Source organism: Vigna unguiculata, chromosome 5, assembly GCF_037176805.1.
Source record: "Vigna unguiculata cultivar grain cowpea cultivar isolate G323 ecotype 2 chromosome 5, ASM3717680v1, whole genome shotgun sequence".
In the NCBI taxonomy this organism is placed as follows: Eukaryota; Viridiplantae; Streptophyta; class Magnoliopsida; order Fabales; family Fabaceae; genus Vigna; species Vigna unguiculata.
This window is the reverse complement of record NC_140796.1, coordinates 22,632,932-22,705,020: the sequence shown is the minus strand read 5'-3', so window position 1 is coordinate 22,705,020 and position 72,089 is coordinate 22,632,932. Positions and strand designations below refer to the sequence as shown.

The window sequence follows — 72,089 nt, the reverse complement described above, 5'->3', positions numbered from 1 at the left end:
TTTTGGTTCCCCAAGACACCTAAGTAGGCCATGGATACAATGGAATGTTCGAAGCAAAAGAAATTGATGCACAAGTTTTGGTACAAAGTGATGCAAACTGAGAGCAAATTGGATGCTAGAAAACAAGATTTTAAGGCTTTTTGGAGAACCAATAAAATGCCTTAGAATGCTTCAATTGTACCAAAAAGAGGTGTCCAAATTATACACAATTAAAGAACTAAAAGGTGTTGCTAAAATGAGGTCCAAAATGTGCAGCCAAAGACTCCAAAACAGCACCAAAACAAGCTCTCCAAGATCACAGCTGCTGGAAAATCCCGAGAGCAAAAGAGGCTTTGGGAGCCTTTGTATATGACCAAATTCAAGCACCAAAATGTGGAAAAGTGTCCTTGGCAGCACCACACTACTACAGCATCCAAAAAACAGCAACCAAATCTGCAAAAGAGTGAAAGAAAGAAACAAAACAAACTATGGCAAGCAAACTAGTTAGCACACACTCTCTCAAATGAATAGGCTCAAAACTCTCAAACTCTCAAAGGTGAGGAGAAGGCAAGCATATAGAAAAAACACAAGCTAAAATTCTACTTCAATATCCACCACCTAAGATGCTACCATATCATATAAACCATTCTAAACTCCATAGCATCATTAATCAACCAAAACCGAGAGACAAGTAGATGAACCCAAACAAAGGAGAAAGCAAGAAAAGCTAATTAGAAATGTTAAACCAAAAGAGAATTGAAATGTAACATGACTAGAAGGAGGTTCAAGAAGTGACAAGCAAGAAATTAAAGGCTGGAAAATAAAAGCAAGCACCACAAAAGGAACCTAGAAATGCACTAGAATAGATGAAAACAGCAAAAACAGCAAGACAATAGTGCTCAATCATATGGCTGAAGTACTCATTGCAAAGCAATAGCAAATGAAGTGATGAATTGACTTCCAAAGCAAATCAATAATGAAGCAATATAGAGTACAAACTCAAGCCAAAATTCATGTGAAAACGAGCACTAAAAACACACAAACACGCACAAAACAGCAATGAAACAGTGAGTTTTCGGAAACTGCAGTGCCAGAAAACGGAAATATAAGCCTCAACTTGCGTGATTTTTCATTTTTTTTGTACTCAACATTTTTGAATGATTCTTTTTTTTAATTTTTCGTCTGGATGTTAACTAAATGAGGCAAAAATCAGATTGAATTTTGGTGCACTGAGTTACTCACAAAAAATTAAAAACAGAGACTGTGCGTGCAGTGATTTGGTAGAAAACAGAAGAAAACTGGAGCAGATTTGCTCTCTAAAATTGTAGGAGATGTTCTATGGAAAGCATAGCTAAAGAACTTGATTATGAACTGAAATCAAGCATGAATCATAGAAGAACATCTTAGACACACAAAAGCACAATCCAATCGGTGAAATGGATGAAAAATAGTGAGGATTCAGGCCTTAAACATCCACACACTTCCTTACAGGATCATAGTGTTTTGGCTGTGAGATGTGGCGTGGAAACTCAATCAATTCAGTAAGCAATGCAATCAAACGGTGGAAAAGATGAATTAAAGCACAAACAAAGCATAGAACATGACTTAAACATAACTGGAATGATAAAATGCAAAGAAGGACTGAATTCACCGAATAAAAATGCAGAAAACACAAGAACGAAAGAACAAGTGCTGGAAAAACGAAAATGGAACCTAAAAACAGATTTGCACCAATGAAGCAAGGAGTACTACAAGGTGAATCAATGGAGATTCATGTAGCCTCAATGTCAAACGATGGAGAACATTGAAAACATGAAAAAAACAACAGTAAAAGTGAAGAAAACAGTGGAGAAGAGAGACAAAATGGAAAATGAAAGAGGAGACAATTATGGACCAAGAACCTTACCCAAACCAAGAGGATCGATGCACCAAAGGCTTGGATGGCTCTAGATACCAATTGATGGACGTCCTTGGAGTAGAAGAGGAAGGAAATCCATGGAGAATGATGAGGAGAAGATGAAGTGCAGCGGAATTTAGAGAATTAGAGAAAGGTTGCTCTCGGAAATGGAGAATTTGGTGAAGAAGAAGAGTAGAAGTGGAGTTATGGTATGGAAGGTGGCTAGAGGAGATGAAGGAGAAGGTTAGCCATATGTGCTCTCAAATTAATAGAAGTGTGGAGTGATCTCAAACACTAGCATCTATTAGCAATTCAAGAGTAACCATTACAATATTTGAGTGGCTCTATTTATAGGCACATGGCCGGCCAAATAAAGAGAAAATGCAACAAAGATGAAATGCAAATGTAGCTTGGAGAAGAAGCTTGATTGTAGACCATGTGATGTAGTAGATGAGTCTAGATGGTGCCAAGTGGCGTATCACACTCTCCTTGCCCAAGTCACACACACCATGCTTCCATCACATGCTCCTTGCTTAGTTCATGCTTTGCTTGCATCCAAAAGGAGAGCCACTATAGTAACTCTTGGCCAAAGGTGGCACATTGGGCTCGGCCCAAATGATCCCAACAAGTGTTCTAGCTTTTATTGAAAGCAAAGCCTAAACAATGGCCCAATTTAAATCTAGGCTACTTCCTTCATGCATCATCTCATATTTTAGAGATTTCTTTAGCCCATGTAAATAATGTAAAAATCCCATGATTGAATTGATCATCTTGTGAGAGGCACATGTGAATCTTTCTCATCATGCTTCTAGTGATTAGGCCTTGATGTGGGCTTGGGCTTGTTGATGCACTTGAGCTTGGGCTTGTTTGGGTCACATCACATGATCATCCCTCAACCCTTACCATCCCGCAATTTGATAATCCATTTTGGTCCAGAAAGGTATCCAATAGAACCCACTCACACCAATCACAGAAAACACATACGCACTTACACGAATAGCAACAAACATCAACAAAGACCGCGAATGGAGTCACGCCGCTTGGCAGGAATTCATCGTCGCTAGGCGGTTCAAACCAAAACAAGAACAAAAACTCATCATTGATGTGCCGCCTGGCGGTAGGGATTGAACCGTCAAGCGGTTTCTGGGAAAAACCCAGAAACTTCGATGAAACAGTGCGCAAACTGACAAATAACATGCAATTTCGATCATGAGGCACAGTGTAATTGATATAGATAAAAGAAAACACGCAGAGCAACTCCCCTTACCTGGATTCCTTGCTAAATTCGGGTTAGTATGCTTATCCCTTCACCAAAACCTCCCTAGCCTTTGTTTTCCACTCCAACCTTTGCGATTTCAGCCTCACCAACTTACTCTATCAGCCCCAATCCTCTGGAAAAACCTTTGCTTATGATTAACACGAACCCACAATGCTATTTTCTCCTCTTATGACCTTCTCTCTCACTATCACTCTCACTTAATTGCTCCTTTAATGTCTTACACGAATTTTAAATGAAAAATGATACTAAGGCTAACCAAATGTTTAATTAACCCTCTGTTTTCCAGCCCTTAGGTTACCTCTCCCTTGGCTGCTAGGTTTCTAACCCTTTCACATTCATGCACAAGGAAAAATTTGGCAAAAAGAAATTATTTAGTTCTCAACAAGGTTTGAACCCACACTCATGCACATACCCAACCAAGGCCAAACCATTCAACCAATCCATATTTCATGATAACTCCTACAATTCTAGGAATTTATCATCACACCACGCATTCAATATATAATTACACAAAAACGCATAATTTAAATAACATCCAAGTGACACACATAAGACTCGAACCCAAGTCCTCACACACAATAAAGTACTCTCAACCACATGAGCTAGCACTTTTCCACGTCATAGCTCCTCACATTTATTACTTTAAATGTTCTCATTACTCGTCCTAATTAAATAATTAATTAAAAAACTATTTAATTTTCCCGGGTCTTACATAAAGCATTAACCACCATTATGCCATGTTTAAAGAGACCATTAAGGGAAAGTGAGAGAGTTTTCTTGACTAGTTTTTTTGTGAGGGCTGTTAGGGGTGGATTAATAGAGCATCCATTGTGCTAATTGAGAGAAAGGGAAGGCTACTACGTGTGCTTGAGTGGAGGCAAGGGAGAAGATCATTGTGGAACCAAGGCAAAACGCGAGTAATCAATTTTAAAGCGAGGAATCCAGGTTAGGGGAGCTGAGTCTCGTAAATTATCATATGTTTGGATTAATTGCATGTTGAATAAACTGTTTATGCATGATTACTATGCTGTTCACGTTAAATTGTTGGGTTTCTAGAATTTTTCCAGAAACCGCCTAGCGGGATAACCTTGGCCGCAAGACGATGCAAGCCACAAAAATTAGTTTCTAGGTTTCTTATGAATAACTTGGCGGTGGTAGTTGACCCTCCAAGCGATGCGAGCCATTAGAGTTCAATTTTGGTGTTTCTGGGATCCTAGAGTGTTTCAATAGGCAAAGAAGGGAATTGGCCAGAGCTTGATTGTTATATATTAAGAATGGATTGAATTACACTATGAATTGAAAGTTAATAGGTTAGGGTTTGGGAAGTTAGGGATTTTCAAGTCAATAAGAATTGATGCGCGAATTAAATTGAGTTGTTGTAGGTTCACGATTAAATTGATATTAAATAACATAAGATGAACGTTGGCTTGTTTAATTATGGTAGTGAACAAAGGAACTCATTATGGAAAACTTGGAGACTTCGGAATTTGATTCGCGTAGTGCGGGAAGAAGTTCTGGAAATTCCATAAATTATGCATCGCCTAGCGGCAAGTTGTGTGCCGCCAGGCGCCATGACAGGAGGAATTGAAGTTTGGTGCTGTGAGTTACAGATGGAAGGTTGGGGTTTTGTTGGAACCAATTTTCTTTAATTAATTGGAATTGTGGATTTTTGGATGGGAGTTTAGGGTGACAAAATTGACAAGAGATTAGAGTAGGAATTGATTTTTGTGTGACTTGGTAATTTAAGGATAGTGGACTGAAAATAGTACATACTTGGGTTAGATAACTAGTACCAGTCACAATTATTGAAAACAGGATGACCTTAGGACTTGGCGATGTTGAGGGGTTGTATGAGTTAAAACATAGTATGTGTAATTGTTAAAGATTAGGAAATAAGTGGTATTGGATTTAAAGGAAGATGTTGAGATTTAGAGGAAGAAGATATTTTGGTAATGGAATGAGTGCTGGTAGAATGAATTAGTAAGAAATGTAATGGTAATTAGAATTGACTTAATGGAATATGAGTGAATAAATGTAAAAGGCCAAGTGACTGCTAATGAGTCCATATATGGACTAGGAATTACTGAATAGAGGAGTAATAGATACTCTGGAGGTGCGCAATTATGTGACTTAGGTTAGCAAATGAATGAAGTGCAGTAAAACCAGAACAGAGGTTGTACTGGTGTTGTACCTGGCGGCGAGGTTCAACCCACCAGGCGATAGACAATGTTCCAGAGGGTCTATAGCACGTTAGGCGCCTGACGATGAAGGATGTTCCGCCAGGCGATAGTGTAGAGGCAATGGGCTTTTAGACGCGTGGCGCCTGGCGGTACGCGTCCCCCGCCAGGCGGTCTGGGAGCCTGATGCGCCTGGCGTCTCGTGCGTTGCGCCAAACGATACTATTGATGCTAATGCGCTTTGCTTGCTTTGTGTGTGCGTGGTCTACAATGCTTTGGTGATACTTAGAAGATCGGCTTGCTGATGTTCCTTAAGTTGTGGCTTAGAACGTATCCCTTGAGTTATTGCTCAGGATAGGGGATAAGCACGTGGCATTGCTTGAGTTGTGGCTCGGGACGGCGGACGAACACGAGGAACTCTTGAGTTGTGGCTCGGGTTGGCGAGTGTTGAAGGTGTGATGTGCACGTTGTGGCGTGTACAAATTGTCCAGTTAGATTGCCCTCCTCAGTACTAAGCTGACGAGTTTGGTAGTCTTGGGACATTACAAATGTTATTCATATTGGGAACTCCACTTGGCGTTGCGAAGTATGGTCCGTAGCATGGTTTCCCGCACGTGCTCTACCAGTTGTGGCTGGTAGGTGTGGCGGCAAGACATCTTAAAGTACTCATCAGAAGACGTAGAACACATCAATATAATTGTTGCTCTTGCTCGACGCTTTCTCGGTATCAAGGCAGACTTGCGTCCACAAGAACAATTGGCGCCCACTGTGGGGCCTCGGTAAAACACATTCCCAAGCTCTAACAATAAACAAAAACGACTGCAATGGTACAAAATCCCGAATCGAAACCCATGCATCAAGTTAACCATACATAAGAAGACACCCCATCGGACCCAACCACTAGGGAATTCTTGCAATAGATACTTGAGTTAAGATGAGAGAACGAACTCATCCGTTAAAGGGCCGATGAGGCCTATCGTTATGCCAACGAAGCTAATGCAAAACATGTTGCAGCATGTTGGGAGTCAAAAGTAGCCCAGCGCCATGAGACCCTTCGAGAACATGTCGCACTCCAACGCGCCAATAGGGATCTGCTAAGGCGCATACAAACAAGGGATGAGCGATAACGGAGGTGTCAAATAGAGCTCGTCATGCCAGAGGAGGGATATCCCTTCTCTGCTCCCATTATGGTCGAGACTGTCTCGCAATAGTTCATCATACCGAAGATCACCCCGTTCACAGGTAGTTCAGATCCCGAAGGTGACCTAAAGGCGTTTAACGTCTAAATGCTTATATCAGGGGGTAACGATGCGGTGCGTTGCAAGGTATTTGTGGGAACCTTGGCGGGTACTACCCTGAAGTGGTTCAGCAGTTTACGCGCTCATCCATAACCTCCTTTGTTGCTTTTATGCCCACATTCGTCGAAAGATTCGGTGCTAATAGGGTGAAGACACCAAAGATGGCCGACCTTTTTGACGTAAGACAAGGTGGGGATGAATCGCTGAGACTATCTAAACCGTTTTTGTGATGCATGCACCAACATCTCAAGTCCCAACGAAGAAATTTTGGTAGACGCCTTCGTGAAGGGTTTACGAGAAAACTCGTTTAGCGAATCACTCGTCAGAACTCCCACGATATCATTGGCAGAGATTAGGCTCCGAGCCACGATGCACAGAGAAGTTGAGGACGAAATGAGGAACAAGCGACAGTAGGAGAAGCGCATTAAAGGCGATGTAAGGCCTCGGGATGCCCGACGTTCCTATGACGAAGCTTTGCCCAAGTGCACTAACAAGAGATGCGCCCCACACATAGCACAAACCTCCACAACATGGCAAAATCACAGGACGGAGGCTAGCAAGTAGCATATATCCAACAAATTCAGAACACAGTTAGAAGCCCTAGTTGACAAAGAGATTGCAAAACATCTTAGATGGCCAAACCTAACCAACAGAGTTCTAGGGAGGAATGTGAAGGAGTGGTGTGAATTCCATCTCACCTACGGGCATCACACCAAGCAATGTCTCACTCTAGCTAATCAACTACAGAGGTTGAGGGGGAAGGATTGGGAAGGAGAGTATCTTCCTAAGAAGAATAGCCAAATCGGGGAAGCATGCGACCTCAAAGGAAACACCGATCACGAGTCCCCTGTGCTCGGGGATCTAAACGAAATAGCTGACAATTTTGCTGGAAGCGGGATTACCTCAGCCAGCAAAAAAAGATAAAGCAGAAGCATGACGTTAGCGTCCGCGAGTTGGTAGAAGAAAGCGATGCTGACCATTATATTCATGGAGGAAGATCAGGTGGATGTCGTGCCCCATGATGACGACCCGGTAGTAGTATCAATTATACCCATGGGAAGGCGAGTTCACAAAGTTCTTATCGACCAGGGAAATTCTGCTAATGTCATTTTCTGGGACGCCTTCGTCGGTCTGGGCGTACCCTTAGACCAAATGTGTCCTTTTGACGACGTGTTAGTATGGTTAGCATGCGACCACATGGAAGTCCGTGGGTATACCGACTTGAGAACAACGTTTTTGGATGGAGAAGCAGCCAAAACAATAGTGGTGTGGTACATAGTGGTGAAAGCTTTGTCTTCATACAATATCCTTACAGGTCGCCCATCTCTCAACCGACTTGAAGCCGTCGTCTCAACCGCACATTTAAAAATGAAATTTCCAGCTGACACGGGCCACATTGTTACACTAAGGGTTGATCAAGCCGTAGCTCAGAAATGCTATGAGAATAGCTGAAGATCTGGAGACCCATCTATGCCCTATCTTTGATTGGACTTGCGGAAGACAACACACCTGACTTTGACTCTAGGATTTGTCAGGAGGATAAGAAACCTCAACCTATAGGCGAGGTGGTGGAAGTTAGCTCTAGGAAAAATGAGAAAGTGAAGATCAGTGAGGACTTAGATCTCGTAATTTGAATTGCCCTGACCAACGTTTTACGAAAAAACAAAGCCTCTTTTGCCTGGTGCGCTAGAGATATGGTTGGAATAAATCCTGACCTAATGACCCATCAGTTGAATGTCAACCTTCGCGCCAAAGCCCGGATCCAATGAAGAAGGAAAATGGCACTTGAGAAGTTGATAGCGGTAAGGGAAGAAACCAATAAGATCATAACAGCCGGACATATTTGGGAGATCCAGTACCCCAAATTGCTAGCCAATGTGGTAATGGTAAAGAAGGTGAATGGCAAATGGAGAATGTGTGTTGACTTCTCGGACTTGAACAACACATGCCCAAAGGACTCATATCCCCTACCCAACATCGATATGTTGGTCGACAACGCCTCGGGTTGTGGGCTACTCAGTTTTATGGATGCTTACTCGGGATACAATCAAATTGGCATGCACTCAGATGACGAAGACAAGACAACGTTCATAGGGGAAGTAACCAACTATTGTTACAAAGTTATGCCTTTTGGTTTGAAGAATGCTGGCGCTACCTACCAAAGGCTCATGGATCAAATTTTGAAACCATTATCAGGTCAAAAAGTGCAAACGTACATTGACGATATGGTGGTGACCTCCAATGGGGCTGAAACACATGCCGCCAACCTAGCCGAGCTCTTTTCCACTATCAATATCTACGGTCTAACACTCAACCCGGACAAATGTGTATTTGGAGTAAAAGTAGGGAAGTTCCTAGGATGTTTACTTACACAGAGGGGGATTGAGGCAAATCCCAAAAAATGTGTGGCAATCTTGAATATGCGAAGTACGAGCAACATCAAGGACATACAACAGTTGACAGGGCGCATGACCTCCCTAACAAGGTTTCCACCAAGGCTAGGAGATCAGGGACATTCATACTTCAAATGCTTGTAGAAGGAAAACCACTTTCAATGGACTGACGAGTGCGAGCAAGCCTTCCTACAACTAAAAAAACACCTCTCATGCCTACTGATCTTGTGTCGACCAATACAGGGAATCCCACTAAAATTGTACATTACAGTGACAAATAGAGGCATAAGCTCAGCTTTGGTGCAAGAGCAAGAAGGGGACCAACAACCGATCTATTTCGTCATCGAAACCCTTCGGGGAGCCGAAGGCAGATACCAAAGATAGAGAAGGTGGCCCTAGCAATAGTCGTCGCCACTCGGAGACTCCGCCATTACTTCCGGGCACACTTTGTCACCGTCATGACCTACCAACCAATACGGTAGATCCTCCAAAAGCCAGAAGTGTCAGGGCGACTCTCTACTCGTCACAGGACAAGTCTTGGGAGAGTATCGAGCTAAAGATCCTTTACTCGCACGATACCTGGATTTTGTTCGAACTCTATCCACCTCCTTTAGCTCGTTCAGATTAATACATGTACCCTGGGAACAAAACTCACGAGTAGATCTCTTATCTAAGCTGGCGAGTTACTCATAGCCAAGTCGCTAGAGATCGATAATTTGAGAAACCTGGTAACTCGCAGAGTATCTGATGTGGGTTCAGAGGTTTAAATATGCTCGATCAACATAGAACGGGAAAGAAGCCCCCAATCAAACTCATGGTTGCCCCCTACCTGTCTTTCCTTACGGACGACCGTCTTCCTCTTGATCATGTAGAAGCCTAGACAGTCAAGAAAAATGCGGCCATGTACACCATTATAGACAACCATCTCTTTCATTGAGGATTCAGTCGACCACCCCTCGCGTGCATTAGACAAGATGTGGCCAATCGAACAATGTTCGAGCTTCACGAAGGCATCTGCGTTAGTCACGTCAAGGGGAGAGCTCTGACCCTCAAGATCATCCGAGCGGGATACTATTGGCCGACACTAAGGCGAGATTGCCAAGATTATACGAAGAAATGCCTGCAATGCTAGAAGCATGCCGACCTACACCGGGCACCACCCGAGGATTTACATTCTATCAATACCCCATGGCCCTTCCACACGTGGGGAATCAACATCCTAAGACCTTTCCCAATGGTGGCCAAACAATGGAAATTCTTGGTGCTCGCAATCGAATATTTCACAAAGTGGATCGAAGCATAGCACGTGGCCTCAACCACAGCGACCATAATAAAGGTCTATCTCTTGCAGAATATATTCTGGTAGTTTGGAGTCCCAAGGTGATTAATATCCGACAACGAGACACAATTCACAGATACGATCGTCCGCGACGCCTACAAGAGTTGGGGAATTCGTCAAGAGTTCTCTTCTGTTGAACACCCGCAAACAAATGGACAGGCCGAGGCAGTCAACAGAATCATTCTAAGAGCACTACAACATGTCTCGTCACCAAAATCAGATTGGCCAGAGAAGTTACCTAGGATCCTACATGTTTATCACACTATTCCACAGACGACTACACGAGAGACCCCTTTCAGCCTGGTATATGACACAAATGTTATCCTACTTGTAGAGGTTGAGCAGCCAACCCTCCAAGTCAGGGCATTCTCCATCGCCTCCACAGAAGAAGGCATCCGCACAAACTTAGAAATCGTAGACGAGAGTAGGGAAGTAGCAAGAGTCAATAGTGAAGCTACAAAGAGGCGAGTAGAGTCAAAGTACAAAACCAAGGTCATCCCGTGATCATTCAGATAATCTGATCTCATCTTCAAGAAAGCCCATCCCTTGAAAATTGAGGACAAGTTATCCCCGAAATGGACAGGACCATTCCGCATCAAACAAGTGCTCGACAACGACGCGTATGTCTTGGAGACCCTAGATGGCCTAGAAATCCCGCGTACATGGAATGTAGTTAACCTCTGTTTTTATTTTAGCTAAAATTTGTATATTCACATGCACCCTAACACTCTTTTTCCCTTAACTATGGAACACAAGGGTTTTTTAATGAGGTCAGATACTTTGAATGAAATCTATTTTCCTTTGTCATTCCAATTAAACCTTATGATTATCGACTACCTAAGCTCATCTTAGGGGTGGTGAAGAGTCGTTTAAAGCGACCACCTAAGGTCGGCTTAGGGGCGGTGAAGACCCGTCTAAAGCGACCACCTAAGCTTAGCTTAAGGGCGGTGAAGAGTCATCTAAAGCGACCACTTAAGCTCGGCTTAGGGACCATGAAGAGCCGTTTAAAGAAAGCAAAAAGTCTACCGACCAAAGACTTGAGGGTTAGAAGTAGATCACCCAACAAATGACTTGAGAGTTAACTAAAAAACGAATATTCTCTTATCGCTCTCAGCCCACACGCGTAAAAAGCTGGCTAAAACGAACATGCAAAACACAAAGGACCGAGCAAATTTCGTAAACAGGATGCTAGGATTAACTATATGATGTCATACCGAGCATACACAAAGGCAGTATTCATTCACATGAGTTCAAAAAATCGCAAAATATTCTAAGGTACGTAATACATTGTTAAATTATCAAAAACTTTAGGATTTGTCAAAATAGGAAACTGGGCAATCTGGATAGCAAAAATAAAAAAGACAGACCCTACGCAACCTCGAGGCACCGTCATCATCAACTAAGCTACCATCAATAACAACGCCTGTATCCACGCTCGACAAGTCGGCTAAAGGGCTTAAAAGGCGAACCTGCTCCAAAGTTGCCTCAAATCCGATATTGTACGTCATGGCAACCTCGTTGGCCAATCTCTTCTCTTTTTCCTCCGCATCAGCCTCTATTTTGCGTAAGCTCTCCTCGAGTCCCAACACCTTCTTCGTCGCCTCCTTCAAGGCAGCCTCAAGATCGGTGAATTTTAGCTCTCATTCTTTGAGACCCTTCCTTAAATTCTCCATCTCGGCCAGCTCAACATTTAGGCGAGATATCTCCTATTTGGTAGTCGTGATCTCCTTATCCTTCTTTTCCTCGGCCAGACCAAGACGATTTAGCTTCTCGCATAATGCCACTGTGGACCCCTCAACCTTGTGGAGAAATGCGCAGACATCCTCCTGAACTGAAGACACATCCTGGTTAAGGAAGCACTGGAGGTCGCCCTAAAAAATGTTATGCGTCAAGCTATATGCTGTATGGCGATAGGAAGAGTCCCAAAAACTTTGGCAAGCACTACTCAAACCTTCCAATGGCATGGGCCCTATAGAATAGAGGGTGTGCTCAGGTCGTGAACAGGAGGAAGTCGCCATCTCCCCCTCAACTCGAGTCGCGACTTCTCTCCTACGACACTTGAGCGTTGTCTCCGACACCATCTCGTCATCGTCAGATGGTAATTGCATGGCCTTAAATACCTAAACTAGAGGCTTCATCATAGTCGGTTGGAATTGAGGACCTCAGATATTCTTCAGACGCCTCGCCAAATCCTATTTCGACATGCCCATCCTAGACTCTGCAAAATAAACATGAATTAGGCCACATTCGATCATGAATCTCAAAAGAAAAAGCAAAGCAATCGACCAAAGACCAACCAATGTAAACTTTGAGATTAGTAGGTTTAAACTCAAAACTGAGTACTTGTTTAGTCTCAAAGAGGGTTTTATGCTGCTCCAACAAGAGGTAATGTTCCTGCTCTTGAGGTTCAAGATCTCCTAACTGCCTTGCCCTAGCAAAGCTCGAGTTCTAGGTCCAATATAGTGGAAATCCCTCTAGGAGATCGGGTTTGTGAAGGGGAGCTCGAACCTTCAGGAAGGCACCCTTGAATCCTTTATCAGACGACTGAAATAGCGTGAGAAGCCCTCGACCTCCTACACCGCTCAAAGACAACAACATCTACTTGGTCGACTTTTTCATCTCAAAGAAATAAAGAAACACATTCGTACTCAGAATAAATCCAAAATGGGTACAGAGGATGTGAAAAGCTCAGACAAAGGCCTAGTTGTTCGATTGTAGCTGTTTGGGGCCACATTCAACCCGGTTAATAACCCTTTCTCAAAAGAACTCAGGGGTAATCACAGTCCGACCTAAAAAAAAGGGTCAAATAGAAAAAACAAAAGTGTCCCGAGGAAGAGTCAACGTTAGTGTCGGCACACAATTGAATATTTCTTTACCGAAGAAAAAATCTTAAGAAATTTTCTGACTTAACGTGAAATAAAATAGCACACCAAGGCCATAAAATAGTCCCCCCTGACCTTGAGGGTTAATCTCTTATTTATAGACAAAACAATTACAAATATAATAACTGACTGACCAAAATATCTCTCTTATAAAAAATATCAACTAGTAACAAAGAAACCTAGGCCCAAAGACTTTCATGAATCAGGTCGGGCCCTGGATGACTAGGATGGTACACAGCTCCCTAGCCTTGACGATCAGTATCTAAGGCGTAAATGCTAAAAAAAGAAGTCCTGGTTTTGTGGAAATCGACAATTTAGATGCCTCTTCATTGCCTCAAGCCGAGCTTTGATTGTCGTTTTAACGGTTTTTCACTGCCTCCAAGCCGAGCTTGGGTCATTGCTTTAGACGGCTCTTTACCACCCCCAAACCAAGCTCGGGTCATCCTTTTAGACTGCTCTTCACCGTCCCTAAGCCAAGCTTAGATCGTGGCTTTACATGGGTCTTCACCACCCCCAAGCTGAGCTTGGGTCGTTGCTTTAGACGGCTCTTCACTGCTCCCAAGTCAAGCTTGGGTCGTCGCTTTAGACAACTCTTCACCGCCCCCAAGCCGAACTTGGAGTTAGTTGAATTAATTAGGATTACTCATGACAGATGAACTTTGAATATAACTACAAAATGAGGTTAGTCCTTCATATAATATAACTCAAATTATATATAAGAATTATAATATTTATTAAAATAACTTTATTCATAAATCAAGAAAAAAAATTGTTACGTAACGTTTTATATAATTTTATTATGTAAATCATTTAATTATTATTTTTTTAATATTGTTTGTCGTATTGCTTTTGTGTAGTTATTTTTTCAAAATGGAATTTCAATTCATAACAATTTACTTCTAAGCAAAAGTTAATTAAATAATTAATTAAAAATATAAAAAGTTACCTTTTTTTTTCAAACGTTTAAGATATGAGAAACAAAGAAAATAACCTCCCTTGTCCTTCGTTCCACGTCATATGGTCGAACGGTGTTCGAGAAAAGTTTTCAGGGGTGTCTAAGGCTTTAGGTTTATGTTTTGTGATCGGGGATATGATCAGTTTTACCGAGGCTAGAAAATAGTCCCCCTAACTTTGAGGGTTAATCTCTCATTTATAGACAAAGCAGTTACAAATATAATAACTAACTGACCATAATATCTCTCATGTAAAAAATATCAACTAGTAACAAAGAAAACTAGGCCCAAAGACTTTCATGAATCGGGTCAGGCCCTAGACGACTAGAACGGTACAATTTCCGTTTGAGATTTAGTACAAATGATTAAATTTTTAATCATTTGTATTAAATCTTGAATTGTCCGATCGAACAATTTGAAAAATTATTTTTCATAATCTGCTATAATGTGTACATTGATGTTTATGCATAAATTTGATAAAATTTTGATTGAGGTAATTTTGTGTTGTTCTCTATATGCATACTTGATTGTGATCATTAATGATCACTTTTGTTTCGTGAACTTCAGAGACCAATGCAAAATACTGTCAACTTTTTTCAAAATTTATTATGTTTGACTTCTTCGTATATAACAAATTGTGAAAAATAATTTTTTTTCAAATGGGTAGGGCGTCACTTTGTGAGAGTTAAAAGATTGAGATTGATGAAGTTTTTTACGAACATAGTATGGATCGAAGCTGGATGAATGAACATCGCATTAATCAAGATTATGAAAATGGGGTTTTTGAGTTTTTGAAATATGCTCAAGACATGCAATCTTTGTTAACAGGACAAAATTTTGTTCTTATGTCCGTTGTCTTAATCAAATACGTGAAGACTTGGGCAGAATGTGTGATCATCTATTCATCTTTAGTATAGTCAGGAGTTATACACTTTGGACTTGGCATGTAGAAGTATTAAACAAGCTTACAACATCACAAGGAAAAAATTATGTAAATGAATGGATGGGTGATCATTTATAAGACATGGTATGTGATGTTGGGGAGGAAAATTTTGGAAAAGCTCATTTATATGATTTTCTTAAGTTCGATTCAGAGGAAAAGTTATACCCATGATGCGCTAACTTTACGCGACAGTCAACAATTTTGAAATTGTTCAGTTTAAAAGCAAGGAATGGATGGACTGATACAAGTTTCACAGAATTGTTGGGGTTGTTGAAGGAGATGCTTTCAAAAAATAACATGTTACCTATCTGTAATTACAAGGCAAATTTTTTTTTATGTCCAATGTGTTTGGAATATCAAAAGACACAATGCATCATATTCTTAATAGTTCAATCTTACAATTTATAAAGTTTTTGACGTTATACCTTTCCAAATATTTATTTTAGTTATCCCGTCCTGAAAAGCAACATGTTCGGCATCCACGTGTTATATGTGAAGATGATAACATGACAAAAGTAGAAGATGATCATCTAGGAAAGTTGCTGAAAAAATCACACAACTTAAGGAAAAGACCGGGTAGAACTAGAGTGGGAGTTAAAAGTATTTGGCCTCCATTGCCATGTCCCATTGTATATTAACCTGAATGATGCATTAGACATCATTGCGGGAGACAAAATATTTAATATTTCAATCATACAACTACGATGCATGTAAGATTTTTTATTGTATTCCATATTTAAAACTTGGAATTGGTACCTTTTTAATCTAATACTATATACAATTGTGAACTAACAAATAGCAACTTCTTCAATATTTTAATATTTCTGAACCACTTCCATTCAAAAATTGCTTTCTACAAGAGGAAAATTTGGTTATGTGTCAATCTCTCAGAATTTTGAAGGATTAAAAAATAAATCAAAAAACAAATCACACTCACACTATTTTGTTCTGACCCTCTGTGTCCCACACACAATATCATTCTCTTTCAAACCTCTTCAACTTCTTCTCTCTCTTTCTCACTCACACACAACACCATCCTCTTCAGCTTGTTCTATCTCTTTCTCACTCATACACAACACCATGGCCTCCGACTATTCTTCCGATTATTCTCTCTCTTTCTCAGTCACACACAACACCATGGCCTCTAGATAATCTTCAGCTTCATCTCTCTCTCTCTCTCTTTCTCACTCACTGAGAACATCATGGCGAACACAACCTCTTCAACTTCATCTCTCTCTTTCTCACTCATATAGAACACCATGGCCAACGCTACCTCTTCAGCTTCATCTCTCTTTTTCTCACTCAAACATTCATATCTCTTTCTATTTTTGCTTTTTTTATTCTTCATCTCAATGTTTGTCACTAAAACCTTCAAATCTCTACAAAAACATGTTTTCTTTTTTAATTTCTGTTTTTTTTCATATGAATGAAAAATTTGTTCTGCTTTAAATGGTTGAAATGACGAGGTTGAAGATATACAAGACTTTTAAACAACAACTTTGCACAAGATTTGATTTTTTTTTTTTGTTGCAAAACGAAATTGGTATGTAAAGTTCATATTTTTACTCAACTTTCAGTTATTTTCATCTTTTTGAAGCAAATAGTTCATCTTCTTCTTATATTTTCTTTTATCTAACTGTTTTCTGTATTAATGCTAACTTTGTTTTTATTTAAATGCTTGAAATGAAGAGGTCGAAGACATGCAAGAGTCTTAAGCAGCAAAAATCTTAAACTTTTATCTTTTTCGTTGCAGAATGAAAGTGGTATGTAAAGGTAATATTTTTACCCAGCTCTCGGTTATTTTCAGCTTTCTCAAGCAATGAGTTAATCTTCTTCTTATATTTTCTTTTATTTAAGTGTTTTTTGTGTTGATGCGAACTTTGTTTTTGTTTAAATGCTTGAAATGAAGAGGTCAAAGACATGCAAGAGTCTTAAATAGCAAAAAACTTGAACTTTTATCTTTTTCGTTGCAGAATGAAAATGGTATGTAAAGTTAATATTTTTACCCAATTGTCGGTTATTTTCAACTTTCTCAACCAAAGAAATCATCTTCTTTTCATATTTTCTTTTATCTAAGTGATTCTTGTGTTGATGCTAACTTTGTTTTTGTTTAAATGCTTGAAATGAAGAGGTCGAAGACATGCAAGAGTCTTAAGCAGCAAAAAAATTGAACTTTGATATTTTTCGTTGCAGAATGAAAATGGTATGTAAAGTTCATAATTTTACGCAGCTTTCGGTTATTTTCAGCTTTCTCAAGCAAGGAAATCATCTTCTTTTGATATTTTCTTTTATCTAAGTGATTTTTACGTTGATGCTAACTTTATTTTTGTTTAAATGTTTGAAATGAAGAGGTCCAAGTCATGCAAGAGTTTGAAACAACAGAAACAGCAGAACCACCGGTCTAACATGTTTTCATGATTAAGAAATTCATCTTTTTGTTTTGTTATTATCTTCTTCAAAGTTAATGAAGCATTTATTCCGTAATTGATCAATTTACGAGTTTTGATTTTATAATTAATATTTTGGTATTTGTATATTTTTTTATTTAACGAGTTTGGTTTTTATATTTGGTACTTATTTTGAAAAATGTTTATTCCCAAGGAATTGCAATAAGTTTGAAGCAAGATGACAATTAAGTACTGACTCTTGGAACAGGTCTTGCTTCTCCTATTCTCTTTATATATATTCCCAATGTTTGCAATTTTTCATTTTACGAGTTTTGATTTGATAATTAATATTTTGGTATTTGTTTTAATGTTATTATTTTTATTTAATAAAGCTTATATTGTATAATTTTTTATTTAACGTTTTTTTTTATAATTGGTACTTATTTTTTAAAATGTTTATTCCCAAGGAATTACAATAATTCTGAAGCAGGATGACAATTAATTTCTGACTCTTGGAACATGTATGACTTCTCCTATTCTCTCTCTCTCTCTCTCTCTCTCTCTCTATATATATATATATATATATATATATATATATATATATATATATATATATATATATTCCCAATGTTTGCAATTATTCATTACCAACTAACAAGTGACAAATCTTCTTTTTCTTTTGTTACCAATTTTCTTCTCTTACCAATCTTCTTCATCATCACTCTATTATCCTGCAATGGAATCCATGCCCACTCCACAATCCATACTTTATGCAGAACTTATTGGCAGATTCATTACTATGTTTATGAAAGACCAAGTTTAATTTTTGATTCCTTCACAGTTTTATTTTTATCTTTATTTTTATTTCTTTATTCCCAACTTGCTCATCTTTGAAGGATTTTGGACACGTCGACCGACTTTTCATATTACGATATGGGAAGGACATTGGTTCACAGTGGATCATTGTTGATTACGAATCTAATGTTCACAATGTTACCTACAACATGGATATTCACACTCTAATGATTACCCAAGGCTGGAATGATTTAAGATCTTTCTATGCAGATAAGTTAGACAAATTATGTGTTAAAATACATGGGAAATTGTTCTTTCCAAATCCACTTCTCTAGACGTTCTTCAGACTCAAGAATCCAAGCCAACTTCCTAAAGAATATTGCCATCCGCCATCCTCTAACTATGTCAAAGTTAATTCTTTTTCAAGTTGAACTATCGAGATATTACTATTAAGTCAGCCACTTGGTTAGATATTTTCTTTATTTTTTTATATTTATTTAAATGCCTTATTACTAAGTAAAATCTCTTCACATTATGCTTGCAGTATTTGAAAAAAGACTTTGCGAGTTATTTTGAAAATAGTGAAGTTTCAACTGTTGTTCTCCACGGACCAAGGGGCGAAGTCGAATGTAAATTTATCATAAGACCAACGTTTGTTAAGATTGGAGTTGGCTAGAAAAAATTTTGTGCTCTTTATCAACTATCTGCAGAGGATCACCGTGAAGTTGTTTTTGAAGTTGAAAGTGAAAAAACAAGCATACATATCAAAGTTCTGTATCCATTAAATTGCTTTTAAAGTTTAGCACATTTGATGTAATTTTAAATTAAACTTTTTATAATATTTGCAGTTATTATTATTATTATTATTATTATTATTATTATATATATATATATATATATATATATATATATATGAAGTTATGTGTTTTTTTCTTTTTATGTTATATACTTTTCTCAAAGTCATTAATTTAATTATGGAGTTCTTTAATCAAATAACTAAAAATCAGAAGTTTGAAAGAGCTATAAATAAATGTTAATTATATTTTGAATTAAATATAATTAATTATGTTTCCATCTAAATTCAAAATTTTAGCGTCACTCAAATACATTAATTATTAGCTATTAATTAATTTTTATTAAAATCATTTAACCTAAACATTAAATATTAAGTTTTAGAACTATCACATTCCAAGATCATTTCACGCCAAGTTTAAATATTAAATATTTAATAAATATGAAATAAATATGAAATATTGCAACGCATTAGAAATCACCATTTATCATTGCTCACGAAATACTACAAACCTCTTCGTATTACAAAATCGTTGTGTATTCCAATACATTAAAACACCTCTTCCAATTAAATCTGAATAAACATGTCAATCAATATTTCTCATCATTATTCGCACTGCTGCAGATAATGATGATTAAAGCACTATTCTAGATATTTGAATTGCTCCATCATCTCCCGCACGTTTTCATCATTCAACTGATTCCGATTAAAACATTAAAATAATCCACTAATCAATACAAAATCCGAATCTGGGTCACGGTGCAGGTTTTTATAAATTTTGTTCATTATGGTTTTCACTTCTCAAGAAAATGATCATTGCACTGTCTAGATATTTCAATTGCTCCATTTAATATTTGTATCACCAACACACTTTTATCACCAATGCGCCTCTTCACATTTCAAAATTCATTTACATCTTTCATTTTGAACTTATCCTCTCTGTTTCATCATCTTCAGTTTTTATCATCATCTACAACATTTCACATTGCATTACCAGCGACAGACTAAGTTTTTTAACAAGTTCTTCTCCATTACAGAAAGGTATGCATGTTCAAATCACCATTTTTGCTACTACATTACGATCTACTTCAATCTTTGTCTGTAAATTTAAATCCTGTATTTCGATCTCACAATGAATCACGATTTCTTTTTCAATGGTTGTAAGCTTTTAAATACGATTCATTGAGAGATCATCCCTCTTTTGTTAAAAAAAATCTATCTTACCAATTTAACAAATGACGACTACATAATGCATACTTGGTGAACAATCCATACTTGCTGCAAAGTTTAAGGGTGGATTCTTTACTATTTTCATCGAAGACCAGGTTTGTATAAAACATTTCAAATAGTTTACACATTAAATTATTTACCATTATTTTTAAGTGTGTTTCTTTAACTGATGTTTGTCTTTGTATGAACTTCCTGTTTTGACAAGGATTTTTGGTTCTTCAACTGATTGTTTGTGATAAGATTAGGCAATGAATTGCGTCCATGTTGGACTATTGCTGATAAGGAGGGTAATGTTCACCATGTTACCTTCAACATGGATATTTATAATCCTAGGATTACTGAAGGCTGGTGTGATCTAAGAAATTTTTATTAGTTACAACCACCCAAACTTTGTTTCTTAAGACATTCTGGAAATTCTGCTTTTGAAAAACTTTTACCAACAGTGTTCAAGGTCAAATGTTCATAAGTTTCTAAGTCATGTTCGAACAAATGCTCCTCTAACAAGGTCCAAGTTAATTCATTTTGAGTTCAGGCTTGCTAAATACAATTACAAAGCAAGCTTTTTGGTGAGGTTTGTTACATTCTTTCGTATAATTTTTATAATTTGTAGAAGAAGCTTTCTGTCTTCTCTTACCTATTGCTTAATAAAACTTCAATTTTATTTATTATTATTTCATTTTTTTTGTAGGATTTGAATTCAGACTTATGTAAATATTTATGCAATAGTTAGTTGTCCAACATTGTGCTTTACGGTCCAAAAGCACAAGTTCCATGCAAGTTGTTGATTAGAGCTAAATCTGTTAAGATAGGTAGTGGATGGAAAAGGTTTTGTGACATTCATGTACTAAAGGCAAAAGATTTAATTCTTTTCGAGCTTGACGGTGAAAACGCAAACAAGGATGTCAATATTCTGCTTAATATCAATTAATATTATTGTAAGACTCGTGAAAATTAATTAATTAATAAATGCGGGTAGTGGGAGCCTTTATATGGAAAAGTACTAGCTCAAATGCTTAAGAGTACTTGATTGTGTGAAAGGACTTGAACCCAAGTCCTATGAATGCCATTTGTGTGTTTTCTAATTTATTATTATTTTTGATAATATGCTTGATCATGTTGAGTGATAATATAATCGTAGAATTATATTAATCATCATGAAACATGTATTGGTTAAATGGTTGTGCATTGATTTGACATTGGCAGGGTTAGGGGTTCAAACCTTGGTGAATCCAAATTAAACTTTATTTTTTGCCAAAATTTCTTTTGGGCATGAATGTGAAAGGACAAAGAAACCCTAGCAGCCAATGGGGGCTGGAAAACCACCTCATAATTGTGCTTGAATGGTAATTACCACCATCAATGAGATAATATTCGTTTTGAGTCATTAAGCCACATTTATGGTCTAGTAATTGGTAAGTAAGGAGGAAAAAGAAAGAGAACAGAGAGCTGCCATTGTTCTGCGAATTAGAGAGAGGGAATTCAGTGTGAAATTGGTGTTGTGAGTGAAGTACATAGGCTAGATCAAAGAGAACTAAGGCAAGTCATTGGGAGCAAGGAGGAATCAAAGACTATTTCAAGGTTTAAGCTAAGGATTTCAGGTTAGGGGAGTTTTACACGTTAATTTTTATGTTTAAGCATGAATTGCATGATGTATAGTATGAAATGCATGAATGTTTCCTCTATCTATTGAATTTTCGAGTTTTTGGAAATTTTCCAGTAACCGCCTAGCGAACGATGAACTACCGCCAGGCGACTCATCCATGTGTTGCTTGTTTTGAGTTCCTGAAGAGGAACCGCCTGGCGGCACATCCCTGACCGCCAGGCGATGCGTGCTTGAAAACCTAGTTGTTGGGTTCTGGTTGAATTGCTTGGCGGTGATGAACACCCGCCAGGCGACGTGAGTCAATTTGACTCAATTTTTGGTATTTTGGGTTTTTGGAATGATTCTAATTAGAAAAAAGTAAAATACTGATTATTTGTAAATAATTAGGCGACACACATCATTGAATTTCATGAGATTGGGGGTTAATAGAGATGAAAATTGCATGAACATCATTTTAGGGTTGAGGATTTGGGATTTGTTATAGTGGCACTAAATTAAGTGGAAAATGTTAATAAATTTCGTGTCTGGAAAATTGTACTAGTGAAATGTAATCCTAAAACACTATAGTGTAGCCTATGGAGTCGTAAATTGATTGAAATCAGAGTTGTAGGGGATGGGTTGAGGTTCATAAGTGCAGGGAGAATGTTGGGGTTCTTGGAACAACGGGAACTGCCCAGCGGCACTTTGGTTGTCGCCAGGCGCCATACCAAAGCTGCGGATTTTATGTGTTTTGGTGCACAGTGGTGGTTGAGGAACTAATTTGGACCATATTTAATTTAATTAAGAAGTATTGGAATTTCGATGACTTAAAGAAAGGGAAAACTTCCATTATGTGGGAGTACTAAGACTATATAGCTAAGTCATGGTAATGGACTGGTGGAATGAGGTGTAATAGGTCATAAATATATATAGAGGAGATTAGATGGGTAAACTTGGAACTTTTAAGCCGTGGAATAAGTCCAAGTTATGAGATAAATTAGATTACATTATGAATGGAATAGTACCAATAGTGCTCTGAATTAACTGTGATGCTTGTTTGAAACATTGGTATAAAGTAGGGAATTAACCTAAGAGTATGTGTGGCTAAGCATCTTAAGGATATGAATTTGATAGAAATGTTCTACATATGGAAATTATGATAGTAGTAATGTATTGGGCACTATTATTGATCAAAGACATAATAGTTAGACCTGTCGAGTGAATATGTGAGTAAGGGAGTTAAATACAGTACCTGAAATCAAACCAGAACCAGTACTGTGCGAGTACTGGTGTGGCGCCTGGCGGCAGTATGTGACCCGCCAGGCGGAAGTTACCAAACAGAAGAGAACTAAAATTTGAGGCGCCTAGTGGCAAGGAGTGTTCCGCCAGGCGACACCTGCAGGTAAAAGGGTATTAGAGGTGCTTGGCGGTACGTGTCCCCCGCTAGGTGGCCTGGAAGTCTGATGCGCCTGACGCCTCTTGGTCTGTGCCAGGCGATGTTGATGCAGCAGATTTGTGTTGTGCTTGCTTTGGTGTGCGTGGTCTACAGTGCTTTTATGATACCTTAAAGGTTGGCTTGTTGGTGTTCATTGAGTTGTGGCTCGGAACGTATCCCTTGAGTTGTGGCTCAGGATAGGGGTTAAGCACGTGACATTCCTTGAGTTGTGGCTCGGAATGGTATCTCTTGAGTTGTGGCTCGGGATGGTAGATGAACACGAGGAACTCTTGAGTTCTGGCTCGGGTTGGCAAGTGTTGTCGGTGTAAATGTGCACGTAGTATAATGTACGGATGGGTTCAGTTAGATTGTCGTCCTCAGTATTTAACTAACGAGTTTGGTAGTCTTGGGACGTTACAACTATTATTCGTATTGGTAACTCCACTTGGCGTTATGGTGTGTGATCCGTAGCATGATTTCTCGCACGTGCTCTATCAATTGTGGCTGATAGCTGATAGGTGTGGCAACAAGACATCTTGAGGTAATCCCTAGAAGACGTAGAACACGGTTGACATGGTAGTGGCCATGTGTCATGAAATCAAAAGATGATATATGTATGTGTTGTATATATATGTTTATTCTGTTAGCTCATCCTATCTGCTTGTGTTTGGCATGATCATGTACTCGGTATACGTTAGCAGATGATGTTGCAGGTGGATCTGGTGAGGCATAAAGCCGGAGAGGGGTTAGATTGGGCAAAAGTTTTACCATTGTTTTTATGTTTCATGATTTATAATAAATTGTAATATTTTATATTACTAAAATTTGATAATTATAATGGAGTTTTATAATTTTGTATTGAGGTATTTCAGAATGACGTAATAATAAGTTTTAAATTTTCCACATTTTTGGGAAATGATATTTATTAAATGAACTGTATTTATCAATTACTTATTTTATTTATTTAAATCCGTAATATAAAGGTCGGGATGTTACAATTATCATCGCGATTGAAAGCATCCATGAACTATAGTATTTTAACTTTTTGATTATCTGTAATTTGTGTATGGATTATTGTGGTTTTTTATGTTTAAGTCTTCCTATTTTCAACTTTTGCAATGTTATTAATGATAACTGTTCCATATCTTTTTCCATATACGAATATCTTTGCTAGTTAATTAATGTCAGAAACCAAAATGTCATATCATTAATTTTTCCATTTTTAAAGAATTGATATCATTTAAATTATTAAATATTATTTGTTGAATAAAATGACTTTTCAAAAGTTGTTTCATACAAAACCGTCATAATTCTCATTTTAATTTTTTTAAACTTTAATAAGTTTTAAAATCTGATTTTTAAATTGTGGAATGATAAGATTGTTTGTACTGCTCGAGTACTTTTTTACATCTTCCACGAGATTTTTTACTGTTGGAAATGAATATGCACCAAATCGTCATATCCTTAATTTATACGTTATTAAATTAAATCATCGAAGATATTTGGCTTCTCTAGGAAGTTTTTATGAGTATTGAAATGTTATATCTTGTGTTCACATAAAATTTATTATGCACAACACTTCTTTTTTTCTTTTTGTACAATTGTCAAAAAAATTTCAGCCAAATTACTTTTCGCTAGCAGGATCGGATTCTTACAAACCATCTTTAACCAAATGTATGTACTTCATTCATTTTTGTTTACAAATATAGTAGTTTTTCTTTCAAAAACGGAAATACTAGAACCTATGCAGTTCATATGTTGTTGTCTACATAATTAGGGTTTGCCCATTTCTTTTGTAGCTCTGAAATAACAAATTTCTTGATTTCTTTTTTGTTTAATGCTTTATATACCAGTATGTATTTGCAGATCTGCAGTTTTTACACATTAGTGTTACAATTAATGGTTCACTGCTCAATACATCACACCAACAAATTATGGATTGATTTTTAAATAATTTGTTTCATGCTTTATGTTCATCATAATTCTTTTGTATTACTTTTCCCTTTATGAAACTTGTGAATACATGAATATGAATATTTAATGGTTTCTGACATCAATAGTTGTTTTTTGCAGTTTTCACAAAAAAATGTTAGTATGAAATCTCCATTTGTAGGTCAAAAGTATATATTTCTATTAACATCATATGTCTATCATTTTTTAAATAACTTACTACTCCATGTTTGCAGAGACCTAATTTGAATTTTTTGTCCATTTTTTATTCTTCTACCATTTGAAAGTTTATACTCGACTAACATATGAACCTTTAGTTTATCAAGAATTTCCAAATCCATGTTAGTATTAATCCTTACTTTTTTTTTCCATGGTTTGACCCAAAAAAAAGTTGAAACTCTATAACTACTTTTAACCTTTTTATTTATATTTGTTTTAGTTGTATTTTTTTATTATTTTTATATCTATATATCTATAAATATGTCACAAATCTAATACTCATTTGTTTACTTTTGATTTTTGAATATCGTTCCTGTGAGTTCAATATAGCTCTTTGTTAAGATCAAAAGCAAACCCAAAACCTAAGCGAAGTTACTCTAGAAAAGGAGAAGTGAAATATCATTGTTAGGGTCATACGTTCATGGCTTGTTCTAGATTTCAGTAAACATAGGTGTCCTTTCTCCATGGAGTTGGCTATTCAAGACAAAGAGGTAATATTGCGTTTAATTTTTTTCCATCATTGTTATGAAGAAAATATGTGTAGGTTAAACATGTTTATTATATTGAGTTTTTGCAGAGAGGTAAAATACATGCGTCCATTAGACGTACTCTAATTTACAAATTTTAGACTGAAATATTTGAAGGCCATGTTTATGGCATCCAAAATTTCAGTGTGGCTTCAAATAGTGGAATATACAGAACTACACACCACCCTTATAAGATTAATTTCTAGTTTGGTACAAAATTTTCTTTGCTTCATACTAACTTGGTTCCAGATATTAAACCACAATACACACTTTTGTCGTTATTGACCACCATTAGATTTGATACTGATTATTTAGTGGGTAAGTTAATATTTATAGTTTTTGTACCATTTTTCTTTTTCAATATTTGTTTATTTGTGATTTTTTTTAAAAATTTTAATATGATATTTATGAATTATTATGTAGACATCTTGGGATTACTGGTAGGAGTTGGCACAGAAAGAGAATTGCAAGTTGATGGAAAGACAATAAAATTAAATGTCATTGCCATAGAAGCTGATGGATACTTTAGTTCTAAAGTATAATGCATACATTTTTTCTTCTTGTTAAAATAATGATTTCACATAACATTTATTCAATGTTTAGGTTTCGAATATAATGTACTTTGTTTGATATTTATGTGGATGAACTGAATGTCTTTCTTTCAAGTGGAGAAGTACAAAATGCTGCAATAAGTATAGAGTTTGCTAAAGTTAAAACTTCTCTAGGTAATCTTTTTTTATTAGTTTTATACATTTCTTATTACTATTTATTCGATGTTAGTTTCACATACACTTTTTTTTTAATTTAGATAAGGTTCAAGTTTAAAATTGTAAGTTCTGCAGTAGGATTAAGTACAATGTTGACTTCAAGGAGGCATCTGAACTACAATCAAGATAATATTAAATTTCTTCTTCATTTTATTATAATTACAAATCTTCGATTATATCCAGTGGCGGATCTTGACCAAAATTATTGGGGGAGCCAAAATAATATACTTAAAATTTATATATTTAACATTAATGTTACTAATTCAATAAAAAATAAATAGATAATTTAATATAGTTATAAATATAAAAGAAACTACACATATACGAAGTATTATTCATTATTTTTTCATATTTTTGAACTTATCAAATTATTCAATCATAACTAAAATTTTCAGTTATTTTTTTTCAATATAAATAACCATATTATCTACAAATATTCATTTTCCATTTTACTAATATGCACATATCGATTCAAAAGTCATCACAAACATTTTATTTCATTGTTATGCGGTGACCAACTATATTGTCCTGTTTTGATCTTCACTTCTCTTTTATCAATTTTAAAAAATGGATTTATTCTTTTGTTTTTCATCAATATACCTATTTAAAAAATAAGTTTAAGACTAAAAAATAATCTATCATAATCTAATCAAAAATTAAGAGACAACAAAAAATTATGACAATCAAGTCCACTTAAAAATTGTCTATAAAAAATCACATAATACATTACTTACTCTTCTATATTCATAAAAAATAATATACAAAATGTCATGAGATAAAAAATAATGCTAAATATGAAATAAGTATTTCACTATCAAGTGAGACAAGTTTTTTTCTTTAAAATTGGAAGAAAAGATTTAAAGAATAAGAACAAATGCAACACATGAAAAACTCAAAAGACAATAAAAATAAAAAATAAAAATTATCTTAAAAATTTTTTTGATTTATTATATTTGATTTTATATTTTTCTATTTATTAATATTAAATATTATACTTTATAAAAGAAATAAAAATAATAATTAATTTAAAAAGCTACATTTAATTTAAATAATTTTAAAATATACATAATTTAAAAAAATTAAATACATTTAATTTTAAAAAAATGAAAAAAAAATTGGAAAAGTTTGGGGGGGCCGTGGCCCCCGCCTGCTCCTTGAGAGCTCCGCCATTGATTATATCCATTGTCTTAACTTTATCTTTTACTTCACAGAATGTGTGAGAACATTGAATCTCCATCACAAGCATTAACTCAGCTTTCTCAGAGTTCCAAACATATTGTTGAAGATGACTTTTTAACGCTTAAACCTAGGATAACCATTCAAGGTCTCAAAGATTGTAAAGAGGTTAGAATGACTTTTTAATGCTTGCATCCAATTTTGTTGTTCATATAACTATTGTGACTATTTTTTTTATATTGAAAGGTAACCACTTACATATTGTTTGGAACCATTAAGCATATTTGGCCGAGGATGATTGGTGGTATACTGCTTGTGTTTGCAACAAAGTTTTTTATCCAGATTCTAAGATGTGTTTTTGCGAGAAGTTTAATAAGCATGTTATCAAAGTCTTTCCAAGGTTAACTTATTGTGAATTACATTTAATGTCAATTGAAATATCTGAGTATACTTTCCACTTTTTATGATTAATAACTTCTATTAATTTTACAGATATAGGATCAAATTTCGCGTCATTGACTCATCAAATTCAACCACATTTGTGTTGTTTGATAGGGATGCAACCATCCTTTTCAGAAAAACTTATGCTGATATGTTAGAAAGTCATGATAAGGTATACTTTGCAAGATATCCATATATATATATATAGATAAGTTGGATAAATGTTTTTTAATATGATATTAAATTATTTTTTTATGGTAGATAAATGCTTCTGGAAATTTGCTTAAGGAGTTTGCTCAGTTAGTGGATAAAAGTATGTTGTTTAAAGTCGAAAGTAGGAATGATAAGAGTTTCAAACTTGAACAGTCTTTCAGAGTTAAGAAAGTATGTGTAGATGATGATATAATTCAAAAGTTAAATGATTCTTCGATGAAATCTGGGGTAAGATCTATTTTGAAATTTACTTTGTTAGATTAAAAACAATAATTATGTTTGAGTTTTTACTCACATATTTGTCAATACCTTTTTGAAGGATGTTTATGTTGGGAATGGAGAGTTCAGTAGGGAAAAGCAGCATGTAGTCAATGAGTTCACTGTTGATATTGCAGAGGTATAAAAAAGATCTTAATTTTTTATTGTTCATGTTGTATTCTTTTATTAATCTTATTTCCTTTTAACATTTATTATAGGATTTATTAGTAAAATTTACCCATGAAACAATTGAGTGTGGATCCCAATCACTTGAGCTTATCAAAGATAATACAACGAATGATAATGCTAACAGTTCACTCAAGAGAGAATCTACAAAGAAGATTGTATCACTTGACTCCATCAAAGAAGACAATCTTCCATTGAAGTTTCTGAAGAGAAATATTGAAAAGGAAAAATAAGTGATTTGAGAGATAAATTTACTTTTAGCATTTGAAGACAATTTATTTATTGACATTTTTTTATTGTAATATGTCTAGGTAGCGATTTGTCTTTAATTTTAAATGAACTACAACTTTTTTGTTAATTATTTTATGCGCTTAAATTTTATTCATTTTATTTAACTGTATCTTTTTAATAAGCTGGTTTACAAATAATTGTTAAAATTTTTCAAGTTGTGTCAACAAAGATGACTGCCAGTTGTAAGACCCTAGAAAATGGCGTTTTAAAAGTGATAGTGGTTTAAAAATAGTGAGACTCGATTATTTTAATATTAAAAGGTTTTAGTATAAATAGAATTGTTATAAACGAGTTTCATTATTTTTAAAACACACCATCTCTCTAGAAATCACTTTTCTAGAGTTCTCTGACTTCTCTCTAGAGGTTTTGTCTCTCTGGTCGTCTGATTGAAGAACCGAGATCGTAGGATTGATCCTCTCGGCGAGCTCTTCAAATTGGACCGATCAGTTTCTCTGTTCGTGTAAGTTGAGTTTCCGCTCTCTTTTTTAGTCTTTTTCTGTTTTCTATTGCATGCAAGCATTCTTCAGCTTGCATGCGATGTTTTAATCATCAGTGTGAGTCTTTGTTGATCAGTGATCATAACGGTATGTCCTGATCGTTCTTGTGATGTTTCTATGTGTAGATAGAGCATCCTGTGGAGTTAGAGGTGTTGACGTTTTTAAGGCGTTGACGTTTATAAAGTTGTCTAAACAGGATAACGGGTAAGGGAAGCTAACTGTTTTACTTGAATTTCATCTAGAAATCATTCTGATGACTTTGAATTGCATGATTGATTGTTGTATGAGTGCTTGAATTGTGTAATTGAGTGTATGCTTGGATTGTGCTAGATTTCTTTATTGTTGCATATGAGAACAGATTAGGAATCTGATATTTTCGCCTAAGCGAGCAGCTCTCGCCTGAGCGAAAATACCAGAAACTCATCCCCTGTCTCTGCGCAAGATCTCGCCTAGGTGAGCCAATCTCGCTTGAGCGAGAGTCACTCTCGTCTAAGCGAGACAGCTTAGCCTGAGCGAGAATTCGCCCAGAGTTTGGGTTGTTCTCTGTTTTGAGCCTCACTCAAGCGAGAATGACTCGCCTAAGCGAGAGAGCCTTTTTGCCTAAGCGAGACCTTCTAGCTTGGGCGAGAACCCCCGCAGTTGAGTGTTATTTCTTTGTTTCTAATGGATGAAGCTATGTTTGAATGTTAAAATATGAACTTAGTTATGATATGCATGAATTGTTATGACTGATAATATGTGTGGTGAAATTGCATGAAGTTGGAATATGAGAAGAAGTGGTTGAACTAGGATTTCAGGGGAAATTCTAAGAGGAGTGTTTTAGTGTATGTAAGGACATAAGGACTCAGTTTTGGTTGGTATCCTGACGCTCCTAGTAACCATTAAGACTCATGTAGAGTATGATGGATTACGTCGGGGGGAGTAGTAGGAGGTCCTGGTCTATGGACTCGATCCGTCATAGATGTGATGGGACTTACCTTGGGAGTGGTTGGGTGATAACCCCTTGTGTCCAAACTCTGCAGAGTTTGGAAACCGTCACAGGTGCAAGCCACCAAGAGATCTGATGTCGCTTACATAATCCAGATATTGAGTCTAGAGTCATGTATATGTGTTGTGGTGGTCTATATGATTCTGGTGATAATGAGAAAGATTGCATGGTTTCTGTTTATAATTGAACTGCATGATTCCTTAATCAGATTAGCTTACCCTTGCTTTTTGTGTTCCTGTCTTGTGTTGTATGTTTCCTTTTGCGATGATCACCTCTTCGGTGGGAGCAGATGTGGTTGTAGTGTCAAAGGCACTTCTTGAGAATGAAGAGCCATCGTTTTAGTGTTGAAGAGGAGGTTTCCAGTGGGAGCTTTAGCAGTGGTCAGTAGTATAGAGTTTATTAGTTTAATTTAAGTGTATAAGTGATATATTTTTATAGTCATATATTTTGTAAGACTGTATTAATATATTGTGTACACTGGATTATCTGTTTTGGAACTATGATGAAACTCCCTATTTTTATTAGTTTTAAGCTGTTGAAATTGGGATGTTACACCAGCTACATAAAGTTTCTACAAATACTATTACTACAAAGACTTATAAATATTGATCTATTTGTTAACATGAATTCCTAAAATTCAGAATGAATTTTTTTTTTTTTGTGAAGAACGAATTTATAAATTTTCATTGTTTATTTAGATTCATTTTGATAAATAAGATATATTTGGCTAACCAAATAACTGTTGATAGTTTTTAAGTTGTCTCAACAGAATTAGCTACCATATACAATTTTAAATCATTTTTCTTTGTATAGTCACTTTAACTTATAAATATATATATATATATATATATATATATATATATAAATAAATATATAATTTTTTCTATTTCTTTATTCTATCACCCTAATTATATATATATATATATATATATATATATATTACATATTATATGATGATATTTTATATGATAATATAATTTAATATACAAAAGTAACTATACTAATAATATTAATTATTATTATTTGTTTATGTTATATTTTCTTTTAATTGTCTGTCTGTTTTCCAAAAATAGTAATAATGACATTACGAGAAATCTTTTGATTATCGTCCCATCTTTTTATGTGGGATTTTTCTTCTATAAATCTCCATCTTCATTCTACGTGGACCATCAGACTTAAAAATCAGTTCAAGCATATTCTCCATTCTTCCAACCATATTTCTACTATCATTCTCAAAGTCTAAGCAAATGGAAAATAACTTGAATGAAGAACAAGTTATTAATAGAATGACTAGGTACCAGTTCCCTATAATTCACCTTCAGGACGAGGTAAGTTTTTTTAAATAGTTTCATGCATTTGTTGTTTTAGAAAAATACTTCTCCTTTTTTTATTTCTATCACCTTTTTCAAATGAATATCAACCTTTTTACTTGAACTAATCTATGTTTTTGTTAAAAAAATTGAATATTTGGAGGCTACAAGGGTTCGTCGATCGTGCATTCACCATTCTTTACGATCACGATCTTGAGCGCCAATGGACTTTAACAAATGTTGAAGGCAATAGACATGTCGTCACTTATAACAAGAATTTAGAGAAACCATTGCTAATTGGATTTAAGGGACCTTTATGAACTATAAGATAACCACATTATTTATTTTGGATGTGTTGGTCATTCTTGTTTCCAGATCACTGTTTCCAAATCATTGAATCTCCATCTCCCTTTTCACTAGACCGAAGTTGCATTTTTGCATATTTGTCAATCCATACCAATGCCAGGCTAACCATCTGGTGAGATTCATTTAAATTACTCGGTGGATGTTTATTATCTTTATTATTTTATATTTATATTTCATATATTTCATTGATTTTTAGTTTATATCTGATTTTATTATTTCATTAAATTTATTAGGATTTGCCAATTGATTTTGACAATTATCTTCGTCAAGGAAGATTTAAAAACATTGTTCTTCATGGACCGCGCAAAATAGTCAAGTGCAAACTACTGTTGAGAAATCATCCACAGAAGTCTAACAAAATTGGAAGTGGCTAAAAGGAATTTTGTATTGTTCATGGATTTGATGAAACTATTGACCTAGTGTTTGAAGTTGACCAGATGAGAAGCAATCAGAATGTCAAAATGCTGGCATATTGTAATTTTTAATTCAAAGTTTTTTTATGTTGTTTTCTGGAACCGTCGAGTAGCAATAGCTTTGTTTTTATGTCTGCTACATATGTAGTTGATCAACCTAGAACTTTTTCTATTTTCAGGAATGCATATGTATAGTTTTTTTTTGTTATTAATGAAATTAGTTTGAAGCTTTTCTCAAATTCTATGAATGCAAATAAATAGTTTATGATGAAAGTTTAATTAAGGGTTACATATGTTTTTGGTCCCTTAACTTTCAGTGAATTATGGAAATAGTCCATTTCGAAACTTTGAACCAATTTAGTCCTTCATCTTTCCAAATACGTGGATTTAGTCCTTTTAACAAATTTTGTTAAAATTATTTGACATTTCAAACGCGTTTCATTATAGTATTTGACTTAACATTAAAGAAAAAATGTGTCAAACAGTATAAACAACTCAAATACAATCCTGAAATGCATACAAAACATTAAATAAACCTAACCAAATTTGATTAAAAGAACTAAATTCACGTATTTCGAAAGATAAAGGACTAAATTGGTCCAAAGTTTCGAAATGAACTAATTCCAAACTTCATTGAAAGTTAATGGACCAAAAACATATTTAACCCTTTAATTAAACATTAATTTAAAGTGAAACATATTATAGTAAAAAATTAATAATTTCTTACTGTAAATAAAAAATGTATGATCATATTCATTACTAACAAGCTAGAGGATGGTTTTTCTGTGTTGTATAGAATTATTTTTTATTATTTTTTATCAATTTTGTTTCATTCATGAATTATCAAGAAAGCCATTTTAATTGAACTTCTTTTAATCTAAATATTGAATCTCCTCTACGATTTATGTTTTGGTAGTCTGCCATCATATTTATCATACTTATGTATCATATGTGTGGAGGTATGTTGCTTTAGGATGTGCAGATACTGATAATATGTTATCAGATTGACAAATAATATTGATAATATGTTATCAGATTGACAAATAATCAAATTAAACTTGTTGAATGTTTGACCATAGAATTTTTAACCAAGTCTCTATGAAATTGTCCTCTTTGTTGTACTATGTATAGTACTTGCATAAAAAATACATGTGTTGTTGTACCTACATAAAAAGGAAATGTGTTGTTAGCTGCAAAAACAAAACAAATGTGAAAGAATTCCTATTTATATGATTCATTCTGATCTATTAACAGTCAACATTGCGTGCTCTTTCTATTTCTAATCTTTATCTACTAATAAAAACTTGTTGTACTCTTACAATTGATTTCTATTACAATTACAAATATTTGTCTTTCCACAATAGTGATTAGAGGTACAATGTAAAAAAAATGTTGAAGAAATGCATTCACCAATATAGGAATAAAACAGTAAACACTTTTACAGCCATTGAGTTAACTTATTTTTGTTTTTTCTTCTTCTTCCATTGTAACGTTTCAAAATATTCCAAGTTTTTTTCTGAAATTGAGCAAAAGGATTGTAAAAATGCCAAGCTTAGAAAGAAGATGGTGCTACAACAAATGTTGCATACAGGAAGTAATCAACATTGATGTAAGTTTCTAACATCTCATTTTAATCATGTAAGTTTCTAACATATTTCCTTTTTATATCTAACTTTAAATTTATATTTTTCGATTGGAACTTCACAAGACACATGCATAATGAAATATGTTTCCTTTTGTAATGATAGATAAAATAAGCCAATTTGAGAAATTTTTGGAAAATGCTATACAGATGAAGTCATTACATGAGTTGGATCTTAGTAAGTCTTTTGTTTCTAACCTAATTCTTTAGAAATTCTTCTTATATCAACGAATGAAGTATTTTTGTTTATTCTGTTACATTCACTGCTATTACAATAATCATTTTACAGATGTCCAGACCAACATGAACAACCTTCAAAATATTAATGCAATATTTCAAATAACAATTGGTGAGTGATCTTTGTTGGTTGTTCAATAATATGCCTCAAATGTAATTTTAATAAATAATAACATAAGATTCATTTGAATGTAGTGGCTGAAAACAATATATCAAGTTCTTTTAGTAGTGTAATTCATAATCAAATCAAATAAAACTTAATCACTTCACAATCTCCAGCTTCTACTGTAACATACAACAATACTTTCGGTATATTTCTACCTTCATCCTAATTTCTTATATACGTATTGTAATTCCATGAAGATGAAAATTTTAAAATTTATATGAATTTGTTTTTGTAGTGAATATAGTTGTTAACAATAACAGACAAAGAAATAATGGACAAAATAATGACATTGGTAGTGCAGGTAAGTAGGTTTTTATTGATATATATTAATCTTCATAATGACAATGGTAGTGCATGTAAGTAAGTTGTTGTAATAATTTTTTTTCCACAGGTGGAACATCTGAAGTGGTAAATGATTCTTATTCTGTCTCTAAGAATAATGTTGTCAAATATCATTTTTCAAGTCATACAATCACTTCAAAACAGATTCAGTGTTGATGATGAAACACCAACAGAACGAAATGGTTCAAACACAACAAATCATTCTTCAGCAACAATAACAGATGAAGGTAGTTCACAAATTTAATGCAAAAATTAGTCATGTGAATAACTATATAATTTGAATCATTAATTTAATGTATCTCATTTGACTACAATTGAACCAGATACTACGAGTACAAACAAATTGTATTGCAAAGCGGATTTGCAAGGTAAACAAACACCAATTGTACATAATTTGACAGTAAATATATGTATTTCATGCTAATGCTTTTTAATGATGTTTAGAACTTCTCAATATTAGAGAACCTTGCTTGGAATGTCAATATTGTCAAGCTCAACTTTGGTATGAAGAAAGAGCAGAAAAATGTAACACCTCAAAGTAAGTTCAATTTTCATTGTGTTGCCATTAGGGAAAAGTGGAACTTCCACTATTAAAGAAACCACCTACTATGCTTCAAGCTTTGTTAAATGGTGAAGATCATAGAAGCAAACTATTTTTACAAAATACAAGAATATACAACAGCATGTTTTCATTTACTTTAATTGGTGGTAAGATAAATGCTTCAATGAACAATGGTTCTGCTCCACCACAATTTATTCTTAGTGGGCAGAACTATCACCGTATTGGCAGTTTATTGCCAGAAGATGGATCAAAGTCAAAGTTTGCACAACTCTACATATATGATACTGAAAATGAAATGAGTAACAAAATGAAGCTTTTCAGTTTAGTTAGCATGTGCTTTATGTTGCTTAAATGAAATATTCAAATACATTAGTTGACATCTATTGCGTTAATTATGTTTTAAGTCAAACTGTAAGGAATATGTTCTAGATGAATCATTGGTTGCTGATTTGATTAAAATGATTGATAATCACAATGTTCTTGCTAAATCTTTTAGAAAAGTTAGAGATTTGTCATTGCAAAATATGAAATCAGATTTCACCCTAAGACTATTTAGAGGCAGAAACAAAGACCCTAGAGTCTACAACACACCTTCATGTGATGAAATAACTGCACTAATAGTTGGTGATTTTGCCAATATGGATGTAGGCAGACATATAATTGTCAAAAAATGTTCTAGTGAATTGACAAGATTGCATGAAACTCACACTACATTCATTCCACTACAATATCCTCTCATGTTTCCATATGGAGAAGATGGTTATCAAGAAGATATTTCAATAAGAGAATTTCATTCCAGAAGTAAATCAAGGGTGAGAGTTCGAATTTCTTTTAGAGAATTTATTGCATTCAGAATACAACAAAGATCTATAGAATCTGGTAATATTGTCAATGCATGCCGATTGTTCCAACAGTTTTTGGTTGATTGCTATACAATGGTTGAAGCACAACGGTCATCTTTCATTAGAGCTAATCGGAAGTTAATTCGTTGTGATATTCTTAATGGATTATAAGAGGCTATTAATAGAGGAGAGACAGATCCTTCTTTAATTGGAAGACTTATTGTCTTGCCTGCTTCATTTACTGGTGGTACAAGATACATGTTCAACAATTGTTAAGATGTTATGGCCATTTGTAAAAAATTTGGATATCCTGATTTGTTCATTACTATAACATGCAATGTGAATTGGAGTGAAATAAGAGAGTTTGTTTTGGCCAAAGGGTTATCCGCTTTAGATAGACCTGATATTGTATGTAGAGTCTTCAAAATGAAGCTTGATGAAATGATGACAGATTTTAAAAAGAAGGATTTCTTTGGAAAAAACCACTGTAGGTATGTTTTGTATCAAATAATATACATATTAATCAAATGAAATTCTTACAACTAATTTCAATCTTTTTTTCATATATCCAGGAATGTACACCGTAGAATTCCAAAAAAGAGGATTACCTCATGCCCATATACTTTTGTGGTTGGATGGAGAAAGCAAATTGAAAAATCCAACTGATATTGATAAAGTAATATCAGCTGAATTACCCAATGCGGATTTGTACCCCAAATTGGAAAAATTTGTTTCAAGTTACATGATCCATGGCCCATGCGAATCTGTAAGATATAATTCACTGTGTATGAAGGAAGGTAGATGTTCTAAATTTTTATCCAAAAAACTTCACATCTTCAACTTCAATTGATGAAGAAGGATATACATGCTATAGAAGACTTGATAATGGAAGATTTGTTTAGAAAAATGGAATTAAGCTTGACAATAGAAGTGTTATCAAGCTCACGTGAATACAGAGTATTGCAACAAGACCAATTCAATAACGTATGTGTTCAAATATGTGAACAAAGGTCCTGACAGAGCTACTCTTAAAATAAGCAACAACTTTGCAGAATGTGAAAAATCAAGCATTATTGATGAGATCAAGAGGTATTACGATTGTACGTATCTATCACCATGTGAAACAGTTTGGCGAATATTTGCTTTTGACATCCATCACAGATAGCCTCCTGTTCAGAGATTGACATTCCATTTTCCTGGCTAATAAAGTTGTCGTTGCGCGATCAAATTAATACTATTTATCTATAACAACTTCAATATTATTAAGAAAGTAGTATTAATTTGATCGCAGCAACGACAACATTATCAAATTTGGGGTCGTTGCCAAGGAACACGGTTAGAATTTTTATCATTTTAGTTCTTATTTCTTTTTATTCTTTTTTTTTTGTTTATCACTAACATTTTTTTTCTCAATTCTTTTTAACATTTATTTTATTTTTTAGTTATTTTATTTTAAGCATAATTTTTGTTTGAGGAATTTTGTTTGAAAATTTGTGAAACTAGTTAGGAAACACTTTGGCTAGGGAAAGATAAGGTATTTAAGTTGTCCATTGAGACACACTTCTCTTTCCTAGAAGTCTACTCAACAAGGTGTCAACTTATTTCTTTTCAGAAAACCTCCTTCAGAAATGCAAAATCATTTTTCTTGTGAAAATAATCAACAATCTAGTTTTCAAATGGATTGCAATTACTATACACAACAACCATATGTTTCAAATAGTTTTCAACAACAATATCTACCACAGCAAGAAGTTGAAGCAACCAATGGACCATCCAACAAAGAAGTTGTGATACTAATGGGTGAGGTTATAGAGAAATTAGAGACCATGGATGAAAGGTTGCAAGTTGATCAAGATGCAGAAATATGGAGCAAGAGTGGTACGAAAATAAGCAAATATTGTCTTATATGTTTAGGGATGCAAGTAAGAACAACTTCATAGAATTACTTGTAACTGTTAATACCACCATTCAACCCCATCAGAGATTTCTTGAAAATCCAGATTTTAACGCACTTTGTCATGAAATCAAAGATATGCTTGTGAAGTTGGCCATCAGAGCTGAACAAATGTTTGAAGATTTGAGTCAACTAATGAATGATACAGTTAGAAAGGTCACTTTGGAAGATATGATGAATATGATGACTGAAATGATGAAGATGAATCAGACAGATCAGACAGAGATGATGAATGTTGCCACACAATGCTTGCAGAGTCAATTTGACAAACCAATAGCGAAATCACATCACATTGATACATCTACTGATGGATATAATGATTGTTATAGCAATATGCCTACTGAAGAACATATTAAGTTTACTAAGGATGTTGTTGAAGTTGATGAAGAAATTAAAGATTTTCACACTAAAATATCTATTGATGGATATGATGATGATGCTCAATTTGAATATAAAGTTGTACCTGTTAATGATGATATGAGTACAAATGATCTTTTTCATGAGCAAAGTTGTGAGAATAATACAATGGAGGAACCAAGTGAAGTTGAAGAACCAACGGTATTCGAAGATGTAGCTGAAGCATCTACTATTGTAACTGACTTGGTTAATGATGAAGCAGCAAATTCTACTACTTCAAGTGCAGATTTTTGCTCACAAGATGAGATTAAAAGGCTTACTGATGATCCGGTTAACCATCCTAATGCATCTGATGATGTTGAAATTGAGTTGAAGCCACACACTCCACACATCAAGTTTGTTGATGTGAAGGATGCAAATAACTTTTTAGTGGTTATCTTTATTGACATGGCTGCAGAAAAAGAAGAAAGGTTGCTACAAAAGGAAAAGAGGTTAGATTCAAATTCAGTTGAAAACATTGTTGATACAAAAGTTAAATTGCATGCTTATTTGCTTTTTGTTTCCGTCTTTAATTTTAAAAATATTAAAAAAATTTCAAACATGTGTTTTTGTTTTTAGTTTTTATAAAAATAAAAATGTAAAAATAAAAAAATGGTACAAGATGACTTGTACCTAAAAAAGTTAAAGAAAATAAATTTTGACATATGGCCAGATTGAGCCAAAAGTCATAAAATTTTCCATTTCCTCCTCAAAATAAGTCCATCAAGGACATTATTTTTGAAATAAGTGTGGGGGAGACAAACTATAGGTATGGTTTTTCTTTTTTCTTTTTTTCAATTTTTGTTTTTGTTTTCATAAAAAAAGTTGTGATTTCTTTTTGAGAAAATTGTGAAAGTATTAACTTTTTACTAAGTGGAACTTTTAAACAATATGTCTCTTAAGAAATCCACCAAAAAAATTTCCTTGCAAACAATAAAACATATTGACATTGGATTTTTAGGATTTGATTCAGTATTTGGGATTATCATAATTCTGGAAAAATAAAAGTCATGTTGATATGAGTGGATTGTTTCCATGATTTGCTAATTGAGTTGATTTGAGAATTTCTTGATTAAATCTTTTGTGAAAGAGTTTCACCTTGTGAGTCTTGAGCTTTAATGTAAAGGATGGATGGTCTGCCTTGTGCCATTCCTATTTTTCCTTAGTGACTTGCTCATGTTTTGTTTATACTCAAATGTTTAGCTTGATTCTTTTGTTTTGCATCTTAGATGAATATGCAAGATTTGATATGACTGAGGCATTTCTTATCTTTAGCTACTTGCCTAAATAAGCCTACCTTGATATTAATCCATTGGTAACCCCTTTGAGTCTTTAAACCTCTTTTTCTTATTTTTAAACCCATTGTAAAACCTTGAAAAGAAAAAGACCACATTCTACCTTAGGAAGAAAGAAGGAGCTAATGAATTGTGTTTAGGAATGGTTGAGGAATAAAGTGTGTGGGTGAGTACCTCACCCACAAAATAATGAAAATGGCAAAAAGGAAGAAAAAAAAATGATGAAAGAGTTTTGAAAAAAAATAGAAAAAAAATGATTCTTTTGTCCACTTGAGGGAGGAGTGTGCAAATAAAATCTGGGGATGCATTTAGCTCCTGTTTTATTCTTTTTCAGAATTTCTTGATTTTGGACTTATTTTGTAACTTTGAATATTTTAAAATCACACTATTAATTGACCAAAAATAAATTCCAGCTGCATTAACAAACGTTAGAATATCCAATAATATTTTATGCAACTAAAATCAATTTTTACGCCACTTTTACCAAACTTACTCAATAAATCCAATAATCACAAATCCTAATTAAATCAATCTTTAAGCACAAAAAATTCAATTAAATCCCCAAATTTAAATATTAAATGAGGGCAAAAATTTGAACTCATCACACACCCACACTTATCCTTTTGCACTCCTGGGCAAAATTGAACAATTTCAAAACTTTTTTTCTGAGGTCTTTTATTCCATATTTTCAGTGGATTAAAGAAATGAATACCAATGGAAACAGATCAATCTTCTAGAAATCATGTTGTCATGCACAAACAAATGGATAAAATTCTGTTTTTCACACATGAGTTAATCTTTTGAGTTTACAAGATAATCAAATATGAAAGAGAAACACTCAAGTTAAATATATATTTTCTCACCAAGATTCGCTCAAGCGTTTTGGCTTGTGTTTTCACTCAAAATACCCATGCAAGTAAACACTCTCAATGCTTAGCAAGACTCTAATATTCACAGCTTTCAGAAAACATGCATTCAAAAATCATGAGGACTTTTAACAGGTTATAATGAGGCCAAGGCAAAGGTAGGAAAAACTTTAGGATTTGTGTGTTTTTGAAATAGTAAGGAAGAAAGAGTTATGGAGCACAGTTTCAAAAACAATCTTTACTTCTTCTTCTTTTTTTTTCTCTTTTATCCTTTGTTTCTCTTTTTCAGACAACAATCATTTTTCATTTCAACACTCTGTCATCAACAATTATTTTCCTTTTTGCCATTTTTACAACTTTGTGGGGGAAATACTCACCCCCACACTTTATTCCTCAACCAATCTCAACATAATCCACTAGCTCCTTCTTTCTCCCTAAGATAAGGACAAACATGGTCTTTTTCTTTTTAAGATTTAACAGTATGCTCAAAACAAGAAAAAGAGGTTTAAGCTCAAGGGGCTACCAATGGATCAATGTTATGGTTAGCTTATTTGGCCAAGTAGCTAAAAACAAGAAATGCCTCAGTCATATCAAATCATGCATGTTCACCTAAGATGCAAAACAACAGAATCAAGCTAAACATTTGAGTACCAACAAGACATGAGCAAATCACACAAGAAAAATAGGAATGACACATGGTAGTTCATCCTTACAATAAAGCTCAAAACTCACAAGGTCAAAAACTCTTTCACAAAAGATTTATTCCAGAAACTCTCAAATCAACTATATTAGTAAATCACAGAAACAATCCATTCAATAGAGTTATAGAATTACTCCTTGTGGAAAATTGTTGATGGTTCGACGCCATAGTTTCAATCAATTGTCTTGCATTTGTTGGCGTTTTGTCCATCAATGACCCTCCACTTGCAGCATCTATCATTTGTCTATCCATGATACTCAATCCCTCATAAAAGTATTGAATGAGGAGATGCTCGTTTATTTGGTGATGAGGACAGGAAGCACACAACTTTTTGAATCTCTCCCAATACTCGTGAAGACTTTCTCTTTCTTGTTGCCTTATCCCATAAATATCTTTGCGAATAGCAGCAACTCTAGATGTTGGAAAAAACTTTTCCAGAAATAATCTTTTCAGAGTCTCCCAGGTATTGATGGATCCTGGCGGAAGGCAGTATAACCAATTCTTAGCGGCATCTTGCAATGAGAATGGAAAAGCCTTAAGCTTGATATGTTCCTCTGTTACTGTCGTAGGTCTCATGGATGAACAAACAACATGAAATTCCTTCAAGTGATGGTATGGGTCTTCTCCTGCTAATCCATGGAATTTGGGTAAAAGATGGATTAACCCAGACTTAAGCTCACATTCTCCATCTGGATATTGGATGCACATGTTTTGTGTAATTGCTGCATCCGGTGAAGCCAACTCTCTTATTGTTCTTTCTTCCATTCTATCTTCTTGAATTTCTGGTTCAGGTGATGGATCAGAAGATATGTTAATCACCGGAGGTGATTCTAGTGGTACACTTTCAGTGGTAGGTTCAGATGATGATGGTGCTCCTTCAGTAGAACACCTGAGATCAAGTCTCCTACGTGATTTACGCAAGTTCCTTTCAAGTTCTGAATCAAGTTGATAAAATTGACCCGGATTGGCCCGAGTCATGCACTATGCAAGTCCACCTGAAAGTGTTTCCCTGTGTGTTTTTTTTTTCTTCCTATTCTTGTTTTAGAGAAAGATTTCAAGAAAGAAATGAGTTAAGATGTCGTTGGGTCTACTCAGTGGACAACTTAAATACCAAGTCTTTCCTAGACAGAGTTTTCCAAACTAGTCTTAAAAATTTCTTAAAAGAAATTCTTAATCAAAACAAAAATAGAAATTTGTTTGGAATATATTAACAGAAAACTAGATACTACAAAATAACAAACTATATCAAACGTATATGCGTAAAATAAATAAAAAATAAAAATAAAAATAAAAATAAAATAAAATAAAATAAATAAAAACAGAATCAACATAAAAGAAATACTAACCGTATTCCCCGGCAACGGCGCCAAATTTGATATCGCTGTCGTTAGGCGATCAAATTACCACTACTTTAGCAACTTCAGTATTGCCAGTTTGTAGTGAAGAAAATAGTTAGGGTTAAGATAACCCTGAGTCGTCTCACAACGAATACGGAATTGATCTCAAATATTTGATTCTCAAAAATGCAATTAAAACTAGCAATTATAAAAATAGGGGGTTTTGATATGCAAAGAAAATGACACGGAAGATTGTAAACACAATAATAGTAAATAGGTCAATTCCACTGCTTTTTCTAAATAAGATTCTTCATTGGTTATCTAGAGATTATTGTTAAATTAATTATTGTTGTTGATTTACAAATCAATCAATGTAAAGACTCAATTCATTTGTTGGCATCCTCACTTTTAATCAAAGTACAGTCTCAATTAAAAGTGAGAATTGTTAGATTATCCATAGTAAATTCAATCAAAGTACAGTCTCAATTAATTTTACTATGCCTAATCATGTCTATTCCTTTGTTTCTTTACCAAATAGAAAACTTAATTAATCAAAGTAAAGTCTTGACTAATTTTAGTTAAAGTAATTACCTCTAATCAAATTAAAGTCTCAATTATTGGCAAAAACTTATTTTATCAAATGAAAGTTTCTAAACAAAATCAAAGTAAAGTCTCAATTTAATTTAAAAACCTTTTAACTCATATGATTAGCATGTATGTAGATTTAAAATCATTATTTTCTATTCGATTAAGAAGCAAAGGACATAGATAAACAAAAACCACAACAATAATCAAAATAACAAAACATATAAATTCATCTAACCTCAAAATCCATTTAAGAAATTATAGTGGAATCAACCCTTAAAAGCTTAGCCCTCCATGACTTTGATGGAATACATGATGATATGAATGAAAGAAAATAAAAGAAAGAATGAGAGATGTGGTGGAGACGGTATCTGCCAAAACCAGAGAGTTCTAAGTGTCTAAGCTGTGAGTTGTAAAATTGTAAGTTGTGAATTGTGTCCCGCTTCTACTCCCTTAAGTCTCTTTATATAGGCTTCCACTGGACTTTGGGCTTTATCTGTCAGTTGCTAAAATATTTTATTTTTATTTAATTAATTAGCAACTTAATTTCTGTGCAATTTCCAATTCTGCCCTTCTCATTTAACCATATTTGCAGTTTTGACCAGAGTTGACTGCTGACTTTGACCAGTTGACCAGAGTTGACCAGTTGACCAGTTTGACTGCCCAATAGCAGCCTGACACGTGGCGCGGAGACTTTCTCTCCAGAATTAGGGTTTGCTCCTCCTTCCTCCCGTGCGTGACGGCTGCTGTTTCGCGTTTTCCGGCAAGGTCTTCTTCTCCGGCGAAGGCAGGTGCGCGAACGCGGTGGTGGTGTTCGGAAACGTTGCTGGTCACGGTGGGTGCGGGAATGATGGCGCGCTGTTATGGTTGTGCGCGAGGAAGAAGATGGCGGAGCAAGGTTCAGATCTGCAATGCGTGTTTCTGGTTCTAGCTCGCGGTTGCGCGGAGAAGATGGAGGCGGCGCTGCTCGATGGTCGTTGGTGCGTCGCGGTGGCCGCGATGTTGCAGGTGGGCGCGCGAGGAAATGGCAGCGGCGGCTGGTGAAGGTGGTGTGCGACGGAAGCTGCAAAGGTTGGGAGTGGCCGACGAGATTGGCGTTTTCCGGCGTGAAGGTGGTGACGGAAAATGGCTGGTACAGGTGCTGGTGGCTCGCGGTGGTTGCGGCGCGATGGAGGAAGAAGGTGGCGCTGTCCGTGGTGGCCGGAACTGCTGCAGTTCTGTATGGAGGTGCTGCGTCGCGGTGGTTCTGCAGTTTCCGGCGAGTTGACGGTGGAAGGGGCTGTGGTGGTCGGCGAGGTTGGCGGCGGCTGTGTGGAGGGTGGAAGGAGAGGAGAAAATTAGGGTTAGGGTTTTGGGAGATGAAGGTGATGACGTGGCAGAATCTGATTGGTTAATTTGGTGAGGGTAGGATTATGACACGTGGCTTGTTCTGGTTGGCTAATTCTAAGAGGTGGGGATTGCCACATGGCATGATCTGGTTTAGTGGAGTTTAAGTGGTAGGAGGGGTGCAACTTAGTGAAAACTGGGGGTGCAGAACAGGTTTTTGTGGTCCACTTGAGGGAGGAGTGTGCAAATAAAATCTGGGGGTGCATTTAGCTCCTGTTTTATTCTTTTTCAGAATTTCTTGATTTTGGACTTATTTTGTAACTTTGAATATTTTAAAATCACACTATTAATTGACCAAAAATAAATTCCAGCTGCATTAACAAACGTTAGAATATCCAATAATATTTTATGCAACTAAAATCAATTTTTACGCCACTTTTACCAAACTTACTCAATAAATCCAATAATCACAAATCCTAATTAAATCAATATTTAAGCACAGAAAATTCAATTAAATCCCCAAATTTAAATATTAAATGAGGGCAAAAATTTGAACTCATCAGAGCTAATGAATTGTGTTTAGGAATGGTTGAGGAATAAAGTGTGTGGGTGAGTACCTCACCCACAAAATAATGAAAATGGCAAAAAGGAAGAAAAAAAAATGATGAAAGAGTTTTGAAAAAAAATAGAAAAAAAATGATTCTTTTGTCCAAAAGAGCAACAAATGAAAAGGATTTGTTTTTGAAATTATGCTCCATTATTCTTCCTACATTACTATTTCGAAAACCCAAAAATCCTAAATTTTTTCCTACCTTTGCCTTGACCCCATTATCTTTGAATGAATATTTTTCTGAAAGTTTGTGAATATTAGAGTCTTGTTAAGTATTATGAGAGTTTTACTTGCATGAGTATTTTGAGTGAAAATAAAAGCCAAAACACTTGAACGAATTTTGGAGAGAGAATATACACTTTATCTTGAGTGATATCTTTCAAATTTGATTTTCTTGTAAATTCAAAAGATTAACTCTTGTGTGAAAAACATAATATTTCCGTTTGTATTTGCATGATAACCTGATTTCTAGAATATTGATTAAAGTTTCGAGTAAGGTTCATTCCTTTGATCCAGTGTAAATATGAAATAAAATACCTTAGAACAAGTTTTGAAATTGCTCAATTTTGCCCAAGAGTGCAAAAGGATAAGTGTGTGGGTATGATGAGTGCGTACTTTTGTCCTTATTTAATGTTTAAATATGGGTATATTTAATTAAATTTGTGTGTTTAAAGAGTGATTTAATTGATAATTTTGATAATTAGGTCGTTTGAGCTTGTATGATAAAAAATGTGTTAAAAAGTGATTTTTAGCTGCACAAATTATTTTGGATATTTTAACGTTTGTTGATGCAGTTGGAGTTAAGATTAAGCTCATTCAAGGTGAGAAAATAAATTGATTGAAGTTATAGAACACCTTTAAATAAGGCTAAAATCAGCAAGTTTTGGAAAAATCACCTTTGCACCCCATACATTACTTATACACTCCCCTCTTTCCAAATGGGCTACAGAAAACCTACTTCTACACCCCTAGTTTTTACTAAGTTGCACCTTTCAAACCACTTAAACTCCACTTAATCAGATGTTGCCATGTGGCAATCCTCAACTTTCAAATTTGTCCAACCACATGATGACACATGTCATAATCCAACACTCAAATTCAGCCAATGAAGTAGTGCCTACCACCGTCAGCCATTGATGTCAGACACCACAACAGCGTTCAGCTACCACAGTTGGATCTTCATCTCGATAGTGCAGTATCACTCCTCTCACGTTCACGAACAAAAGTCATCATGGCACCATCGCACCTCAACTCACCTGCATCGTGAACCACCATCAACGTAGATCAGCATTACATGGAAGCCAAGAAAACGCAACAACGGAAGTGCCTCCACGCACCACTGATCTGCGCGAACTTGCAACCATCGTTCGCAACACCACTATCGCACAATGCGCAGCTTCATCTTTAGTGCAACAAAGTCGCTGAAATAACGCAGCAGCCACCTTAGTTCCATCCTTGTACCTCGTTGTCGCTGGAGAAGACGCCACCGTCCATGACAGCAGGACCTGCAGTTTTCGACGCTAATATTCTCCCTCGCGAGCACACAAATCATGAAACATGGTAGCACCTGCACTTGCGAGTCAGCCTTGCACCTTGCGAAAACCACCACCGTGACTAAGGCATCATCATCTCCATCGTAGTTGAACCATGCCTGAAGTTAACCACGAACCAGAGCTGGCATACGCGACTTCACCATTGCAGCATCAACCATGGAAACTGTGCCACCACCGTTCATCGTTCACGCCTGCGGTAGTTCGAGCAACAAGGAGCAGTCGTCATTGCACCTACGGCAGCAACAAGGATAGGGGAGCAAACCCTAATTCTCGAGAGAGAACTCTACCACGTGGCAGTCTCTCAATGGACACTGAAATGGTCAAATAGTCAAATCTGGTCAAAAGTCAAAGATCGGTCAAAGGAGAGGGGTTTAAGTGCAAATATTCATCTTTTTGGATTTCCCAGCAAATTTGGAGTATAGGATTGAAAATAGCTTATTTAGAAAATTAATGCCAATATTATTTGGTGATAATTTATCAGATATATTTAAATAATTTATTTATTTAATTATATCATAAATTATTAATCAACTATATTTGTTAAATATTTTTAAAACTAACTATCTCTCCAAATATTTTTAAAATCACTATAAAGATAAATAATATTTTATCTTTATTTAAAAGATATTTGAGAGGTTTTAGTAACCAAAAAGCCTAGTCCAAGTCCTATATAAAGAGAGCAAGGGGAAAGCAGAAAGACAAGCTCAAGACTTCGGAGTTTTTGAACCCTTAGATGGGCCTAATTTCGTTTCCTTTTTCTCTCTATTCTTCTTTCTATTTTTATTTTACTTTTGCATTCTATGGATTGCTAAACTTCTTGGGTTGATTCCATTATAATTTCATTATGGATTATGAGGTTAGAATGAAATAGTTTCTTTGTTCTTTTTATTATTGTTGAGGTTTTCATTCATTTATGTCTTTTATCTTTGAATCTCTTTTTATCTTTTCTATTTCTTTCTTGTTTATCTTAATCCTCCTATATTTTTATTATTTCATTTGACTAACTCTTTCGTATAGTTTTATAAGAACTAATTTGTTACAAATCAATTCCGTGTTCGTTGGGAGACGACTTAGGGTTAACTTTACCCTTTTCTATTTCCTTAACTACTATCTTAGCAATACTGAAGTTGCTATAATTTAGTAGTATGAATTTGATCGTGTCAACGACAGTGTTATAAAATTTGAATGAGTTTAATCTTAACTTCAACTGCATCAACAAACGTTAAAATATCCAAAAATAATTTATGCAGCTAAAAATCACTTTTTAACACATTTTTTATCATACAAGCTAAAACGGCCTAATTATCATAATTATCAATTAAATCACTCTTTAAGGACACAAATTTAATTAAATATACCCAGAATTAAACATTAAATGAGGGCAAAAATATGCACTCATCACTGACCAACAATCAGTTTTGTTTAAAGATGATGATGATATTAATGTGGTCTTCAACAGATACGAAAATGCTAACACAATGTTTCTAGCTTGGTTTGAGGCTAACCAAATTTATACAGAAGGAAAATATTTGACTTCTTATGAATTTCCAAGCAAATTTGTGTGGTTTGCTAAAGAAAAAGAATGGAAACCTAGGAAGAAAGGATATAACATTAGTAGACTTACTTATATTCCTCCTGACTTTGGAGACCTTTATTATTTGAAGATATTACTAACCATTCAAAAAGGTTGCAATGGTTATGACAGCATAAAGACCATTGATGGTAAATTTTTTGAAACCTACCAAGAAGCTTGCTATGCTTTGGGATTGTTGGCTAAGGACAAAGAATATATTGATGCAATCATAGAAGTAAGTGAATTTGCTTTTGGCTATTAACTTAGAAGACTATTTGTTACTTTATTGTCCATGAATACAATTTCAAAACCTGATGCAGTTTGGAATTCTACTTGGACTGTCTTATGTGATGGAATTTTGTACCAAAAAAGAAAAGAGTTGAACTTACCAGGTATTGTATATTGTCATTTCTTTAAATGGATAGAAATATAATTTACGATTGCATTAACTTTTTGATGCAGGTCTTCAAATTGAATATGTTGAATTACAGAAAATTTGTCTACTTCAAATACAAGAAATGATAATGTCAAATGGTAGATGTTTGAAAGATTATCCTTCATTACCTCAACTTGATATTTCAGATCTACATACATTCCAGAATAGATTTATTGTTGATGAGTTGTAGTATAATAAAAAAGACATGGCCAAAGAACATGAAATTTTGTTAAAATCACTCAATGATGAACAAGTTCATGTATATGAGGATATCATGACAGCAGTTCTTTCAAAAAAGGGAGGATTCTTCTTTTTATGCTCTTGAGAAATATTGATCAAGCAAAAGGTCTTTGCAATGGCACAAGATTGCAAGTTAACCATTTAGGCAAAAATGTAATTTTTGCAATTGTAATTATTGGAAAAAACATTGGTGACAGAATTTTTATACCAAGCATGGATTTAGTTCCATCTGATTCAAGGTTGCCTTTCAAATTTCAAAGAAGACAGATTCCAATATCCTTATGCTTTGCAATGACGATTAACAGAAGTCAAGGTCAAACGCTTTCTAGAGTTGGATTGTATCTTCCATATATGTTGTTATTTCTAAAGTAAAAACCAAAAAAGGATTGAAAATACTTATACTGGATAAAGATGGAAATGTCACGAACACAACTAAAAACATTGTGTACAAAGAAATTTTTGAAACTCTTTGGCAAAGAAGAGATTATAGGTATGTAATTTATTATTGTTGATATGGATTTTAACTTATTTGTTTGTATAAACATGGATAAACTTATTTATCTTTTTGCTTCTTTTTCAATTGTTATCTTTCAAAGTATTGCATGTTGTGTTTTGGACTGGAGCAAAATCATTATCAAAAATCAAGGCTTAGAAGGAAGATGGTGCTACAAGAAAGGTTGAATTAAAGAAGTAATAAACACTAATGTAACATTGTAACATCTCATTGTACAAATGTAGTTTGAAAACAGCTTGACCAAAGAGGTGTAATTTGGTAACACTTCTTTATAAAGTGTTCTTCTGTAACAGTCATTTTTTTTTGTTGCAAATAAAAAAGAAGACAACAGAACAAAACAAATTAAATACAACAACAATGCTTCTGAAAGTACCAACATATCTGGTTTGATTGGACTTAACTAAGTTGAAATTGATATTTTTTACTATGTATATGTTTTTTACTCGAACTTCACAATGATAAATTATTGGAAATGTTATATAGAGGCAACCATTAATTGAGTTGGAGTTTAGTGAGTCTTCTGTTTATTACCTAATTCTTCTTCAATTGTTATCTTTTAAAGTATTCCAAGTTGTGTTCTGGACTGGAGCAAAATTATTGCCAAAATGCAAGGCTTAGAAGGAAGATGGTGCTACAAGAAAGGTTGCATGCAATAACTAATAAACATTAGTGTAAGTTTGTAACATCTCATTATACAAATGTAGTTTGAAAACAGCTTGAACAAAGAGGTGTAATTTGGTAACACTTCGTTATAAAGTGCTCATTTGTATCAGTCTTTTTTTTGTTGCAGATAAAAAAGGAGACAATAGAAGAAAAAATGAAATAGAGTAACAATGCTTCTAAAAGCAACAACAATATGTTTTTATTAGGTTCTTAATTCATTAGTTTTATGTATCATACACTTGACAATTTTTTGAAGACATCATATTTTCATCATATATATTATTGGATAGCACTCAGTGTTCATTGCCATTACCAAAAAAATTACATCTACAAAAACCCCGTGCGTTGCACGAGTAGAAAAACTAGTTCATACCTAATTGTCTTCTTGTAGGTACATGGACAAAGTTAGTGTGGACCAAGGTCGATCATCCATCTCTGGATTCATTGAACCTCAGACCATTCAACCTTCTAGAAACACACATGATCACATCAAACTTTATTTGCAAACATGGATGGTTGAGCCAAATAGAGAGATCTACTTTGCATCGTACATTGATGGGTAGGTGTTATTGCTTGTAATATTTTATGAAGTATTATTAATTATTCGACTAACTACTTTTTTTTATGATAGCTCCCATTGGAAACTACTAGTCATCATTCCAAGACAATGCATGATTGTATGGTTTTCTTCATGTCATTGGAAGATTAAATCTGCTTTGAAAAACATGTTACAAAAGTAAGTGTTATTTTTTTCACATCATCTACTCTGTTATATTAAAACTAACCTATGTAGCTACATAGTTATATTAAAATTAACCTATGTTATTAATTTGTGCATGTCAACTTATGACTTTGATATGTGATTATTTTATTTGTCATGTTAAGTGTAACAAGCAAGAATATTCATGAGAATATGGTTATAATGTCATGTCTTGGATAAGAACAATCATTCGATCTGTAATTAAAGATGATTGGATAGAGGTAATAAAATATATACCTTTCACATATTATAAATCACATCAAACTTTAAATGATGATATTCATACATAATGAAATTATATTATTTTTTTCAACAATTCAAGAATTCATCACCTCTATCGGATGACATTACCCAGACAATAAGACATGAGTGGGCAACATATCTTTTCAAAAGATGGAGTTAAGACCACCTTCATTAGAATTTTTTTCAAAAACTTTGTTGGACAAACATTTCATGATGAAACTTTTAGTTTGGTGTTAATTGTATTAGTTTAGAATACTTTAGTGTTATTAGATATAATTGTAAGTCCTAAAATGTATAAGAAATATTTAGAAACTATTCTAAAAATTTTCTGGTTTTCAGGTATGAGAAAATTGTAAAAACAACAATTAAAAAGAAACTGCATTGTTTAACGTCTAGTGGGGTTTTGACCAACGTCAAAGGACATCGAGCTTTGCACTAGCCGACGTCATTTGACGTTTGTCAATGCACCAATAGACATCAAATAGTGTAGTTTTTGCCTCCTTTTAGCACGAAAATGGACGTTAGACCCACTTACGTTGATGTCAACTGACATCTATTGTCTAGTCCCTCGACATTAACAGATGTCAGTGTATGGTTCCGATGTTAATTTTGATGTCACCCAATATTACGTCAGAGTTTGGGTACACGTCAACAGCTGAACATATCGAACATTAAAACTCTTTTTTGTGTTAGTGTCAACCCACAAAGACCCAACACCCAAATCAAACAGTGAAATTCAAATTTGCAAAGATTAATATTAGCTTCCCTTACCTTAGTTAAACTACTTCTTTTATCACAAGTGCTCGTTAGAATTTTATTCTTAGAGGATGACCTAACTAGACAAAGAAACCCCTATTAGAAATATAAACATATCACCATGATCATAAAAAAATAAAGATTCACTTCGGGCACATTTAAGCCACATGCATTGGAGTATAACACACATGCAAACTCAAAGAATGAAAACCTTCTAAAAAAAGGGTAAATAATGGACTTAAATGTGTAGAACTCTTCACGAGGATCAATTCTATGGTCCTTGATCTTTTAAAAGATGAAGATTGAGGTTAGAAATCTAAAGAGAATGTAGAGGAGAAATTTAGAGAGAAAGTTTAGAGAGATGATGATTTTTATAAAATGAACTTTCATTAAAAAAAACCAATGGTTTAAACCTTCAAAATGTCCCCGTTTTTGTTCCAAAATCTCAATTGGGTCCTCAAATTTTAGTCGTCCCAATTAGGTCCTTTTTTAAAAAATGTGTATTATACACGTAAGAACAGTGAAATTTAAAAACAAATGACAAGTGCTCTATATAATATTACACCACATCGATAAGCAAGCGTCATTTCACAATACAAAACGAAAAGGGCCTATTTAATACACAATTTCAAAAAATGATTCAATTGGGATGATTTAAAATTTGAGGATCCAATTGAGATTTATGAACGAAGGCGAGGACACTCTGAAGATTTAAACCAAAATCTATTTATATCCTTAACCTTTTATCATTAAAATATTCTCCCATCATATTTTTAAAAATCACCACTATTCCTAAACCATTTTCTATGTTCTCACGTTTCTTTTATGTAATAAATACTTAAAACACAAGTTTCATTTATTATTATGTTTGTCTTACAATTTATATATATATATATATATATATATATATATATATATATATATATATATATATATTATTTTTTATTTTATGTGATTTCATTAATTCTATAAAAATAACATTCACTACAAAATTTTATATATTAGCTACAGAAAATTTCGTAGTTGATCCGTAGCTAATCTGTAGCTAAACCATTTTGTGACAGATTAACTATCAAATTGCTAGAGAATTTTTCGTAGCTAAATACAGGTAGCTAATTAGAGAGGGATCAAATCCGTAGCTAATCTGTAGCTAATTCATAGCTAATCCATCTATATTCCCTCTCTAATTGAAGTAAAAAAGTTTTACAATTTCTAGCTAATTCGTACCTAATTCATAGCTAATCCCTCTCTATTCTATCCGTAATTGAAGTGAAAAAATTTTAAAATTTCTAGCTAATTTGTAGCTAATCCGTAGCTAATCTGTCATAATTTTGTTATCGTTAATCCGTAGCTAATTTGTTGCAATTCTATTGTCGCTAATCTGTCGCAATTTTGTTATCACTAATCCGTAGCTAATTTGTCGCAATTATGTTGTCGCTAATCTGTAGCTAATATGTCGCAATTTTGTTCTCGCTAATCTTTCGCAATTTTGTTCTCGCTAATCGGTAGCTAATCTGTCGCGATTTTTTCCCCGCTAATCCGTAGCTAATTTGTCACAATTTTTTCCTCGCTAATCCGTAGCTAATCTATAACTAATTTGTTGCAATTTTTTCTCGCTAATCCGTAGCTAATTTGTCGCAATTCTTTTATCACTAATTTGTATCACAATTGATTAGTTAATTTATTGCAATTCTATTAATCTCCTACAAATATTATTTTGTTAATTGTAATTACTTAATTGTTATTCACTCTCTATTATGAGTCATGTCCATAAACCTATGTCCATAATAAAAAAAGAAGACAAAGAAAATAAATTATTCACAAAAAGTGTCTAAATATCTCCAATATTTGCAATACCTATTTAAAAAGGATAGATAATCAATCCTACAATGATCAAAGTATATCCATCCAACAGTACAAAACAACATAAAAGTTTCCACCAATGTATAATAGTTTTAGGACACAAAGCATTGGAGGGTATCAACAAAAAGTAATGCATCAACAAAATTAAAACACAAACAAAGTTTTGGATTCTTTAAGACATGTCTTCATTCTTGTTTCTTCAAAGCAGACAATAATTCTCTCTTAAAAGATTGCATTGCTCTTGCATCTGTTGTTGCATAGTTGCTTGCATTTCTACTTGTGCCTTCATTTGTGCTTGCATTAATGCTTGCAACTGTGTTTTCACTTGCTCTTGCAAATTAGATATTTGTGTAGTCAGTGTAGTGATTTCTTCAGTTGTTGGATTTAGATTTTGGGAAGAGGGACGTTCAACTGTTGAGGATGAAACATGTGGGTCAATGCCAAGATCCAAACTGTGACCAAATCCATAGATTCTACCTTTCCTATTTTCACCATCTGTTTTTATCCAAACACCAGAGTCAACTATAGGATGTTTTCACCACCATATTTTTCAGTCATAGCATTTTCATATGATTCCTACATCAAATCAATATGTTAGCAATATTATATAAATAAGTAGTTTAACATTTATAAAATAAACACATTCTTACAATGAAGCTTTTTGCTTTGTTGGACACATATTGACCATCTTTTCGTTTGTGAACTTTGTTGTATAATTCACCATAAGAAATTGGGCATTTGTATTCTTCTTCCTGTAAAAAAAATACAATTTATGTATAAAAACTGATTACTTTCCTTAATGACAGTAACAGGACATATTCATCTTACTTTCTGTCATGTTAGTGTGGAAGTTGATTTATATCAAACATGTACAATATAACTCCATCTCTCTGTATCATATCTCCTTTTAGTAAGTTATCAGCTAACCAATTCTAAAATATTTGTTTCTTTCTATCAAGTGACCAACTCATTTCTATCTGACATACAATTTCAAATGTGAAAAGTAAGAATACCATTTTTTCAAGTGTTGTCCAAAGCTTTGTGATCCTGCTGTGTGAAAATCATGGCATCAGGCTTGGCAACCCTATTGCTCTTACCTGCAGTAGACTTTTTTTTCCATTCTTCTATTGCCCATATGTCTACTAATCCATCCCATATCTCAGTCCTAATACCTCTTGGTCCAAAACCTTTTAAGTCTTGAATATTATCTTAATTTGTCCTTTCTTTCGCCTTTTTCCTTGCCTTAGATAAAGAGTCAGAATATTGATCCATACATGTTAAATGCCAAACCTTTCTTGCCATACAACGATCATAAGTTGATGAAAAATGATACTTCTCCTACATCAATATAATGATTAATTTATAATACAATAACTGATACAAAAATATTTCATTACATTAACTAAATGACTACTAACCATAAACTCATTGAACAGAATTTCTTTCATATCAACAGAATATTTTTTCCAATTTGGTGTTGGATTAGGCATCCTCATGAGCAACTCAGATATAATATCTCGAGTCACTGAATCTGGAACAAACCTCCTCCTATAATTTCAAACACTTAGTTTATAAAAGTTAAACAATTAATAATTAAGTTTAGTTTAACTTACGGGTTAGTAATTTGTTGCACAGATATAATAGGTCTCCTATCAACTTCATTGTGAGAATTTTCACTTGAAGGCTCCTCCTGAAATTGTGGGTTAGCACATGTTGGGGCAACACAAGATTGGTTAACATCAATTGGTGGGGTGGTGTCTATTAATTGATCACCATTGGTTGAATGGCCAACATCAACTGATGGTTCATGGATGGAAGTAGCACCTAAGAAAAAAATAATGAAACAATACCTTGTATTTAAAAAACTTTAAAAAAAAGTTAATAAATAAGACATCATTAAAGTATTTGTACTATACCTGGTGAATGCAAAAAAGGATCCGGGTCTAAAGAGTTAATGAGAGAGTGAGTAGGATGGAATGAAGTAATAAAACCTCAACCTTGCCCTCTTCCTCGGAGCATTTTGAGATTATCAAGTGAACCAAATGTAACTTAGCTTGTAACAAGGATTGCCAGTTAGTAATGTCATTCAAGCCTTGGGGAATGCTGCCATTGAGTTTGTTACTGGACAATTCCGAAACGGTGAATATCAAACATTAGTAGGGTGTAAAACCATTCCTAGGCATAGCAAACAACTTAACCTTCCAGGACTAGGTTTTGGGGTTTTTCTAAATGTTTTCAAGTTTGTAGAATCATATGCTTTGTTCAATTTAGCTCTTTTTAGCACTATTCTAACATAGTAGGTTTTTTCAGAGTGGGTGGGGATAAAAATAAATAAAACAGTATAACCGAGGCTATAGATACAAATACATTTGCATCGCTTAGGACTAGACTTCAATTTTCATGTATAAATCTCGAACAGTAGAAACTAGTCACAACAAAAACTAGTGGTTGTATGTTAAGAAATGAAAATCAATCACGGCCAAAAAGACTGCTATAAATTGGTCTTTCATAATTATTTTTCAATTCAGTTAAATTCTTTTGGTTTTCTATACAGTACGCTCCAACAACTAGTTTTAAGTCCATCGATTATGCTAGAATTGGATTTTACTGAGGTGATTATTAGATTATTTGAGGAGCAAGTTGGCAAATAAGACATGCACTTTGTTTTTGGGGTAGGGGAGATTGATCATAAGAGAAGTAATAACTCAAGTTGATTATATCATCACTGTTGTACATGATGTTGATACTTACTGCATATTGACCTAATATGCTACTTGCAGCATGCATCATATTTTTTCTTTCCTCAGAAAACACCTTTATTCCAAATATATTTTTTCCTTCTCTTTTGGACTTTTGCGAGCTTTCTCTTAGCTAGCACACTCATCAATGTACTTCTTGTCTGGACACTGAAAAAAAAAATTAATTTGTATGCTCAAATCAAACCTAGGGATGGATGAAGGGAAGGGTACAAGGAACCTGGCTTAAATTAAGAAAAACAGCCATTTATCACTACTTTTTTTATTTAAATGTTAATTAACTAGGTTGGTAAGTTTATATTTTTAGTTGATGCATTACTGTTAGGGATGGCAACGGGGCGGGGCGGGGACGGGTTTCGCTATCCCATACCCATCCTCGCATAAAAAATTCATCCCCATCCCCATACCCAAACCCAACGGGTATCAAACTTTTTTCCCATCCCCATCCCCACCGGATAACGGGTATAATCTCGTACCCATACCCGTACCCGTGTTCTAACTACTTTAATATTAATTTTTATAAAAGAAAAAAAATTACGGTAAAGAAAACATAATATTATGAAATATTCAATATTAGGAGAATTTTCTTCGATGTCAAATACCTTAAAATAAATTATAATTGTTTACATTTTATATTAGAATACCAAATAAAATTTCATGTGAACCAAAACATTTATTAAATTTGCAAACTACAACATTGATGAACTTAGTTGATAAAATTAAAAAATATTTCAAAAAAATATAAAAGGAAAACAAATATTCAAATTAAAATATATTTTAAATGTTTGTTTACTTCAATTTTTTAAATTCTAATGAATCTCTTTTTTATACACTAATAAAAGTTATAATATATCACTTGATCAAAATGACACAAAGAACAAATAATAAACATAATAATAAAAGGAAAAAAAATATTCAAATTAAAATATATTTTAAATGTTTGTTTACTTCAATTTTTTAAATTATAATAAATCTCTTTTTTATACACTAATAAAAGTTATAATACATCACTTGATCAAAATGACACAAAGAACAAATAATAAACATAATAATAAAATTTTGACATAGATTTTGTATCTTTTGAACTTCAATATATGTTGGATAGTGACAAAAAAATATTCATAGCAATTACATTAAATTTTTATATTGTAGTAAATAAAAGTTATTTATACAATTAAAGTGAAAAAAATTACAGTATGATTAATAGTGAGTTATAAAATAACAAATAATTAGATAGAATATATCGAAATATTATTCTACATGATGAAAATAAACAATAAATAAAAATATTAAAAAACTAACAAATGTGTGTTTTAGAAATAATTTGAGAGACTATCGAAAGAAATCGCACAAAGGAAATCAAATGTATAATTAAGGTATGATAAAATGAAAAATACATTAGAGAACTAATTATTAAATTACGTTTGAAGTGGTTAAAATTAAATAGAAATATCATTAGTGACAAAAAAATTTGTCATTAAATTACAAATAAATTAGTAATTAAATTGGTCACTAAATCAAGTATCGATTCGATCATTGAATCAGTCACTAATTTAGTCATTGATTCAGACAATAAATCAACTACTACCACCAATGACGAAAAATAGTGACTGATATGGGTTACTGACTAAATCAGTCACCATTTCATGTTTTTCTTGTAGTGAATTATCATATACTATTCATAAATATCATTATATATATATATATATATATATATAAAATTTTAACCACTTCAAACAGAATTGAAAGTGAAAAAATTACATTATGATTAACAATGAGTTATAAAATAAAAAATAATTAGATAGAATATATCGAAATATTATTCTACATGATAAAAATAAAAACAATAAATAAAAATATTAAAAAACTAACAAATGTGTGTTTTAGAAATAATTTGAGAGACTATCGAAAATATCACACAAAGGAAATCAAATGTATAACTAAGGTATGATAAGATGAAAAATATCTTAGAGAACTAAGAAAACTTTTCAAATATCAACATATATACTTAATGGTTGAAAAATAACGAAAATTATTTCAATGAAACAAAAGAGTTCTTCAAATTAAACAAAAATTAATAATAATAATAATAATAATAATAATAAGTAAAGAATTTTTTTTATATTATCTTAAATTGAGAGTATAAACATTCTCATGTGAAAGGAAAATTTATAATAAATAAAAATATTAAAAAATAATATAAATATTCAAATGTGAGGCATAATATTTTTTTTTTATTAACATACATCATTTTAACATAATTACATAAAGGTTATGATAAGATAAAAAATATATTGGAGATGAGAATGAGTTTCATGACAAATGAAATAATTAAAAGAAAAAAAAATAGAAAAAAAAAATATATATATATAGGAGTTACTTAATTAATTGTGAATATTTTAATAATTTAAACGAGAATGAAGATATGGCGGGGACGGGTATTATGGCGGGTATATGTACATCTTCATACCCATCCCCATACCCAACTGAAAAAGTCGGGGATTCCCCATACCCATACCCATACCCAGTCAATGCGGGGATTCCCCGTCAAAACGGGGACGGGTTCGGGCAATACCCACGGGGACGGGTTTATTTGCCATCTCTAATTACTGTAGAACATATTGGTAAACTTCATGTGTTTTTTTTTGTTGTGTAATTTTTAATCAAACTCAAAAATTTTAATTAAATTGAAATAATTTAGTATTAATTTTTCTTAATGTATGTACTTATTTGATAAATGTTCTTTATCAGCCAATATCACAAGTAATCAAAATTATTTGTTTAAATTTATTTTGAAATCACACTTAATAACTATAAAATGTTGTATTAGTTCATATACCTTCAAATAAATTTGTTTATATATAATTTACGTAACATAAAGATTAATCTTTTCATACTACTTAATTAAGTTTTGCAATTATATATTTTCTTAATAAACTTATGGGGAAGCTATTTTTTCTGCTATTGGGATTCATGTATAAGTATTCCCCTAACCAGTATGTTTTACCTAATATATCCTGCTTAAAGCATGTTTAGTGGAGCTAGGCTTTTCTACATTGAACATTTTGCAACATTAGCAAGGAAAGTTAAATTGATCAACCAACGAGTTACACAGAGCTAAACTAATCTATGTTGCAACTTTCCCAAAATCTTCGATTTAATTTATCTCTTTCAGCACTGTCATGGATAATTAATGCTTAACTATCAATTCAGATTATTAAATGTGGAAGTCAAAATATAAATTATTAAAACAGCCTATTGTGAAATTTACAACAAATTCAGATAGCTTTTATAGAAATAAGCCAAAGCATGATTTGTATAAAGCTACATAACAGTGTGATGTTTATTAAAACCAAACATTCATTCAAATTATGCATTACATAAACAAACTCCATCAGTTTCTATATACTATACCAACTTCCACCTCCATTGGTTCATCCACAAGAATGGTAATATGGTAAAAGCCAGGTTATTTATAGAAAGCCACTTACTCTGCCTAGATATCTGAAAAGTGACCGCAATAATTCATTTGAAAACATCCAATGCCTAGAAATCAAAATGAGTTAAAAGACATGAAAGTACAAAACTGCGCTGAAAATTAAAATGCAAGTATAAAATCCAAAAGCCCCATCAACACAGGCAGGGATAACCATTCAAATAGTATAAGGTTAATTACTCCAACTTGTATAGAAAATCAAAGTAAAAGTAAAATAGCTCGATTTATTTTTGCAAATAATAACCCAATGATTTGGGGATTGATCTAACCAGTAAGAAGGAAGTTAATGAGACAAAACCAGGAAAGTTGAGCGACAAGAATCCACAGCAATGTTTCACATGCAACTGTCCTTGACAAATACACAACAGCAAGAAAGTTAACACTAAAGTGAGTGTAGTGTAGAATAATTCACTCAAGATTTGTTTCAAATCCAATTAAGAATAGCTAGAAACAGCAGTAAGTGATTGATGCACATCTACTTACCTTATGAAATGTAAAAGATACTTTCATAAGCAATCACATAAGAAAACACAATATCACTACTATTAAATAAACTTACGTAGATTCATTCATAGCCACTCATCATCTGAGTTATCTAAATCATTATTTGAATCATCCAACTCCTCGTCTAAATCATTTAACTCTATGTCTTCATCCAGAAGCTCATCATTGTCATTGAAAAATTGATCATTATGCACATTGTGTATCGGATAATGAACATCATCCATGTTTACCTCTTCCATTGGGGCATTATCATCAAACAATTGTATTTCCTCGTCATCCAGAACAATATTTGTCATTCCCATTGATCCATCATCTTGAAAATAATCATTAACAACTTTCTCATTTGAAAAATCCTCATCATTTTTTAATGTCTCAACCATAAATAATTTTGGTCTAACCTTGCAAGCTGCCCACCAATCAACACTATTTCTACCCTTATTATGTGGATACCTTGTATAGTACACTTGTTGAGCTTATCCAGCTAATACAAATGGCTCATTTGACTGAAGCTTTGACTTATGCTTGATATCAACCAACCCATATTTATCAACTTTAACACCATGAAAAGGATCAAACCAATGACACCATAGGATAATTATTTTGTTTTGATATCCAGGATATGACAATTCTAATATTTCTTCAACAATTCCATAATAGTCCAAATCATTTTCACCGTATATATTTCCTCTAACACATATCCCATAGTTCATGGTAGATTTATTAGCTTCGTATTCCTTAGTATGAAATCTATATCCATTTACTATTGACCATTATAGGAAGTTACAATCTTAATCGGGTCGTAACTTATCTCTCGAATCAATCGATCCTCAACTTGACCAATAAGCACCTATAGAGGATTACATAAAGAAAATATATAATTATATCACTTAATAAAACAAATATCAAATTAACATTTAAACTGTAATGAGAAACAACTCACTTGGTGCTTCAACCACCTATTGAAATCTTTATCTCGAGACATCAATATTTCTTCGTCAGAGATATTAGGATTTGCTTCCTTTAATGAATCCTCAAATTTCCTAATACAGACAACAATTAATATCATAACTAAATTAATTATGAATTGATAAATTACAAAAAGAAAAACTTACTGTAGATATGGTCCTACTTCTTTGCAATTTACAATGACATATGTCTCAGCAATATGGAGTTCTTCCTCTGTTAATAATCTAGTATGGCCTTTACCAATAGGATGACATGGGTGTCTAAAAATAGATAACTTCTCTGTATTTTTATCTTCACCACCATCATCGTTACGAGAAACTTAAGTACGCCTTGTTTGAATGGATGGATTAAAATACATAGAAGCAAAATTAGAAATTTCTTCTAAAACATATGCTTCACAAATGGACCCTTCAACATTTGCTTTATTTCGAACCTTTCTTTTCAAATATAACATGCATCTATCAAATGGATACATCCATCTATATTGCACAGGTCCTCCGACCTTAACTTCATGTGGGAGATGTATAACCAAATGTTCCATTGAATCAAAGAATGCTGGTGGGAAAATCTTTTCAAGCTTACAAATTGTTTCGATGATAGAAATCTTAGCGTGCTCCATGATAGAAGCATGCACTGCATTTGCACAAATCTCTTTAAAAACCAAGCTGACCTCTGTTAAACCACCCCATATAGGCTTTGCAACATATCACGAAATGCTAAAGGAATAAGTCTTTGCATAAAAACATGACAATCATGACTTTTCATCCCATATATTTTCCCCTCATCTACATTAATACAACGTGAAATGTTAGACGCATAGCCATCTGGAAACTTTAGTTGTTTTATCCATTCACACACCATTCTTCTCTGGTCAGAATTCAAGACATATGTTGCCTTTGGTTTTTTATACTTCTCATTCTCCAACACCAACTCTAACTTGGGACGTTTACATATCAACCTCAAATCTTGTCTTGCATTTGCAGTATCTTTTGTCTTGGCCTTTATGTCCATCACAGTGTTGAAGATATTGTCAAAAACATTTTTTTCAACATGCATGACATCTAAATTGTGACGAACCATATTAGTAGACCAATAAGGCAATTCCCAAAATATGCTCTTCTTAACCCAATTATGGGTTTTACCAAAGTCAAGTTGCTTTTGCTTGCTTGATTTCAAGCCCAACGTAACTTTTTTAAGTTGATTTACTTGATTTATTACATCTATGCCACTATATTCTTGTGGTGGTAAAGAGTTCTCAACTAATAACTTCTTAAAAGAGCATTAATCACGACGAAATGAATGATTGATACGTAAAAATCGACGATGACAATCAAACCAACAAGGTTTACCACCACTCTTCAAAGTAAATGAATTAATATCCCCCATACAACAGGGACAAGCAAATTTTCCATGAGTACTCCATCCAGACAACATTCCATAAGTTGGAAAATCACTTATTGTCCACATTAATGCTGCTTTCATAATGAAATTCTGTTTTTTCCATGCATCAAAAGTATTAATCCCAATATCCCATAAGATCTTTAACTCATCGATTAGAGGTTGGAGATAAACATCTTAACTTTTACCAGGTGATCTGGGTCCAGGAATTATAAGAGTAAGAAATATGTATTCCCTTTTCATACACATGCTTGGAGGAAGATTGTAAGGTGTTAAAAAAATTGGCCAACATGAGTATGGGCTACTTGAATTACTAAATGGATTAAAACCATCAGTGCAAAGTCCAAGCCTGACATTTCATGGATCCAAAGCAAACTTAGGATGAGTTGCATTAAATTTTTTCCAAGCCTCTGCATCAGCTGGATATGTCATCATTAATTCATGTTGGCGTACTCGATCTGCATGCCATCGCATATATTTTGAAGTATTAACAGACATAAAGAGGCATTGAAGTCTTGGAATAATGGGGAAATATCTTAACACTGAGTAAGGCACATCCTTGTTTTTTGTTGTTGTCTTGGGTTTAAATCATGGTTCTTTACACACCAAACAAACATTCTTGTCACTATTTTCTTTGTAATATAGCATACAATGATTAGGACATGCATCTATCTTCTCATATCCTAATCCCAATTCACTCACCATTCTCTTTGATCTGTACAAATTTTCAGGCAACCTTTCTGACTCTGGAAGCATGCTTTTGATTATAGCAATCATTCGATCATAACAACTAACACTCATGTTAAACTCTGACTTCAAGTTTAGGAGTTGTGTTACTATTGACAATCTTGTATGCTTCTTACAACCATCCCATAAAGGTTCATCAACACTCTTTAATAGGTTAAAAAACTTCTTAGCTGATGGATTTGGATCCTCTTCCACCTCTTGTACTTCTGGATTTGATCTAGCATGAAAAGCATTCATAACCATATCATGATATGGATTTGTACTTCCTTCAACACGGTCTTGGACAACAGACGCACCATCTGTCCACCTTTCTTCACCATGAAGGGTCCAATTTGTGTACCCATCCATAAAACCATGGTGATACAAGTGCTTTTCCACATTAAATGATATATCCCAATAAGAATTCCTACATTTTCCACATGGACAAGGAATGCGCCCTGTTACATCAGCAAATTTTGGATCTCTTTTAGCTACTTGAATGAAGCCATCAACACCATTTCTAAATTCCTCAGTTATACTACCAAATTGATCTTTTCTTCGCAACATCCATCCTTTATCAGGTCTCATTGTCCTTGTAGATAGTTTAAACATTGGTCAACATTATGCTTTTAAGAAATTTGTATTTGAAAAGAATGGATTAACACTAATTGAAGACATAATTAAATTAAGAACAAAAATTAGTTAAAATAAAGTAAATATTTGTATTTAAAAATAATGAAATAATACCTTGTATTTAAAAAACTTAAAAAAAGTTAATAAATAAGACATCATTGAAATATTTCCAAAGTAAAGTATTAAATTTTATACGATTCTAGAAAAAGTTTTTTCTAATCTTAGGAAAACCAAGATAACTCAGCAAACCACTTGCTGCACAAACTGCACCCACAGGCTCTATACACAGTTTTTGTGCCTGATATAAAATGTATATAGATTATAGTTTCACAAATTGAATAAAGCATCTCTCAAATATTGCATAAATATACAAGTTGTTTTCTTACCTAGCTCAACTCTGAATCATAAATTAGTGTGTGTGTGGAGATTATTTTCAACATAAAATAAATGTGAAAGTGCCTAAGAATATGTATGCTTTAAAGACATCAAAATTGTACATATTCATATGGATTATATATAGTGTATATACAGTGTCCCTTAGAGATGCATGTGATATATATATATATATATATATGTATATATATATATATATGTATATATATATATATATATATATATATGTATATATATATATATATATATATATATAATTTGGAGATTTACCTGATGTTATATATTCCTTTCATACATCTCAATAAGAATTTAGTCTAGCATAGATAAAATAAAACCTGCAAAAGAAATAGTTGGATTAAGAAAGCAAGAGAGAAAAGACAAACGTAAATTAATGGAAATAATGGTGAGGGGTAAAATATTAGACGAAAGTAGTAAAATGGTAGCACTACTAAAAGTTGAGAATTAAACTGTTGCAGAACGTGGTTTAAGGCTTCCAAGAAATCAAAAAATGGAGACACGTATAGTGTGAGAATTGAATAAACGAGACGGGAACAAAAATGCTAACAGGGGATATGAGACAAAGGCTAAATCACCAAATCATGAGTTTATTGAGACAAACGCAATTGAAGGAGGCTAAATAGTAAACTAAACATGTCTATTTTATACAAAAAGATGTTATTTAGTGCTTTGGTTTATAAAAGAAAATCTTTCATGCCACTGGCTTCTTTTCCCTTTAGTAACCTTTTTTTTTTGAAAACGAGGAAAATTGAAAACTCAAACTCACAGTGGAAAATTGATGCACTCTTGAGATAAAATTCTGATGGAATTGAATCATAAAATATGACACATTGCAAATGCATATTAATAAAACTTCAAACAAAATATTATATCCTCCACAGTATCCCAAACACCCAAGCCCACTAAGATAAAATCCCAAACTAAGATAAAATCCCAAACTAATTGATTGGAGCAAAAATCCAACTACTGATTGATATATAAAACTAATATAAAATGAAAATCCATGATGAACATTGATGTATATATATATATATATATATATATATATATATATATATATATGAAAAGAAATCCTAATTTAATTTTCTTCACTAAATTTGTAACCTTAAAATCATTGATAATTGACTGATAATTGGGAACATTGAAAAGGTCAAACACGGAAGAAAAAAAATCAAGAAAAATGCTAATGATTCCACAATTCCAAAGATTTGAGAATAAAACATGACAGAACAACAAGAAAGGTTTGATCGATAACTTTAAAACCTAATTAATCTGTGAAAAACGTGCAAGGAAGAACATTGTGCAGGAATCGATTAAGATGAGATGTAAAGTAATGAAGATGCTCAAATTGAAGGTTTGTAACAGTAATTTAAAGTGTACCACTCGATCGAACTAAGGAGGAGCTTTATCCGCGAACTCGAAGTCGACCATAGTTGGCGAACTCGTGTTTCTATCAAAACAAACGGAGATTTGAATCTGACTTCGTTTACGACATCAAATCTTTTCCCAATTTCACTAGAAATGAGGTAGAAGAAAGAGTATAGAGTTTGAGTTTGAGTATAGATTTGAAAAACTTACCAAGAATGAGCTTCACACTAGATGCTTTCAGAACTTCCACAAACTTCTGAAAATTTTAGACAACAAATTCTAAAATATTAAATTTTATCCTCTTATATAAAAAAATACATAATAATATCGATAATTATTTATGAAAAATTTACTTTTTTTACTAAAATTAATTAAACATTATAATATTTTTAAGTGTATAATTAAATTAAGTTAAATATTTATATTTTAAAAATAAAATATTTACTTACAATTTACTTTTACTTATAATGTATCATAAATAATTTATTTTATATTTAAAATTTAAAAAAAAAATAAACATATAAAAATTATACCTTAAATATAATATATTTGTAATAATATAAATTAATTAATAATCATTTTATTTCAAATCAATTAACTTATGAAAAAAACAGCATAACAGATGATAAATAATTAAAAGAAATAATTAATCATTTCATTTTAAATATATCTAAAAAGAATTGTTTTAATACTTTTATAACATTTAAATGGAAAATAATAAATATTGTAAATATTATTTATCATTTAAAAAATATATAATAATATAATTTATAAATAAAAAATTAATTTATATATAATAATAAAGTATATTTTTATAATTTGTTAATATATTGATAGTTTTTAAATTTTTTTAATAATTTTATTTTCTTTAGAATATTTTTATTTTTTAAATATAAATTATATTTGTTAGTTACCGACAAAATCCTATCTTATTTTATTATATATTTTAATTAATTTATTAATATTTATATTTATCATTTATATTTCAATATATAATTATATTTAAATTAAAAATAATTTTAAAATATTTAAGCTAAAAATAATATTTAAATATTTAAACTAATATATATATATATATATATATATATATATACTAAAATTAAAAATAAATTTAGTATGATTTTAATTGAGAAGGATTAACTATAAATATTTTCAAGTAAATCTATAGCTATTTTACTACGAAGTGTTGGTAGGGGGAGCTACTTCACCTATGAATGAAGAATGATTTTGATGATGTCTACTGGTTTAGAATAAAATATAGTTTTGGTCCAGTTAGGTTATGCATTAGGCTAATAGTTTTTCTTTATCAGATGTATTTTAGGCCTGTTGTGTGCTGCTTTGGACCATTACACTTGTGCTGGTGTAATCTTGCATGGCTAGCTTTTTAACTAATGGATTAGCTGTGAGTATGGCACAAAGGAAGTGAAAATATACTCACGATAATCGATTAGGTAAATTGCTAATCAATTAGTAACAACAGAAAACTCTGTATAAAAGCTGTTTTTAGAATCTATTTTGGTTCTGGAGAAAATTGATAGATCACGCAATTTTCCATCTGAAAGAGAGCCCTCTGAGAGTCATAGAGTTTCTGAACATTATGGAAGATCACTCAAGTGCAGATCCAAGAAGATTGATAGTTGATTCTACTATGATGGGTCTTACTTGAATCAAGGAGCATCTTGTCAAATCTGCACAACATAGGTGTATTCGTTTCTTGATTTTGTTTAATGTATTTTTGATTACAGTTGCTTCAGTGTTTGAAGTGTAGGCCTAGGTGCAATTGTATGGATGCATTGCTCCTAGGGGGAGTTCTTGATTAGTGAATCAAGTTCTTGGGTTTTGAGGGTCTAGAATTATATAGGTGTGCTTGTAATTCTTGGATCCTATCTGTTTAGTGGAATCCTCCTAAGTGTGTTACTTAGGAGAAGACTGGATGTAGATTCGCCTTGAATCGAACCAGTATAAATTGTGTGTCTTGCTTCTTTCTTCTCTCTCATAATCTTTCTTGATTGAATTAAACAGTCCATTAACCCAAAACTGTGAAATTGATTAATTGAGCTTTAAAACCTAAAGATTCATTCAAGATTCATCTTAAATCAGATAAAAGCCTATTAATCAATTCATATCCCTTTGTGGTTAAGATAATTAGACAGATCTATTTTTAACACGAAGTAGTTACAATTTTATTTCTTTGCTATTTCATCACAAATTAGTAATAAATTAGCTACAAATATATGTTCTAGTTAATTTATAGCTATTTTGCTACAAAGAAGCTACACATTATTTCCTTCACTATTTCCTTGCAAATTAGAGAGGGATTAGTTACAAATATATATTATGATAAATCTATAGCTATTTTGCTACAGACATGCTACAATTTCATTCTTTCCCTATTTCCTCGCAAATTAGAGAGGGATTAGCTACAAATATTCTTCCTCGCTAATTTCTCTTGCAAAATTGATTTTTTCTTGTAGTGATTACTAAATAAATTATTTATCATTCATTTTATTGATGTTGTATTGTAATAAGAAAGAGTGTGATTATAAATAAAAAAATCTAAATAATTACAACATAATTATAGGTAAAATATAGATAATTACCTTTTGTTAATATAGGGGAAAAGAGCACTTCCCAAGTATCTCTTAGTTTTTTTTTTTCCTTTTTACTCTACTATAGTTCAACATACTTTTTTGCGTTAGTAGCCTTCATTGTAAATTTGTTATATTATTAGAAGTAAAAGTACGAAAAAAATTTATATATACTAAATGAGTCAAGTATTATTATAAATATTTAGGAAAGAAACATCTGTTATGAAATTTATGGATTGTCCATTGAGTTGCTGATAGTTACTCAGCTTGATTACTATTGATAATATTTACATTAAGTATGTAACTCTTGAGTTGTACCCTTTGGATTGTCTTATGTACCTATAAATAGGGACTTTTCTCCCTTAATAGTGATACATAGAAAACTAGTATTTGATGCTCTATTCTTTCTCTTTATTATTCTCTCTATTATTAACTTTGTTTTATAACACGTTATCAACACGAAGGTTATCCAATTGAGTTAGTGGAGACGTTTTCTCTTGAAGGACAATGTTCTACGTACCTCAATCCAGGTTCATAGATACATCTAGATTATTAGAGGCTGAAATACATCTAGAGGCAATGGGTCTTGATGATGCTCTAAAAGAAAGGTGGAAATAAAGTATCAGAGCAATAATTTGCTATTGTAACAACAATATCGTGAAAAAAAAAGAATTTCACAAATATTCTCAAATTTTTTCTTGTCTTCTTATGACCAAACAAAACAATGAGTTTTGAATGAAAAATCATGAGCAAATTGGTTATGCTTTATTTCCAGAAGTGAATGCAACAACATCCATGTGACTAAATTGGTTATGCTTCATTTCTAGAAGTGAATGTAGCAACATCTAATTCATATTTTCATGGTCATAAAGGAAATTTTCAAGAGACGTTTTGTCATCAGAAGTGGGACAATAGTGTGAAAAGGGGAAAAGAAAAAGATGACAAAAATGAAAAACAATATGACAATAAAGACTATTTAGGTCATACTTGTCTCACATCAAAGCCTCCTAAAGAATAGGGAGAAGAACATAGAAACACATTATGTGTTTATAAAGACGATGATTTTGATTTTGTCCATATGGATGTCACCCATCTTGATATTTTGTAATTTTTCTTTAACTAAATGGAATGGAAGATGGAAACATTGATCACCTTATTGATAATGGAAGTATTAAGATTTTTTTTTATAAAATGGCAGAAGAAGTTTATTTGTGATAGTATAAAATATATTTTTGTATATTAAATTATTTTTATTAGAATTTAATTTAAGGTGAATTCTTTATGGTATTATTATATATGAAATATGCATGTTTGATGTTGGTTATGTATAAGTAAGAAGAATCAATTTTTCTTTTGTATTATGAAATGTATATGTGAAATGAGTGTATAATGAACATTTATTATATATATATATATATATATATATATATATATATATATATATATATATATTGTAAGACTCAAGAAAAATTAAAATAAAGAGAAACATATGAAAAAAGTAATGTCTTGATTTTTTTTTTAAATTGTTGATTTATTTAAATTAAATATTTTATTAAATTATGAAATAGGGGATAAATATGTGAGTTATCTAAGTTATTATTTTATTTTTAATATGGTTTATAGTGTTTATAAAATTGTGCTGTGTAGCTTAGTGGTTTGTGTGTTTGTTTGATGTATAAAGGGTTGTAAGTTCGTATTTGACTTGCTTAGGTTTATTTCTTTTTTTTTTCTTTCCTTCTTTGCTTTTATTGTGGGGCCCATGTAAACTCTTAGTTTTTCTCTTTCTTCCTTTTTGCTTTATTTTAGTCATGGATAGGTATCACAATGCAATTTGTTTTCCTTATTTGGATCCCTTTACACCCTTGTTGTTGTCACGTGATAGAAGAGGACAACATAATGAGTTTTCATGCCACTTTTATAAAATGTATAATAGCCTTTAATTGAGTAATCAAAGTTCATTAAGGGAGAATATCCCTCATTTATTAGCTAAAATGTTAGTAACCGTGAAAGAGGTTTCTACGTGGGAATATTAGATATATGTGGCCAACTTCTTAGCTTCATGCTTAGGCACCCATAAGGGAAGGAAATAACCGGGGATTGAATGTTAGTGTTTTGGTAGATAGGTGTGGTGACGGTTGGGAGGGCTAAGGACACTAAGTTATTTTTAGGTTTTCTGAAACGTGAGTGGGAGGGAGGAAATAAATTATTTAAGAGAAGTAAAACCGAGAGTTTTTTGGAAGGCTGAAAACATAAGCTTAAACAAAAGGTTGAGGCTACAAGGTAGAACCGTTTCTGGAAAAAAAAAACAACTAGGTAGGAAAAGCTATATCTGTTTTTGTTTCTTTATTTGTTGATGATGGATGAATGAAGCTAGACCTTGTTTTCTTTCTTCATATTTTGTTGGTTGTTGTTTTAGAAGAATTTTATTCTCTTGCAGTGTTTCACTTTGGTGTCTTGCGTTGCATGGGGGTACGTTAATGCATTCACGTTTGTTCCACAAGCATAACCTAGTTCCTTCGGGTGGTGTCACCGGGGTGTGTGAATCGTGTAGGGTAGTATCTTTTCTTCACCTTAAATACTAGTTCATATCATTTAAAGATTGGTTCCAATAGGTGGGTTTTAGGTGCAAGTTTCATGTTGGGTTAGTGGTACAGTAAAGTGTAAATGTGAGTTTGGTTGGTGGTCATCATGAGAGGGGTGGTCTTTGAGGAACTTTCATGTGCTACAGCTTGGTTCTAAGGGGTAGTGTATGTTTTCCTTAAATTGCAAGCCTTGATGTGTTTCTCTTTTGTTTTATTCATGAACCATTATTAAGTGC

General features: G+C 33.2%; 1 protein-coding gene and 2 pseudogenes across 2 annotated transcripts; 2 read left to right on the top strand and 1 right to left on the bottom strand.

Moving 5' to 3' along the window:
* The first annotated feature begins 28,037 nt into the window (after nt 1-28,037).
* Nucleotides 28,038-29,332, top strand: LOC146886243 (uncharacterized). Its single transcript, XM_085673359.1, has 6 exons — nt 28,038-28,169; nt 28,248-28,330; nt 28,494-28,614; nt 28,704-28,883; nt 28,975-29,052; nt 29,132-29,332. The coding sequence occupies exons 1-6, from the start codon at nt 28,038-28,040 to the stop codon at nt 29,330-29,332; spliced, it is 795 nt and encodes a 264-aa protein (XP_085529485.1).
* Nucleotides 29,333-36,371: 7,039 nt separating this feature from the next.
* LOC146886242 (uncharacterized) lies at nt 36,372-49,472 on the top strand (annotated as a pseudogene).
* A 4,935-nt stretch (nt 49,473-54,407) lies between these two features.
* On the bottom strand, nt 54,408-63,977 carry LOC146886241 (uncharacterized; annotated as a pseudogene). The gene is made up of 5 exons (XR_014995030.1): nt 62,294-63,977; nt 62,122-62,221; nt 60,947-62,028; nt 55,076-55,177; nt 54,408-55,001 (listed from the first exon to the last, which is right to left on the bottom strand). The product of XR_014995030.1 is annotated as an uncharacterized LOC146886241 (transcript).
* Nucleotides 63,978-72,089: the final 8,112 nt, after the last annotated feature.

Excerpts from the sequence above, each read along its gene's own strand:
- LOC146886243 (XM_085673359.1), top strand. The coding sequence starts at position 28,038 with ATGTGTGAGAACATTGAATCTCCATCACAAGCATTAACTCAGCTTTCT. Across the intron at positions 28,331-28,493 it reads CTGCTTGTGTTTGCAACAAA|ATATAGGATCAAATTTCGCG; the intron begins GTTTTTTATCCA and ends TTAATTTTACAG. Across the intron at positions 28,884-28,974 it reads ATTCTTCGATGAAATCTGGG|GATGTTTATGTTGGGAATGG; the intron begins GTAAGATCTATT and ends ACCTTTTTGAAG.